At 34.8% G+C, this 72,089-nt stretch overlaps 4 protein-coding genes across 4 annotated transcripts; 2 read left to right on the top strand and 2 right to left on the bottom strand.

Moving 5' to 3' along the window:
* Nucleotides 1-42,621: 42,621 nt before the first annotated feature.
* On the top strand, nucleotides 42,622-43,732 carry LOC145037038 (protein IRREGULAR XYLEM 15-like). Its single transcript, XM_078985585.1, has one exon. The coding sequence runs from the start codon at nucleotides 42,675-42,677 to the stop codon at nucleotides 43,620-43,622; it is 948 nt and encodes a 315-aa protein (XP_078841711.1). The 5' UTR covers nucleotides 42,622-42,674; the 3' UTR covers nucleotides 43,623-43,732.
* A 5,393-nt stretch (nucleotides 43,733-49,125) lies between these two features.
* Nucleotides 49,126-52,216, top strand: LOC145037037 (2-oxoglutarate (2OG) and Fe(II)-dependent oxygenase superfamily protein). Its single transcript, XM_078985584.1, has 12 exons — nucleotides 49,126-49,281; nucleotides 49,689-49,804; nucleotides 50,239-50,357; nucleotides 50,463-50,526; nucleotides 50,594-50,661; nucleotides 50,753-50,811; nucleotides 50,909-51,074; nucleotides 51,198-51,217; nucleotides 51,418-51,464; nucleotides 51,576-51,656; nucleotides 51,731-51,820; nucleotides 51,912-52,216. Exons 1-12 carry the CDS (start codon nucleotides 49,248-49,250, stop codon nucleotides 52,038-52,040), a joined length of 993 nt encoding a protein of 330 aa, XP_078841710.1. The 5' UTR covers nucleotides 49,126-49,247; the 3' UTR covers nucleotides 52,041-52,216.
* A 1,109-nt stretch (nucleotides 52,217-53,325) lies between these two features.
* Nucleotides 53,326-55,072, bottom strand: LOC145037036 (uncharacterized). Its single transcript, XM_078985582.1, has 3 exons — nucleotides 54,497-55,072; nucleotides 54,325-54,431; nucleotides 53,326-54,245 (listed from the first exon to the last, which is right to left on the bottom strand). Exons 1-3 carry the CDS (start codon nucleotides 54,959-54,961, stop codon nucleotides 53,534-53,536), a joined length of 1,284 nt encoding a protein of 427 aa, XP_078841708.1. The 5' UTR covers nucleotides 54,962-55,072; the 3' UTR covers nucleotides 53,326-53,533.
* A 3,215-nt stretch (nucleotides 55,073-58,287) lies between these two features.
* LOC145037035 (uncharacterized) lies at nucleotides 58,288-59,848 on the bottom strand. The gene is made up of 2 exons (XM_078985581.1): nucleotides 59,430-59,848; nucleotides 58,288-59,124 (listed from the first exon to the last, which is right to left on the bottom strand). The coding sequence occupies exons 1-2, from the start codon at nucleotides 59,811-59,813 to the stop codon at nucleotides 58,315-58,317; spliced, it is 1,194 nt and encodes a 397-aa protein (XP_078841707.1). The 5' UTR covers nucleotides 59,814-59,848; the 3' UTR covers nucleotides 58,288-58,314.
* Between the last annotated feature and the right edge of the window lie 12,241 nt (nucleotides 59,849-72,089).

The following is a 72,089-nucleotide window of genomic DNA, read 5'->3' as shown; positions in this document are numbered from 1 at the left end:
GGTGTCAACCACGTATAGATCTATACACAAACTCTCGCTCTCCCTCCAGGAGACTCTGGTTATAACTACAGGACTTACAGTGTACACTAGGTAGGTACGAATGAAAGAATGTCTCACAAGAGCCTTAACTAAATTTACACGAACAATGTATCATATTATTTATCACTTTAATTAATGTTTCGAGTATGCATTTGATTACAAAACATTGATGATAAAAATACCATTTTTTTTTATCAAAATGTCAAGTATTTATTGTTATCAACCCGATTAACATAGAATGTGTTTTGAGGCTCAATAAGCATGAAATTGAGTATAACAGGCCCAATAAACATATAATGAGTATGTAAGTCCCAATAATCATGTAATGAGTATGTAAGGCCCAATAATCATGAAATGAGTATATAAGGCCCAATAAGCATGTAAATGGGTATTTGATGCCCATTTTTGGAAAGAATGATAGTTTTGGCCCATTAAGCCGAGAATTTACAATAAAGGCTCATTTTTTATAAAAATGATATTTTTAGTCCATGAAACCGTGAGTTTCCAAATAAAGCCCATTCTTATGTAAAATTTACACTTTAGGCCCAAATTAACCGTATATTTTCATTTAAGGCCCTCTTTTTATGAAAAAATGACACTTTTGGGCCCATAAAACCGTATGTAGACAAATATGGCCCAATAAAACCGAAAATCATCTATTTAAGCCCATTAAACTGAAAATGACTCCAAAAGTCCATCTTCTTTATCATTATTGTCAAAAATGGCCATTTTGCATTATTTCTTTGCTTTTCTAGTAACTTTTGCATGTTAAATCTTTTCAACATTATGTAGAGTTACTTCAAGTAATTTAGTTTACAAACATCACCGAAATTTGGTAGGTATTTCGAGTTTTATGAAAGTTTAACATGTCTTCATAGAATAATCACAACATATAACATGAAAAATACACACATACATGCACAATACTAAGATTAACCAGAAAACTAGAATGTATTCTCCCCCAAAAGATAGTAAAACTCGAAAACTAGGGGGTATGAAGCTCACCTTAGTGTTAGTTGGGTTTTTGAAGTGAAGATTGAAGGAGATTTTGGCCTTGAATTCTTCTTATGAAGAGTTTCCAAACTTAGGGAGCTTTAGGAAGCAAGAAAGAACTTGATGAAAACTTGTTGATAACACATGCCACCTCACGATTTCTTGAAGGAGAATGGAGAAGTTCTTACAGGTTTACAAAGGAAAGGAGATGTAAGAAAGAGCTGGAATGAGAAGTGAGTGAGGTGGGGAATGGTCTCGACCGAGAATAAGGAGAGAAGAGAGAGAATGTAGGGTGGTTCTTGCATGGAGGTTATAAGTTGGGTGGATGGAGATATGTTAGATAATTACCTTGTTATTTGATGGTTATTAGTAAGGTGTCACCTTAATAATCACCATCTTTTCTCTTCTTTTTTTTTTTTATTAAAAACGAGGATAGGAGGGGGAAAGAGAGAAAAGAATAAATATCGGGCTTGAATTGGGTAGCAACTGAAAGTATGTAGCCCAGCAAGAAATGTTTCGGCCCATTAGGGACCAATAGGAGCTTACGGCCCAAAAGAGTAAAAGAAATGGGTTTTTGTCCAATGTGATTAAATAAGTGGTTTTCGGCTTATAGAGACAAGTTGAGTGGTTTTCGGCCCAATAAGGCCCATGAAGAGTCTTATGGCCCAAAATACTATTGCTTAATGAATGTGGGTCCAATTAGGGCCTAAATGAGGATTCTTGACCCAAAAGAACCAAATTGAGGGGTTACTGGCCTATTAGGCTCAATAAGTGAATCCTGGTCCAACAATAGGTTTTAACCGGGAAGTTAGGGTTACAAGCCCAAAGTTGAGTGAATGTAGTGTATGGACTTAGGTTTAGAGCTTGCATGAGTGAGTTTTGATTCAAATTGTCGTTTTTGAATGAATTATTTGTATAACATCATACTTAGGGTTACAAGATACATCAAAAGTTAATTACACATGGACATAATTTCCTAGCCTTAAAATACTAGTTGTGACATCTGCCATTGTTTACCTCCACAATAGAGTAGGTAAGCATTTTTTTTCTGAAATCAATTTTAAGTATCAATAAGACTTTGGTTGTGTCATGCTCACTTAAAGTATTCCCATTATGTGGGTGTACAATAATGGTGCAATGAAGGAAAGTATGTTAGGTCTCCTACTTTTGGTAGAAGATGTACTCTAGAAGGTGAACTTTTAAAACCAATTGAAGATCCCATGGTGATTCATCATCCTAAAGTATGTTGGGTCTCCATAATTTTGTAAATCTTTTACTATTTAGTTTTGTATAATTTAATATCACATTATTACTTTTAAAATACATATTTATGTGATATCTCTCATATCTCAGATGAAGAAAGGTTGGAGAAAATGTTTAAATTTCTCGATAGAATTGAAAAGATTGTATCCAACAAGGAAGATGATGTAACACTACATTCAATTTTTTTCCATTTCATTTTGGTCCCTAGCCGAGTGCGCTGGGCGTACTCATAGCAGTACTGGTTCTTTGGTTAGATGCGGAGGCACCCACATACCATGGACATACGTGGGAGTATGTTGGACATACGTTCATTAGGCGTAAACCCTAATTTTTGGTTGATGCCCTATTTACACAACTTATGCTGCTTTACGGGTCTCCTATGATCAACCTCCATCTCTTTAAACCCTAATAACAAAACCCTAATCTTCATTTGAGTGTTTGTGAGCCATTGTGTGATTTTGGTGGTGTTTTTGGGCCCCTTGAAGGAAGTGAAGCTTGGTGTTGAGGCTACTTGGAGCTTGAAGATCTAGAATCTTCATCAAATTTACAAGATATTTGAGGCATAAAGCTCCTAACATGATGGTTCTTTAATATAGATCTAGTTTAGAGCTTTATGTGTGCATTTTTTTTGGGTTCTTTAAGCCATGCTTGGGAGTATGGACTACTCCAGAAGCTTGAAAACATAGATCTTGGCATTTTTGAGGTCCTTTTTTCATAAAAATGCAACCTTGATGTCCTATTTTGGTCCATGAATGATTTAGGGCTCTTACTATGGGTCTTAATGGTCAAATTGAGTGTTAGGTCCATTTGATCCATGTAAAGGCCCCAAGTTAGGAACTTTGTGGATTAGGATGTTAATTTAGACTTAGATTTGAAGTTTGGATGTTGGAATGCAAGTAATAAGCACTTAAGGAAAAAGTGACTAATAGGCGTGTATGCTTGGCGTACTCAAGAGTACACTATGCGTACATGCTCGTGTATGCAATCATGCATGCAACCTAGTACGTTGGGCGTACTTATGGTTTGTGCAGCCTACCAGGCCTGGATTGGGCTTTTGCGATTTGGGCCATTTTTGGACTAGTGGATTTTGGGACTTGTTGGGTGATTAGCCCTTTTAACTTTAGGTCATTGCTAGGCTCTAGGCCTTATTGTGTTTGGGACCATAATGGGTTTTGGGTATCTATTAGAGCTTTGGGATATATTGGGGTTTTGGGTGCTATTGGATTGGGCCTCATATTTTAGGGCAAGCGAGGAACGGGTACAATGGACTTTTACCATGAGTGTTGGACAACTAGACTAGGACTCTAACTATGGGTTGTGGACAAATTATTAATTGGGTATTATTTGATGATGTTAGCACAGGGATTTGCCGGATCAATAGTCTGAGCATTTATATGAGATATTTAATAGTTTGAGGTGAGTTTCTTCACTATGCTTGGCGAGTCGAAGGCACCAATGTCGGCCCATGGTTTATTGTGATTAGGATGCTAGTTGTGTACGTGAATCTTGTAAGTATGTTATGTAATATGTATACTGGGCGCCAGGCAGGGCCTGATGATGCTATTTATCCTTGTGATTCTTGCATGTGTTTTATGTGTCTATATGAATGTCGAGCGGGGCCCGATACCAAGCAAGTCCTGATGAATGTGATGAGGTGGGGCCCATATCATGCTATTGATAGATCTGTTCTAAGCGGTGCTCAATGTTGGGCAAGGCTAGATGTCGGGCGGGCCCGAAGGGTGTGGGGCATCGCCCATTATATGTTTGATATGTATGGTATGTGGTGTTTTAGGGAACTTAATAAGCTTCATGCTTACGGTTTCCAGTTTATGTTTCAGGTACTTCCAGATCAAAAGGGAAGAGCTCAGGGTGATCACATCGTAAGCACACCATGATTTCCGCTTTATAAACTATGATGTATTGGATTGGTTGATTGGCATACTTTGATTTTCTTTTATGGTTTTATAAACATGTTTTAGGTTTGACGGTTTTATTATAATTAAAATGAAATTTTTGGGACGTTACAAGTTGGTATTAGAGCCTTGATTTGAGATTCAGGCCTACTCTAGGGTGTGTCTCGACTCAAACAGAGGATTTGGTAAATTTTTCACAAAATGAAACATTTTACACAAAGATTTTTCTAATAAAAGAATGATGTATGGTGCATGCAGTCGACTAAGCTCAAGTAAGTTGTCCCAAAGTACGCATACATGTTTATGTTGTGCTTTGATTTATGAATCTGTGAACCGCATGCTAGATTAGGGCTAAGGATCTACTCATGATTGCATGATAGAATGCTAGGAGAGATGCTTTTATATGCCTACTATATGAGCTTGTAGACTTGCATGCTAATACTGATCAGTTAGTGAAAAGATGGTTTGTTTAGGTTATGATTGATTTCAATTACTCGATGCTACAATGTTTCCTGCTTTGTGCTTTTTAGGGTTCTCATTAACTTCAGCTAACTAGTAAGCGAATATGCTAAATTACATATTATTGAGACTAAATAATTTTATGAGGTTAGGTTTTAACTCTATTGTGCAACTCTTGTTTGAGTCCAACCGTTGTAGTGTGAGACCTTTCGTTCGAATAATTATTTGGTTTTGGTGATATGTAATTGTATTTGTGAGCTAGTTAGAGGGTGTTAGAGGGAGTTCCTTCTGCATTTGATGGTGGAGAGTAGGGTGGGGGTTGCCATAGGAAAATCTAGGAAGAGATTCGGTGCTGGGAATATTATCTTGTTAAGGGTTGTATGCTTAGATAGGGAGTGACTTGGAGGATTCGGGGAAATCCTATATAAAAGTATAGATAAAGGTGGAAGGTAGTATAGGCCCGTACTATTGGAAGCAGAGGATCTGTACTCGATTCAAGGAAAGTTGCAAGGATAGCAGGAAGCATGTAGAGTATGGGATTCCTCGACGTATATATTTGTGTGTGTTCGGATGGTTTGAATGGTCTATTTTCAGTATGGTGGTCACTCGAGGAGGATCTAGTAGTGGTTCTGGTCCTGATGAGGGTTCGGGCTCTGGGACCGGACAGTTGGATGAGTAGATGTGGGAATTCATTTCGACTGATGTGACATCCCCAAATTTATTGGTCAGAAAAGAATGATTTAGTTTACGATTTTAAAATAAAATCAGAGTAATCTTCCAAAAGGTGTTGCGGAATTTGTTCCCAAAACAAAATATAATAAATTTTTTATCAAAGCATTTCTTAAATAAATGTATTTTCATTATATAACAAACTCGGGATGTCATGTTCCGATACAGACCAAAAGCATAAACAATACATTATAAGCCTTATAACAGTTATTTACAACTCCTGACCTATAATCCAAAAATCCCTCGTCATCATCTAACTATGCTCTGGGTCCACTACCTGAAATAAAAAAAGTTGAGTGGGTTAGGCTTGGGAGCCTGGTGAGCATATAAGGTTTTCAACCCACAAATAATAAATTTATTAATTTCATCAACCATAATAAATTTATTTATTATGTTTTAACATCAAAAAATCAACCGAATTTCCCACCCCCATTATCTTCTTTACTCTTAAGGATCCATCCTAAGAAATCAATTATTCCTTGTTCATTCATTCCTATGGATTAACCTAATTAATAAACATGAAGTCCATCTTAGGATTAACCTAAATATAGGGTTTTCAACCCACAAATAATAAATTTATTAATTTCATCAACCATAATAAATTTATTTATTATGTTTTAACATCAAAAAATCAACCCAATTTCCCACCCCCAATATCTTCTTTACTCTTAAGGATCCACCCTAAGAAATTAGCTATTCGTCGTTCATTCATTCCTAAGGATTAACCTAATTAATAAACACGAAGTCCATCTTTGCCTATTGCGCAACTACCAATGTTATTTATTAGGCGCAAGTGCCAAGAACATCATTTATACTCTAATTGGTTATTTATTAGGCGCAGCTGCCAACAACATCATTTATTCTCTAATTGGCACGGCGGCCAATGTTGTTTATTAGGCGCAGCTGCCAACAACATCATTTATTCTCTAATTGGTTATTTATTAGGCGCAGCTGACAACAACATCATTTATTCTCTAATTGGCACAACTTCCATTGTTGTTTATTAGGCGGAGCTGCTAACAACATCATTTATTCTCTAATTGGTTGTTTATTAGGCGCAGCTGCCAAGAACATCATTTATTCTCTAATTGGCACAGCCGCCAATGTTGTTTATTAGGCGTAGTTGCCAACATCTATATCATCTTTCATCCCTCATTCTTTATCTACCCACGTTTTACCCAACATATTTGTAGATATAAAATACATACACAGTTTAGAATCTGTATAAAACAATCTTTCATCTACCCATGTTTTACCTATCATATTTGTAGATATAAAATACATATACAATTTAAAACCTATATAAAACATTCATTCATCATCTATCTCAAATAAACAAACAACATATATACACATATCATGTATTTTATATACTGTACATGCAACCCTAAAAACCTTGTTAAGACGATAATGAAGGGTTTTGAGCATTCTAACACTCCTAAGGTGTACATGAAACCCAAGAAACCTTGGATCTATGTTTTACTAAGATACATGCAAAAATGATCTTCCAAGGTTCTTAACTTAACTAGCATGGCATGGGGAACTTTAAAACATAATTGCTAGTAGAAGAACATACCTTTTAGTTGCTTGGATTCCTTGAAAACCTTGTGAGCCTAGCACCCCAAGTGTGATTCCTCAAATGTCTCACACAACACCACAACACTCAAAATAATTTGAGAGAAGTACACTTACACCTCAAAATCGGCTAGCCCTTTATTACTTGCTTGTAGTGGCCGATTTTCCTAGACATGGAGTCTTTATATAGTTGTGACACAAGTAGGGTTACACCATGTAAACCCTGATTGTCATGGCTTTCCTTATTCCATGATCCATGGGTTTGTAACCTACATGGACTATATATGGAGCACCATAAAGGTTTTAACCCAATCCATATAAACCATGGATCATTAGCCCAACTATACAAGCATAGATGATTTACACACTCAACCCCATATATTGAATTAGTCTCTTTTTGATCACTTAATTAATTCTAAATTAATTCTTGATCAATAGTAATTAAATAATATTATTAATATATTACTACTTATAATATATTAATAAAACTTAAGTGTTATATCTCTCATTTAGTCTATCCAAGTATTGCATTGCCATGCAACCCAAATGGACCATGCTAACCGGGTCAAGTACATTCCAGGAATAGTTATGAACTTAGACACCTAATCAAACAGTCTCCCAATTGGATAAGTCTAATAAACATAACTGCAAGAATGACTTCAGGAACCGATCAGTAATTATAGCTCTTTCAAGGTCTCGCGGAACTGAGAAGATGATGATACACCATTTTAGATAAGTGATCATATAATCCTCTGTTCTAGATATCAATCAGAAAAATACATGGAACAATGTCTTGGTTAATGTCCAACAGTTTGTTTCCCGATTTCAGATTTGTTTGACATAGAACTTAATCAAACACATCAATTTAGTTCTGACCGGGCCCGGTACATAGGTCAAAACAAAATAATCGAGGGGCCCAGATATCGCTTCTAATCCAAGAAGGAACAGATAAACTTTGACACATATGCTTATTCTACTACTTCTTAAATTATACATAAATGCACGTTTTATAACATCGAGTTACCAATGCATTTTCGTACAATCAATGTATAACCAACTCATAGTCAACAACTCATATCTCTAGGTTTGAAGACTTATATGATATTACCGTTTCACGATCACTCGAGATAAATTCCATGAAGTGATACAAGTGAGCGTGGGTTGAATCCAATACTCAGTACTTATGAGAACTCATGAGTGTTGTAGCTTCTCTTGCTATGTCCAACAGCTTAGACATCTACTTCCAACATATGACCGACTGTGGAGAATTTGAATAATATGATATACCATAACATAATTATTCTGGAAGTCAAAACATACAAAATGAAATGATAGTAAACGATTGACAAAATATAGAAACAATTATACTTATAAATAAACAACAACTTTTATTTATCATCAAATGTCAATTACACTTTGCAAATGTCAAAGCTATCTAACTACTAAAACTAATATAATCCTTCAACCCTATGCGCCTTGCATGCTGGATATGCTTAACCCTACCCAGTCCCTTCGTGAAGGGATCTGTTGGGTTCTCATTCGATGATACCCTCTTTGCCACGATGAGTCCTTCTTATATTCAATGTCTGATGAAATAATATTTTCTGTCGATGTGTCTGGATCTCCCGTGATCCCTTGGTTCCTTGGCTAAGGCCACTGCACTTTCATTACCACAAAAAATTCCATGGGCTCCTTTATAGCTGGTACAACTCCAAGGTCTTCAATGAAGTTCTTTAGCCATATAGCCTCTTTTGCTGCCTCGCTTTCCGCTATATACTCTTATTCACAGGTTGAATCAGCCACTATCTCCTGCTTGGAACTTTTCCAAGTAATTGCTCCTCCATTAAAGGTAAAGACCCAGCCTGACTGAGATCGAAAATTATCCCTATCATTCTGGAAGTTAGCATTATTATACCCTACTCCTCTCAAGTCATCACTCCCATTGAGGGTAAGGAACCAGTACTTAGTCCTCCGAAGGTACTTGAGAATGTTCTTTACCGCAGTCTAGTGAGCCTTGCCATGGTTCCAATGGTATCTGTTGATCATGCTCAATGTGAAAGCCACATTAGGACAAGTACAAGTCATAGCATACATGATCGAGCCTTCAATGGAAGCATATGGTACTCGACTCATCTTAGCTATCTCGACCTCTGTACTCGGGCTCTAAGTCTTACTCAGTTTGGCATTACTCTGGATCGGTAACTCTCCTTTCTTGGAATCTTGCATGCTGAACCTATTTAGCACCTTATCCAAGTAGGTACTCTGACTAAGTCCAATTAGTCTTGTACTCCTATCTCTCAAAATCCATATCCCTAGGATATAGGCAGCTTCTCCAAGATCCTTCATAGCGAAACACTTCCAAGCCAGGACTTAACCTCCTGCAAAGTTGGGATGTCATTTCCCATGAGTAGTATGTCATCTACATACAATACCAAAAATCTAACTATGATCCCACTAGCCTTGATATATACACAAGATTCATCTTCGCTCCTCGAAAATCTAAATTGTTTGACTTTCTCGTCAAAACAAAGATTCCATTTGCGAGGTGCTTGTTTCAATCCATAGATGGATTTCTCAAGCTTACACACTCTATTAGGATACTCGGTACTGATAAAACCCTCTGGCTGACTCATGTAAACATCCTCAACCAACTTTCCATTAAGGAAAGCGCTTTTGACATCCATTCGCCATATTTCATAGTCATGAAATGCAGCAATGGCTAACATAACCCTAATAGACTTAATCTTTGGTACTGGTGAAAAGGTCTCATCATAATCAACTCTTGACGTTTGAGAAAAGCCCTTTGCAACTAGTCGCGCCTTATAAGTGTGTACATTACAATCCATGTCGGTCTTCTTCTTGAAGATCCATTTTCACCCAACTGTCTTACGACCTGGTACTTTGTCAACCAAGTTCCAAACTTGATTGTCATACATGGACTGTTTCTCGTTGTCCATAGCCTCTTTCCATTTAGTAGCCTCAAGGCCTGTCATGGCTTCCGTGTAGCTGTTAGGTTCATTTGGACCAAATAGTGTGTTATCACTGATAAGTGTGTCACCTTCCGCAGCAATATAGAAACCATAGTAATGCTCAGGTGCATTCCTAACTCTCGTGGAACGCCTCAGAGGTACAAACTCGTCAGTCGAATCAATAGGAGTCTCCTCCTCAGGTTGATTGCTAGGGATTGAGGTTCCTTTACTACTTGACTCTTGAATTTCTTCAGGGTCAATTTTCCTCCCACTGTTTCCTTGGCTTATGAACTCTCTCTCGTGAAAGACTCCCCTCCTTGCTACAAAGACCACATTATCACTGGATCTGTAGAAGAGGTAACCAAAGGATTTCTATGGATAGCCGATGAAAATACACCTCTCACTCCGGTCCACATCTCATGAGGTGTTCTAACAACCTTTTTGGTAGGGACTAGATTAAGAATATGGGCGGCAGTCTCTAAGGAATACCCATGTGGACCGGAGTGAGAGGTGTATTTTCATTAGCTATCCATAGAAATCCTTTGGTTACCTCTTCTATAGACCCAGTGATAATGTGGTCTTTGAAGCAATGAGGGGAGTCTTTCACGAGAGAGAGTTCATAAGCCAAGGAAACAGTGGGAGGCAAATTGACCTTGAAGAAATTCAAGAGTTAAGTAGTGAAGGAACCTCAAGCCCTAGCAATCAACCTAAGGAGGAAACTCCTATTGATCCGACTGACGAGTCTGTACCTCTGAGGCGTTCTATGAGAGTTAGGAATGCACCTGAGCATTACTATGGTTTCTATATTGCTGCGGAAGGTGACACACTTGTCAGTGATAACACACTAATTGGTCCAAATGAACCTAACAGCTACACTGAAGCCATGGCAGGCCTTGAGGCTACTAAACGGAAAGAGGCTATGGACAATGAGAAACAGTCCATGTATGACAATCAAGTTTGGAACTTGGTTTCTGACTTATGGTAGCGAAGCTTGACTCATCATGGAATGAACCATGTCCAACAAGGTTCGATTACGCCTCTCAGCCACACCATTAAGCTGTAGTGTCCTCGGAGGTGTCAATTGTGAGACAATCCCACATTCCTTAAGATAGTCAAGGAACTCTGTACTAAGATAGTCACCACCTCAATCGGATCGAAGCATCTTAATGCTCCTGTCCAATTGATTCTCTACTTCCTACATAAACTCTTTGAGCTTTTGAAAGGTTTCTGACTTATGCTTGATTAAGTAGACATATCCATATATACTAAAATCATTAGTAAAAGTCACATAGAAGTAGTTATCATCCCTTGTGGCAGTTCTGAAAGGTCCACACACATAAGTGTGTACCAGATCCAACAAACCTTCAACCCTAGCACAAGAATCAATGAAGGGTGATCTTGTCATTTTTCCAAGTAGACAAGATTCACAACTATTATCCGACTTTAGGTCAAATGACTACAAGACTCCATCCCTTTGGAGTTGGTCTATGCATTTTTTGCTTACATGTCCAAGACGACAATGCCACACTGATGCTTTATCCAAGTTAGTGGAAGAATCAATACACAACACATTATTTCCTAGGTTATCTACAATAGAAACAACTTCATACACACCATCACAAGGTAATGCTTTAAAATAAAGAAAATTATTAAAGAAAGTATTAATAATACCATATTCATCATCAAAATAAAAGGTAAACCCTTGTTTGTACAAAGCATGAAAAGAAATAATATTCCTCACCATTTCAGACGAGTCACAACATTTATTCAAATCAAATGTTAACCCACTACTTAGAAACAAAGTATAAACTCTAATCTTGGTAACAGGTGATGCTTTCCTATTCCCCATGATTAAGCTTATCTTCCCATGCTCCACATCCTCATTTCTTCTTAGTCCATGCAAATCAGAACAAATATGAATACCACAACCGGTATCAAGGACCCAAGAATTATAATGGGGTGAGTTATTAGACAATATAGTCTAAATACCTTCATGGTTGGGTTTCACTTTCCCATCCTGCACATCTTGCAGATACTTTGGGCAGTTTCGCTTCCAGTGCGACTTTTCATGGAAATAGAAGCATTCAGCCTCTTTAGGGTTAGAAAAAGGAGTGACATAACCTTTCTTGGTTCCACTTAAAGAGGAGCCATCAAAGGACTTTCCATTGGTAACCTTCGAGGGACTCTTCCTCTTCTTCCCTTTCCCTTACCCGATTGCCAAGACAGGGGTCGCGGTAAGAGTAAGAGTGGTAACAATCGACTTACCCTTAAGACCACTTTCGGTGGTCTTCAAGAGTCCTTGAAGTTTGCTGAGTGTAACTTCCTCCTTGTTCATGTGGTATGTCATTCGGAATTAATCAAAACAAGAAGGTAAGGAGTGCAAAATGATATAAATTTCTAACTCCTCAAGGAAGTTCACATTTAGTTTCAGCAATCAGTCCACATACCTTTGCATTTTCTGCAAGTGGTTGGTGATGGGTTCACCATCATTCATCCGGGTTGTTATCATGGAGAAGATGATGCCATACCTCTCTTGGTGAGCACTTTGATGGTAGCAGTCCATCAAGTCCTGGTGCATCTCAAAAGGGTAATAATCATCATAGGACTTTTGGAGCTCGGCTGTCATGGTGGCCAACATGATACATGCCATTTTCGTGGCATCTCTCTCATGAGTCTGGAATTCAGAGATCTCCTCAGGAGTAGCAAACGACTCATCAAGTTCCTTCAGCTCCTTGTCGAGGACATGTTCCTTGTCCTCGTAACGAGTGACCATCCTGATGTTCTAGATCCAATCCATAAAGTTGGATCCATCGAAGATGACTCTCCTACAAAGGTTCATGAGAGAGAAGGATCCGGTAGGGTTTGAGCCAGAAGCATCATTGTTTGAAGACATCTGAAAAAGAAGAAAGCCAAGTTTAGATTAATTATAAAGATAGTCCTTAATAAAACACCCAAACGTAATATTAAGGCTAGGACCCAACACAATATTTTATAACTTACAAGAGGGATGCCGTAATCCAAGCTATAAAATATTTGAAGGTAGGTGAATGACGATTCACCAATTTCCACCATGAAAGACGAAATAAATTATTAGGTTTTAATTGGTTTTTAAACTCCTAGATTCTTTAAGATTCATTGAACATTTTAATGGCATGTTTCAATCTTGAGTGTGCCCTTCAAGTTTTGTGACTGGGATGCCGATGATCACAAAACAAGGTGTGAAGTAACCATGCAAACTACTTGGTACCCTTAATGTTTATCACTCAATCGATGTGCCAGTTAACCACACGCGCTCCACCGACCTATGATAAACCTTAAGTCACTCTTTTCCTACCTTGTTAAGTCCAAGTTACTGTGTCAGTTAACCACACACACTCCACTAACGACTTAAACAAAGTGCAAAGTGTAATTTCATGGGTTAGCACCTTATTCAGAATTTCCTAAAGTAACTTAGATTGGGAATTTATAAAAACATTCAGTTACTTTAGAATCATTATACTTATAGTGAGAATTAAAGTCATTGTCCTACCCGTTCGACTAACGACCCTCCACCAATCAAGGAATCGGTGGGTGAGAGTGGACACCCATTAAGCTGTCATTTTATAGGCAACAACCTTATACCCCCCTTATAGACCAACTTCGTGAATGAGGCCTACTAACGGTAAAACGACTTTTAGTTCTTACACACACACACACACACACACACATATATATATATATATATATATATATAATTATTAACTTATAATATTATAAAGTATAAGGGTTGAATTTTAACTTTTAAAATTCTTGGGGTTGGAACTAAAGTTTTTAAAGAGACTTTACATGTTCCAAAACTTGAGGAAAGTTTTGTAACTTTCAAAACTTTTCATCTTTCATAACTTATGAGTTAATGGATTAATAAAATGAGAGACTTTTCATTTTATGTAACCTATGTGTTTAATAATGGACTTTAAAAGTGTGACTTTTGGTAATCCATAAATTGAGGACAAATTATGGATTCCATTAAAACACATCAAGATTAAGCATTAAACTACCAAACAAGTTACAAATAATTCCTATGATCTTCTAAACTCATAAGTTCATGAATGTTCATACCAACAATTTCAAGAATCATAAATAAACCATACAAAACTTGAAATTATGATATTAGCCATTGAAAATGGATTAGCACAACCAATAAACCATCTAAAAAAGTTTTAAAACACCAAAACAATTTAGGGAAATGTTTCTAGTCCATTTCCAGCAACAAAAGTCGAAAAATTGCACTCTGACAAGCCAACTTGTCGAGTGCATGAACTGACTCGCCGAGTTGGTTGAAGAAAGGCAGGGACTCGATGAGTTCACCCAGGCAGAAACTAGTTTTGTCAATTTTTTTTAACAAGTTTGCATCAAGTATCAAATAAACAAGCCTAGGCTCTGATACCACTGAAGGGTTTTGACCATTCTAACACTCATAAGGTGTACATGTAACCCTAGAAACCTTGTATCTATGTTTTACTAAGATACGTGCAAAAATGATTTTCCAAGGTTCTTAACTTAACTAGCATGGCATGGGGAACTTTAAAACATAATTGATAGTAGAAGAACATACCTTTTAGTTGCTTGGATTCCTTGAAAATCTTGTGAGCCTAGCAACCCAAGTATGATGCCTCAAATGTCTCACACAAGACCACAACACTTAGAATAACTTTGAGAGAAGTACACTTACACCTCAAAATCGGCTAGCCCTCTATTACTTGCTTGTAATGGCCAATTTTCCTAGACATGGGGTCTTTTTATAGTTGTGACACAAGTAGGGTTACACCATGTAAACCCTAATTGTCATGGCTTTCCATATTCCATGATCCATGGGTTTGTAACCTCCATGGATTATCCATGGAGCACCTTATAGGTTTTAACCCAATCCATACAAACCATGGATCATTAGCCCAACTATACAAGAATAGATGATTTACACAATCAACCCCATATATTTAATTAGTCTCTTTTTGATCACTTAATTAATTCTAAAATAATATTATTAATATATTAGAACTTATAATATATTAATAAACCTTATTTGTTATTTCTCTAATTTAGTGTATCCAAGTGTTGCAATGCCATGCAACCCAAATGGACCATGCTAACTGGGTCAAGTACATTCCAATAATAGTTATGAACTTAGACACCTAATCCAACAGATAATGGGGCAGCACCTCGTCTCTTAAAATAATCTTCTTCGATGAAACTGGGATGTTTTCCCAAAAATCGGGCTTCACGCGGGCAGAGTTTCGACTCGAAAAATATTTTTCTCAGGATCTTCGGGCTCTCCAAGGTTTGCTTAAGATGTTAGGATAATATAATAGGGTTAGGGGTAATTTTTTCAATATTGAAGAAAGTTTAGGGTGGGAGAATGAAAGTTTGCAACCTAAAATCGGAGGGCATCGGGTGCTATTTATAATGGCTGATCCCTGGAGTTACGTTGGGTGTAACTTTAGAGTACGTGGGGAGTACCGCCTCTTCAATGAGTACGTTGGGCGTACATCTAGTACGCTAGGCGTACTAAGGGATAACTCCAGATGCATCAAGGTTATGACAACTATCTTTCATGCGAAGGAGTAGGGCTACATGGCCAATCTCGAACCGTGAACACGAGTACGCTGGGCGTACTCCAAATTTTCAAACTTCAAAAATCCGTAACTTTCGCATACGAGTTCTGTTTTTGACGTTTTTTATACCCACGCATAGGTGAGGCTATGCTCTATAACTTTCATTTAGACTCCATCGGCTAATTTTGACTTTATTTTTAAAGTTATATTTTTAACACGTCAGGACAGGAAAATTTCGTTAAAAGTTCATGACTTCGTCATCTGATGTTCGTTTTCGTCTGCCTTTTTACCGTTGAACTACTATCAACAAGATCTTTGATTCTCATTTAGGTTGTTTCGGCTGAAAATCACTCGATCTAAAATTCGAGTTTCACGCTGCATACTGTTATGCCAAATCTTAGAAAATTCATAATTTCCTCATACGAAGTCAGATTTTGACATTTATTTATGCACTTTTTGTCGGTTTAATGAACACTGTGACTTTCGTTTAGATCACTAAGACTAAAAATCACTTTAAAGAAAATTCACTTTTTACGTCATACAACATCGTGTCGGTTCTGTCACGAAACTTCGACATGTCATAACTTCTTCATTATAACTCGGATTTCGGTATTATTTATATCTTCGGAATCCTTGTTTCAACCACTACAACTTTCTTCTTAGATATCGACTTTATCTAATATTTATTTTCGACGCTTATTTTTATCCTTAATTTGTTAAATCATAATAATTCAGTTTAAAGCACATAATTCATTCTTAATACTTCAAAACAAGTTCCAATGGTTGACCTAGACTATTACACCATCATTAATGCTTAGCTTAGAAACATGGGCATTACAAACATCTCAATCTAAGCTTTTAAAAAATGATGTCGAAGATCTTCATTCGTTGATGTCTCTGATATTCATTTAGAGTTTGTGCCATCTTGGAACTTATATCATCTATCAATGATGTTTTGAAATATCATCGGAAGTATCCTAAGTCATCTCCATCTCGAAACTTGAAAATTTAGAGATTTTCGCAAATCTTCAATAAATGAATTTTAAGGTTATCATTTTATTGATGTTTCCGAAACGTTTTCTCATGATCATTTTAATGGTAATTTATTTTATGATTATCCTCTTAATTCACAATAAACATGATTTTGGCGCGCGTTCCAGTAAAGTATTGAGTGATTTTGAACTGAATCAACGATTTCCAAATTTGACCAAAAAACATCTCATATTTTGGTTCTTAGTTGTCACAAAGGAAGGCTTTTGAGCCTATGCATCTAATGCAACACTCTTCTATTTTTTGGGCGTCATCATTCCAATCTTCGACCCGACCTAGAAACACTGACATATATATAAGGATTTCGAATCCTAATTGTTCCTACTTTTAACACTTTTGTCTTTCATTTCCCTTAGAACACTTTCTATGTGCTCTCTGTTCTTCAAGATTTTCGTACCTTCAACAATGGTGTCGAAAACTTCCAAACCTAAAACCATGAAGAAATCATCTAAAGGGTATGCTTCACCTTCTTCAATCATACCCATCCGTAGGGAAACCACCCAACTTTTTTCCCTCGATCCAATGGACTATGATGAGTCCATCAGAATCATGATCGAGTACATATCCCAACATCCCATCGCCATTCAACTTACCAAAATTCCTTACCCTAATTTTCCTCTTAGGCTTCTGCATAAGGAATTTGAACGTGTAAAATTTGAAGATGGTGTTCTCAGAAGTGAAAATCCCAGATGATCAGATTGTGCCAGTACACAAAGTGATGTTTCTTCAAGAAATTGGAGTTACAGAAAACCCTCAAGGTTTTCAAGAGCAGGAACCCACACAAGAAGAGTTTCAATTGTCCTTGACTCAAATTGGCTACAATGGAAAATTCAAATCCAATGAGTTCAAGATATTAGTGGTTCCAGGTGTTTGGACCATCCTTATGCATCTCATCCTCAAAGGGTTGTCCGGCAAGCATGGAGGAACAGACATGATGAGCAAAGTTTGGCTCTATGTCATATACATCATCTTCACCGGAAGAGCCAATCCCTTGACCTATCGGAAGTTCTTTGGCCAAACTTCAGGAAGTTCACTGACAAAAGGAAGGAAAACGAGATTCCGAATCCAAGATTATGGGCTCTAACTCTTCAGTATCTGTACTCCGAGCTACGTGAATCTATTCCAATCAACTCCGACATCCGAGAGGTATATTGCTATTTTAAAACAATTAAGACATATAGGTTACCGAATCAAATGTTTTTTAGACCTATTAGACGTTTACCCCTGCACATGTTGGATATTATTCCTTATGACTCTCTACATCTAAAACATCATCTTGAGACCTTGGTAGAGTTTATCCTAACACAACCCCCCCCCCCCCGCCCCAGTTTCGGAAGATATATCGTCGAAAGAGAATATACTAGCCACCTCTATAGGACACATAAAACATATTACTAAGAGAAAAGCATCCCCCTTCGAAGCTCAAATCCAAAAAGACAACCAAATTTGATGAATGCCCTCAAAAGTATTCACGGATCGACTCCTGACCTGACTCAGGGTCTTTGCCTACCCTACCTATCTACTCTTCCGAAGTACGTTTCAGATTTTCCATATCAGAATTTGTATACATAAACACGAGGAGTCTACACATAATCTACTCCCACATTCTAAAAAAGGTGGGGTTGGTATTAAACATAGTCCCTTGGAGCCCCCTGTGATATACTCACATGTTGATTTGAATCACCTTCTCGTTTCTTCACAAGCATAATCAGTGGCCCTGCTACTGATTCCAAGCTTACCAAGATATGAGTAGTCTTTCACACCTCGGAATCCGCAACCAATTCAATACCTACCATAAGTAAAAGACGATTGGCTTGATTTTATCAGCAGAACTTAGACTAGATATCCTGAGCTTATCCGAGACCAAGTTGAATACACAGTCTTCTCTATGCATTAACAAACCATTAGAAACCGTATCTCCTTCACTCTCCCATCAAATGAAGAAACTGTGGGATTAGTGTCTAAGTTCATAACTATTTTGGTATGTACTTGACCTGATGGTGCATGGTCCTTTTGGGTTGCCTTCACCAAAGCAACTTGATAGGATGAATTATGGAGAGAAAGGATTAAATATGATTTATTAATGTATTATGGGAATAATATATTAAAGGAGAAATCATATTGTTTAATTAATATTAGTCAAGAATTAATAAGAAATAAGTTTGTGACTAAAAGAGATTAATTAAACTTAAGGGACTGGAATTGTAATTATAAGATAATTGCAATTAGGCTATGGATTGCCTTATATTATAAGGTTGGACGAATTCTATGGGGAAACCCATTAGAAATCATCCAAGGCCTTTAATTAAAGGAGTCCATGGGTTGCTTAGGGCTTAAGCATCCAAATTAGGGTTTCCTTGTTAGATAACCCTAATAGCCTCACTATTTAAAGAACCCTTATGCCTCAAAAACGTGGACAAGCTTCCTTATAGGGTTTTGGATGGTTTTGGGCAGCCTCCTTCTCTTCTCCTCTTCATCCTCATGCTCTTGGTGTTTGTGAACCATTAGAGGAGTGACATTTGTGACTCTAAGCTTTCTAATGTCATTACAAGAAGGAATTGTGATTGTTATTGCTACATAACAATCAAGGTAATATCTTAAACCCATTATTATGTCAATATTGATTATCATATGCTAGATCTAGGGTTTATAGTCTTGGATAAATTGCATGTACAATAGAGAAACCTAGATCCAAGCATTAGGGTTTGTATGAGTACATAGGATGTTCTTATGATCAAAACCCATCAGTGGTATCAGAGCCTAGATTGGTTTCTATTGTATTGATGCATTATGTAGCTGAAAATTGTTTTCTGGCCTTCTGTTCGACCTGACTCGACGAGTCACTACCTAGACTCGGCGAGTTAGCCCTACTCGGCGAGTTCGAGAGTGTGACTCGGCGAGTCGGAGCGTCAGACAGAGGGATTTTCGGATTTTGGTGCTGTTTTGCTTAAGGATAATTACCATATTCGTTTTAAACCTATAAAATACGAATTTTATTGTTTCTTAATGAATATCCTTGCCAAAGCACAAGATAATTACCAATTGATTAGATAATAACTTCCTTATATGATAAATATTGAATTATTTGTATTAATTGGGTAACTTATTTTGCAAGAAATTGAAATTAGGTCAAATATAGATAATGATGAAATTAATTGTTTAATTTATATTATTTGTTATTTGATCCTTGTGTTATGAAAAGTTTCAATTTTTCCCCTTTAGGTTTTATAGTTTAAATTTATACTCAAAAGTTTAGTTTTGAAATTTAAATAGTTGAAACCCTAATGTTTTGAAAAGGTTTCAAAACTTGCCCTCAAGTTTTGGAATTTAAAAGTTGATTAAAAGGTTTAATTTAGGAATGTTGAATTCTAAAACCCTAGTCATGTTTTTGAAAAGATTCAAATTACACCCTTATGGTTTTATTAATTAATTAAGGTGTATAATTAAAAAAGGTTTAATAAATCCATAAAGTTTTGGTTTACAATTTAATTGAATTAAAAGTATAATTGTTAAGTTTGAAAACCTAGTATTTTAAAAGTGTAAAATACACGCTATACTATATATATCATTAAAATTCTAACATTATATATATGTATGAGTAAAAGTCAGTCTTATCGTTAGTAGGCCTCATTCATGAAGCTGGTCTATAAGGGGTGTTTAAGGAAATTGCCTATAAAATGGCGATTGAATGGGTATCCACTCTTACCCACCGCACTCTTGACTAGTGGAGGGTCGTTAGCTGAACGGGTAGGATAGGACAAAAACCTTCCATTATAAGTATAATGAAGTACAAAAGTAACTAAATGTTTTTTTACAAATTCCCAATCTTAGTTACTTTAGGAAAAAGTGAATTGATGCAATTCCATGAAATTACACTTTGTGCCCTTGCGAAGATGTTAGTGGAGCGTGTGTGGTTTACCGGCACACTAAATGGTTCTAAGAAAAGGTAGCAAAGGGTGACTCAATGTTTGTCATAGTTCGGTGGAGCGTGTGTGGTTTACCGGAACATCGAAGAGGTGACTGTAACATGTGAGGGCACCATGTAAATTTTCATGGTTATTCACACCCGCTTTGTGATCCTCGGCATTCCAGTCACAAACAAGAGGGGTATATCGAGATTTAAACATGCCATTGAAATGTTCAATGAATCTCAAAGGATCTAGGAGTTTTCATAGATTTAAAACTTAAATTTATTTTTCGTTTTTCATGGTGGAAATTAGTGAATCGTCATTCACTTACCTTCAAATATTCTGCAACTAGATTACGACATCCCTTTTCTAGGTTGTAGCATATTGTGTTGGGTCCTAGCCTTAGTATCTCATTTTGGTGATTTACTAAGGACTCAATCTATCATGTAATTTGGATTTATGTTTTCTCCCGTTTTGTAGATGTCAAAGTTCGACAACTATGGTCTTCCCAAATCCCATGGAACAAGCATTCCACATGAAGATGATATTGCACGATTCGATCGAGGAACAAGAAATCATGCTTCACTTCCTCCTCCTCCCGTTGTTCTCCCTAACCCACAAGATCGAAGAATTAAAAGGTTCAATGTCACTAAAGCCCTATTGGAAATGAAACATGAAGATGGTAAACCCGTGTGTGCTCACATTCTAGGAATGAAATCACACATTGATAGGTTGAAAATGTTGGGTGTGTCATTCCCGGATAAGTTGGCTGTGAACTGGGTTATGCAGTCACTTCCCGAATCATATAATGAGTTCAAAAGAAAGTATTATATGATGGATCATGACGAAAGCCTCATTGACCTAATTTACATGCTCATTGCTGCTGAATCAGAAATGATTTGGCAAAGCAATGGAGCGTATTTGTTGGGAAAGTCAACCAACCATGCTTCCGAGGACGTTCTAGGAGAACCAACCTGCGTTTGCTGCCAAGAGAAAGGGTGTTGGATACAAGTCTGCCCTAAGAGCCTGAAGAGTCCAGAAGATGGGAGAGTCAAAGAGTATGGTTGTACTTCAGGTAAAATCCACTATCTAACTCGATTAAGTTCTTATTCGTTGATTCTTAATACATAATGTGATAAGATTACATTTGAATATTTTGCAGGATTGATGAAAAGACAGGAAGCTTGATGAATCTAATCACGATTTCATGGATTTGAAGATTAGATTTTGAGCATAGATAGAGTTGTTAGGAATATTTATTACATAGTTTTTCAGTTGATTTTGCATTGTAAGGAAAAATGTTTTCCGCTGCTTTTATAAATAAAATAAATTTTGTTTGACTTGTTTATTTATTTATTTCCTTGCAATGAAATCGTTATGAAAAATTGATGTTTATATATTTACAACAAATGGATGTGATTCTTAATTATGTTGTTTGTGGAAATGTCGAGAATTTACCAAATAAGGAAAGTTTCTCTTCGCCCAAGTTTGAATTGGATAGAAATTTGGAATCGTACAACAAGAATTGTATGATGAATGAATAATCTTTCACATTTGGAAATTAGACTAATTCGTTGATAAAGTGTCAAGTGAAGGACTAGGAGATCGAGTACACAAGGTTATGTGTTGATCAAGTCCACTGCAAGAGTAACAAAGATATTCGTCATGATTTACTAAAGGCTTAATAAATATGATAATACTTATAAGATTAAGTGTAATTCTGAATTGATTGTAAAAGTTTAAATCAATAAGCAGAACGAATAAGAAGAATCAAGTAGGCAGAAAGATAAAAGTTTCTCTATTCTAAGAAGAAGGGAGAGTACCTTTTATTATGTTTTATGATAGGTCTTAATGATTAAGAACCATATCTCAATTGATCCTCTAAGTAAGTCTTAGTACAATTGTATGTCTAAGAAGAGGAATCAAGAATTGAAGAAATGGTTAACTCAAGAAGTCAATCATACTTCGTTCCAAAAAAAGTCTTAGAGTTAAGATTGTGACATTGAGTAATAAGAAGGTTTATAACATTCATCAAATGAGGAAAGTTGTGATGTCTTGGATAAGACAAAGACCAACTAGGACCTATTTATGAAGTGTTTTGATAAAAACTACACTAACTCTTGAATATTTGTCAAGAAATGTTTATTAACAAGAGAATCTAATATGTCAAGGATTAAGTGGGAGTCTTAATGGTCTTGAAAGGTTTCAAGAACAAATCAAATAGACCTTATTGATCATCACTAGCACACGACTTGAGGTTTATAACCTATCGTGTTGACACTATATTATTTCCGTGCCATTCCAATTGAGTTAATTATGCATGTGAGTTCTATGAGTTCTCATTTGAATGCATAAAAGGCAAGGACCTTGATCAATGAAAAGTACAATGATAGGAAAGGGTGAGCTGATTAACTACTTGGAAGACATGGTGGGCAGTTGTGCTACCATAAGGCAAGAAATCAAGATTAAGAAAGTTAGGTCCATATGAGTCTGGATTTGTCGCAAACTTTGGTTTTGACGAATTCACATGGATAGGAACACACACATACACCATTAAATCTAAGTGTCATAAGCTTCCCTCCTTCATGAAAATGACCGTGAGGAAATTCTTTCACTACTATAGATTTTAAGAAGATAATGATTGTGAAATTGTATTCTCAAATTCGATTATGGTTACGGTATCCCTTTCCAAGATTTGAATTGTGAGATTTGGCAATTAGTATTAATTGTTTAGACACACATATGAGCTATCTAAAGGAAAGGTGTATAAACTTAGATAAAGGATTATCAAAGCATTAGGTATTAGAAACATGAACTTAAGAAATTCAACAAGTATTGTTTTTTTTCTGGAAGTTAAGCTAGTTTTTGAATACATGTCAAAGCTAGTGGGAGCATAAGTGTTATGTTTATAATAATCGTCGTGATAGTGGGAGCATAAATGCTATGATTGTATGATTATTAAGGCAACTATTGCAAGTTAGCAATATTAATTATAGAAAAACAAGAGTTATACCTTGCAAAGTCGTGAGGGTTGTAAAGTTGTTTTGCTATAATTAAGGGAGAGAATATTATGCTTCATTTCAAAACTAAAGGCTTAGGTTGTGGAATGTTAATAAATTTAGTTAAGGATACATAGTGTGTTCTTGAATTTTGATTATGATTACGAGATTCCTCTTCATAATTTGAATTGTGAGAACATAGTACATAGAATATTATGGTAGAAGATTGATAAAGTATCAAATTGTCACACCCCCAAACCAGAACGGCAGAAACGTTCGGGGGCAAAGGATGTCATATTCAGTATCATAACAGTTCATAGAAAGGAAAGTACACACCACCATACATATATAAAGGTTTTTAAAAATGTTTACATAATTGGATTCATTACATGTTCAAAAGGTAAATACATAAACATCTTTCAAAAGAAGTAATTAACGCCAGCACGTCAATCCCAAAAGTTGATTTCCAAACCTGCTTAGCGGTTCCCTGAGAATACAAGTTATTTCAAAGAGAAAGTGTCAACAATTAAGTTGGTGAGTTCATGAGTAGTGTTTTGAGAAAATGTACGCCATTCGAAAGTTCGTGTATGTTTTCCAGAAAACGCAGTATTTCAAATGTAAAGAGTTATGATTTGTTGTGTTGTAAATGAATGTATTAGATCCAGAAAATCTCATATTTTCCCTAATGGTTGAGATATGAATTGTTGTGTTGTCCAAGAAAATCTCTTATTTTCTTATAAAAGTATGAAATGCATATGAATGTTCGTGTTTATAAGTTGTAAATAATTGCACCAGGAAAATCCCTTATTTTCCTATTAGTTGTTTGGTCTGTATACAGGAAAAATCCTTATTTTCCTAACATAACTGGCAGTCTCTAAGACCGAAAAACCGCAAGCAACCGACGTTCTTAAAAGTTGTGTCATAATTTTATATAATAAAGCTATACGAAGATGGCATTTGTTAGATGAAGAATAGTTTTAATAGCTACTCGTTCATAAAAGCATAATACCATAATAATTGTATATCCGATGAGTTTTATAACCATATTAAACATAATATGCCTGTAACGATGTTCTTCAGACGTCGCAGCGTTATGACAACTGTCACCCCAAAAGACGGACTGTAGCTAACAGTCAGGGCGCGGGATCATGACTTCCCGTATAGATCTATACACATTTGACACGTTCTCCTAACGGGAGACTCTGGTTATAGACAGGACTTGCGGCATTACTTTCTAATAAGAAAGTGGTGTTTGAAGATATACACGTCTCATGGATTCTCAACTAGGTCTGTATTAAAGTGATAGTTTTGTATGCAAAGTTTATCCTTTTTCACAATGTTTGACAAAGCATAAATCCTAAGTTTTTAGAATGTATAAAATGACTTAGCAACGAAAGGTACTTTGAAATCACTATATACTTTGTATCATTCTAATGCACGCAAAGTATGACAAGAGTTTTTGCATAGTAGTAAGGAATTACAAGTGATTTATTTGATAAAAACAAGTGAAGTGAAACTTTATAAAATATACGATAATAACCGTATGTTTACTTGTATTCCCCCCTTATAGAGTATAAAAGCATTTAAAATGTATTTAAAGTGTGTTTGAAAGGGGTATGAACCCACTTGATTGATTGAAGAAGGTGTGACGAAAATCGAGCAGAACCTTGGCTTGAAAAGGCGGATTTTCTCGGGATTTCTCGGGAGTAAAATCGACCTTCGGGACTTGTACAAAATGACCAGGGCTTAGGGGTAGTTCGAGCACGGAAAACGAGGCAAAATGCATGAAAAGTGAGAGAGAATGAGCAATTTTTCCGGGAACCCTCGCATCCCTTTTATAGGAGGCTGGAACCGCCTCGGTACGAGGGGCGTACGCTCGTACGCGGGGCGTACGCGTACGTCACGCATGACCGAGTCCTCGACTGCCTCGGACTTCGGATGGGACGGGGGGTAGGCTCGCATAGGGGCGACGTGGACGATCCAAGGCCAATGCCTTGAGTACGCTGGGCGTACTCGTGTACGCGGGGCGTACTTGTGTGACTCAGACTTCGGATAATACCGAAGTTTTCAATAAAAATATATATTAATTATTTATCAAACTTCAAAAATTCATATCTCCTTCATACGAACTCCGTTTTCGACGTTCTTTATATCCACGTGTAGGTGAGACTAAGATCTACAACTTTCGTTTAGATTCCGTCGGCAAATTCCGAAATTATTTTTATTATTTATTTATTAAAATGACGTGATTAAGGAATTTCTTTAAAAAATCATAACTTTTTCATATGATGTCCGATTTGAGCGTTCTTTTTATGCACGTTTGTAGTTTAACGATATCTATGACTTTCATTTAGACACCTAAGGTCAAAAAGTGTCTTATTGAAACTTTGCGTTTTTACGTAACTTCGTATCGCCGATTTTTGTCGGAAAAACTTTGAATGGTCATAACTTCTTCGTTATAACTCGGATTTTTGTGTTATTTATATGTTTGGAAACCTTAAGACGATATTTACTACATAGCGTACTCCAAAAAGAGTTTTTGAATACTTCATTTTTTGATGATATTCTAATCCCTTTTTTTCAAAGAGGTTACAAGACTCGATCTTTGATGACCTAAAATGACGGGTTGTTACACAAATCTTTATGTAAAACATTATGAATCGTGTCCAATACGCTTCGGGTATGGGATCGATTGCAAATGCTATAATATTTGATCATTCTAAAATTTTCCAAATGTCTACTGCATTTAGAAGGAAAAGGGACAAGGATCGGTTTTGACTAAGATAATTAAACAACTATCAAAGGACAATCCAAAGTTCGTCAAGGATTGGTCGCTTGTGAGTAGTTGGAAGTATAGTATTGGATGGAGTATATCGACATTATTATGAATAGAAAAGATTCTATTAAGAATAAGTTGTCATATGGTAAGTTTGGAAAGGTTTCCATATTGGGAGTTAGATATTGAGAATCTATGTCTAGATTAGAAACTTTATGCAAAAGGATGTTCAAAGAAATGTACTTTGAGTGAGAGACATCACATCTATGGAATTGTCTTGTAACAATATCCAATAGAGGACTTTGTAATTTCATTCGCAATAGTCATTGTGACTTTAGTGCAATGACATTACGAAAGGATCATTGCATAAAAGGTTAGAATCTAACATATTCTAAGAATTTGATATTCTTACACTTGTGGAAAGGATTAGGAGTTGTGAAATGAGTATGATTGGAAATGTGTTCATTTGATCTATTTCACAAAAATAAGAACCATAGGTAAACATTGTGTGCATGCTGAGAGCATGGGAAAAGTGTTGTAATTCAAGTAGAAAGTTGATTACCCGAAACAACAAATAATGAGTAATCGATATGGTGATAAATAAAAGGTGTTTTATTTATACTCAAAGGTTTGAGGCCATATGGTATTAGTATTATCCTTGTGTTTCACTTTGCATGTTTTGACTTCCTGAATAATTTAATTGGTTGAGAATAGTCAAATTATTCAAACGGGCCACAGTCGTTCATATATTGGAAGTAGATATGAATGAAGACTGTCGTGAACTGGTGTGTGGATTGTCTAAAGAGCATTAGACATAAGCAAATGTTTGCTGCAACGTTCATGAGTGCTTATGAATATGATTTGAGCATTGGATTAAACCCACGCTCACTTGGATCACTTCATGGATTTTATCACGAGTGATTGGTGAGACGATAACATCTTATATTCTTGAAACCGAGATGTGTGAGTTGCATCTTGCGAGTCGGTTACATATTGATGATATGTAAACGCACCAGTAACTTGGTGTTATAAAACATATTGTTGTGTGTGATTCAGTAAGTGAGTGCAAGTGAACATTGAGTCAAAGTTTATCCGTTCCTTTTATCCAAAGTAGGATAAAAGTGATATCTTTGGGCCCCTCGATGATTTAGTGATGACAAACGTAAATGCTCGGCCGGGCTAGGGTTAATTTGATTTGTTCAATTGGTTAGTCATCATAAATCGGAAATCGAGAAATAGTACAGAAAGAATGATTTGAAATCATGTCTTATATGATATCTAGAATGGAGGAATATATGATCCCTTATCTAAAGGACACGCGTATCTGATAGGATCAGAGTTGACAACGGCTTTGGAAAGTTACGATTGCAGATCAGGATCTAAAGTCATACGCAGAATAGTTATTAGACTTATCCAAGTGGGAGATTGTTGGATTAGTGTTTAAGTCCATAACTATTTTGGTATGTACTTGACCCGATGGTGCATAGTCCTTTTGGGTTGCCTTCACCAAAGCAACTTGATAGGATGAATTATGGAGAGAAAGGATTAAATATGATTTATTAATATATTATGGGAATAATATATTAAAGGAGAAATCATATTGTTTAATTAATATTAGTCAAGAATTAATAAGAATTAAGTTTGTGACTAAAAGAGATTAATTAAACTTAAGGGACTGGAATTGTAATTATAAGATAATTGCAATTAGGCTATTGATTGCCTTATATTATAAGGTTGGACGAATTCTATGGGGAAACCCATTATAAATCGTTCAAGGCCTTTAATTAAAGGAGTCCATGGGTTGCTTAGGACTTAAGCATCCAAATTAGGGTTTCCTTGTTAGATAACCCTAATAGCCTCACTATTTAAAGAACCCTTATGCCTCAAAAACGTGGACAAGCTTCCTTCTAGGGTTTTGAACGGTTTTGGGCAGCCTCCTTCTCTTCTCCTCTTCATCCTCTTGCTCTTGGTGTTTGTGAACCATTAGAGGAGTGACATTTGTGACTCTAAGCTTTCTAAAGTCATTACAAGAAGGAATTGTGATTGTTATTGCTACATAACAATCAAGGTAATATCTTAAACCCATTACTATGTCAATATTGATTATCATATGCTAGATCTAGGGTTTATAGTCTTGGATAAATTGCATGTACAATAGAGAAACCTAGATCCAAGCATTACGGTTTGTATGAGTACATAGGATGTTCTTATGATCAAAACCCATCAGAAACTTATCAAGAACTTCAACCATTTCTCAATGCTTTGAAGACTATTCAGAGTGCATAACTTCCTACTCCTGATGCTACAGTTGGCAATCATCCTCGAAATGAAGACTTTGCTGCAGGAAAAGTTCCTAATACATAGTTTGTGTTGGATGATACTCCGTTGAATACTGGTGATGCAACTGATGAAAATTTCCCCACGCTAATATTCGAAACTCCCAAGCCCGGTGATGAAGACGATCTCTCTAATGAGATCATGTTTGAAGATGATAACACCACCGTTGGTGTCATTACAGATCTCACTGCCTTCAACTTATTACAAAAACCTTCTTCCTCTTAGACTCTCTTTTAATTTGGATCTTCTTCATCCTCATAAGAATTAGAAGGAGAAGAAAATTAGGAATGGCTCAATATCACCTCTCCCCATATAGAAACTACCTTGGATGGTGATCAATAAAATCCAATTCAACGACACTAAGGGTAAAGACTTAGATGACTATGAAGATGATGATAAGAATCCTGATAGTTCCACTTCGAACACTGGATCCAATGACAAAAACATTGCAGATCTATTTTCCCTATTGGAACTCTGAGACAACGTTGCTACTGCTAACTCCAAAGTTGACAAGGTCAATGAGAAGGTCACAAGCCTCGACATGAAACTTAATCTTGTAATTAAATCTCTTTTCGAGATCAAGGTTGTTGCTCGCTTGGAACTTGATCGTTTCAACCAACTAGATCAACTCATTTCTCTTGGCTTGAAGCGCACCCTAGCATTAGCAGAGGAACATTACAAGGAAAATCTAGATCATCATCTCTCTACCATCAATACAATGCTCAAGATCCACGATGACATAATCTTTGCTACAAATGAAAAAATCAAGTAGACTGACATTCGTCATGAGAAGAGAATTCAAAGATTGGAGAAAGAAATTCATCACAAAGATGCCATAAACATGGTCATGCGGGAAGTTCTCATCAAAGTCATCCATTTAGCTCAACATTTTATAGATACTCTGAACAACAAATTTGATGAAATGTTCATTATTCTAGACGAAACCTTCGATCATCTCAAAGCTTAAGCTCCAAATGTCAACGCTTATGATTAACTCTCCATGCAAATCAATATGAGCTTTCAACAAGTGTTCGAACAGTTAAACGAGTTGAAGTCAGACGCAATGCTTGCATCGGAAGCTGGGAATTCCCTTGCAAGAGGGGGAGAGAAAAAGACAGTGCAATGGAAACCGATGTCGGATTATGCGCTCCAAGATGATGTTGGATTAATGTCTAAGTCCATAACTATAATTGGTAAGACTTGACCCGACCCGGCATGGTCCATTTGGGTTGCATACCATCATGTTTTTGGATAGACTATAATGAGAGAAATAAGACACTTATGGTTATTACTATATTATAAGTTCTAGTGTATTAATAATAAGAATAATAAGATTATTTAATTAGTATTGATCAAGAATTAATCTAGGATTAATTAAGTGATCAAAAGAAGACTAATTAAATATATGGGTTGATTGTGTAAATCATCCATACTTATATAGTGGGCTAATGCTCCATGGATAATCAAGTTGGGCTAAAACCCATAGGATGGTCCATGGATGCTCCATGGTGTATTTGAACCCATGGATCCAAGGAAATGGAAAGCCATGACAATTAAGGATTTACCCTAATGGTAACACTATATATAGATATTATTCTTGACAAAATCGGCCACTAGTGAGAGTAACAAAAGGGCTAGCCGATTTCATGAAGTGTAGAACTCTCTCAAGTTATTCTAAGTGTTTTGATGATTGTGATTCCATTTGAGGCTTCCACACTATTGGGGCTAGGCACTCAAGCTTCATGAAGACTTTCTACATCAAAGAGGTATGTATTCTATCTTGTTACACTCATTGTTTTGTATGCTAGATTAGGATAATACCTTGGATATTCTTATTTGCATGTATAATAGAGAAAACATAGATCCAAGGTATTTAGGGTTGCATGTACACTTAGGAGTGTTAGAATGCTCAAAACCCAACAGTGGTATCAAAGCCTAGGCTTGTTTTCTTGTTATACTTGCAAATGGAGCTGAAAAATCGAGTTTTGATGCTGTCAGCTCAGCAGACTCGCCGAGTCCATGAAGGGACTCGACGAGTCCAAGGCAAAATGCATCCAACTCGCCGAGTTTTGTTCATGCACACGACGAGTTGGACCCCAGACAGCATATTTTCGAGGTTTTTGGCTAGAAATGGACTAGGAACATTACCCTACGTTGTTTTTGAACTTATAAACTTGTTTTTTAATGTGGTAATGTTCATGCTAATCCATTTTTAAAGATAATTGTCAATAGATTCATGTTTTGTATTAGTTTAAGGTTTAGACTATTTACATGAAGAAGTTTGATATGAATTATCTTGTTCTTATGAGTTGCTTAGATTAATAGAAAAGTTAATTGAAATAGTTGTTTTCAATCCATTTTAATCTAAGAGTTGAGTATAAAATGTGTTTGTGTAACTTGTCCTCAAGTTACATGAAGAGTCACATTAAAGACTCATAAAACTCATAAAAGTTGGTAATGGTTACAAAATGAAGAGTCTTGTATCATTGAATTTTTTTTATGACTCCATAACTTGTCCTCAAGTTATGGAAATTCAAGAGTCACTTCATTAATAAATAAATAAATAAAGTGTAACCTTAATTAATTCCATAAGTTATAAAAATAAAGAAAAGTTAATTCTCTTATTTGTTTAAAGTCTTCCATAAGTTATGGAACTTGAAGAGTTTTTGGATTAAAGCTACTTTAAACACATAACTTATGGAATTAATTAGTTTTGAATAGTTTCAAAACTTGCCCTCAAGTTTTGGAATTTGAAAAGTTTTCACTTATGAATACTTTAATTCCAAGTTAGCCCTTAGAATTTTAAAAGAGTTATAATTCAACACTTATACTATTTATAACATTAATGGTTAATTATTATATATATGTATAAGAACAAGTCGTTTTACCGTTAGTAGGCCTCATTCACGAAGCCGGTCTATAAGGTGGGTATAAGGTTGTTGCCTATAAAATGGCGACTTAATGGGTGTCTACTCTCACCCACCGCTTGCTTGACTGGTGGAGGGTCGTTAGCCGAACGGGTAGGACAATGACTTTAAATTCTCCCTTCATTAAAAGTATTAATGATAAATACTAAAGTAACTAAAATCTTAATAATTCCCAATCTTAGTTACTTTAGGAAAAATGTGAATTTGGTGCTAGCCCATGGAATTCACACTTTGTACCTTACCAAGTTGTTGGTGGAGCGTGTGTGGTTAACCGGCACACTAACTTGGACTAGTAAGGACCACGAAGGGTGACTTAATGTTTGTCATAGATCAATGGAGCGTGTGTGGTTAACCGGCACATTGATTAGGTGATAATATTAAGGGTACCAAGTGAATTGGTATGGTTATTCACACCTTGTTTTGTGATCCTCGGCATCCCAGTCACAAAATTTGAGAGGGCACACTCGAGATTGAAACATGCCATTGAAAAGTTCAATGAATCTCAAAATATCTAGGAATTTCAAATCCAATTAAAACCTAATAAATTATTTCCTTTTCATGGTGGAAATTGGTGAATCGTCATTCGCCTACCTTCAAATATTTTATAGCTTGGATTACGGCATCCCTCTTCCAAATTATAAAATATTGTGTTGGGTCCTAGCCTTAATATTTCATATTGGGTGTCATATTAAGGACTTTAAATCAACTATCTTGAATATCTCCCAAAACATGTCTGGTTTAGACATTTATGATCTTCCCAAATCTCTTGAAGATGATGTTCCTCAACATCATGCTTCACTTCCTCTATCTCCTCCAATTATTCTCCCTACCCCACAAGTTCTTGAAAAAGTTTAAGGTCACTCGAGCCCTATTGGCAAGTAAAGGTCTTGGTGTGGTCACATCTTGGAGATGTAGTCACATATTGACAAGCCGGGAGAGTTGGGTGTCAAAGTCTTGAGAAAGTTGGTGGTTCAATCACTTTCTAAGTCACATAGTGAGTTCTTTTGGAACACCTATGAAAAAGACTATGACAAGACCCTTAATGATTTTATCTATTTGTTAAGATCAACTTCCTCAAAACTTGATGGACATTGACAATAGTGACACAGGAAATCCAGAAAAGCATTCTCTTCCCAATGGAAAGGGATCGGCCATAGTCAACTCGGTTGACCAAATGGTAAAGAGAAAAACTAAGTCTGTGATAGTCCCGTGTACCATTATCAAAGGGTCCATATGTTTATATTGCCAAAGAAAGGCGCATTGGTTGCAAAGCTGCCATAATTTACCTAAGGATGTTAAAGTCGATAAGTTTGACTCTACTTCAGGTAAAGTCCACTATCTAACTCTGCTAAGTTTCTATTTGGAGATTCTTATTACATAATGTGAATGGGTCACATGCTGATGTCTTTTAAGAATCAAAGAAAAGATAGGAAGCTTAAAGAAGTATATGCTGATTTTGATTGCGAAGATGGGTTTCGATCGCATGGTTCGGTAATCAGAATTTTGAGCTGTTGCTTAAGAGTTATAATATATTGCTTATGAATAGATAACAACAAGGTTTTCATGTGGATTGTAAGGATAAGTTTTTCCGCAAAGTTTTAAAATAAAAAAAAGGGGGTTTTAATTTTATTTATTTTTAAAAAAAAATATCCTTACAATGGCATCGGTGGAAAATTGTTGCTTATATGTTTTCAGTAATAGCAATATTGGAAAGTGGATTTGATTCTTTCATTTGTGGTAGTGTCTGAATTTACCAAATGAAGAAAGTTTTTCATCACCCAAGTTTCAATTGGACAGAAACTTGGAATCATACAAGTTGTATTGTATGATGAATGAGAATTTTCATCTTTGAAAAATTAAGACTAATTCTTTGATCACATGTATATGTGAGTCAATTGAAGGACTAAGGAATTAGGTACACTGGGTGTGCGCTGGTCAAGGTCGACCACAAAGATTGATTTGTCATGATTTACTAAAGATTAATAAATATGATTATACTTATAAGGTTAAGTATAATTCTGTAACATTGGAAAGGATACAATGTATGACAAAACGAATAAGAAGAATCAAATTAAGAGAAGGATAAAAGTTTCTCAAATCTGAAAAGATGGGAGAGTACTTTAGTATCAGTTTATGATCATATTAATGATTTAGAAACCATATTACAAATTCATACTCTAAGGACGTCTTAGTGCATTGTTATGGCTAAGAAGAGAGGTCATGAATTGTTGGATTGGTTAAGATCAAGGAGATGAGTCATACTTCGTTCCAAAACAACTCTTAGAGTCACACTCCAAGATTGTAACATTGAGTGACATAAATTAAGGTATAAAACACTTATCAAATGTAAGAGTAAAATGTTTTCTACTCTTGTACATTTGAGATTGGTAAGATGTGATGTCTTGGATGAGACAAAGACCAACTAAGACCAATTGTGTGAAGTGTTAGTCTTGATAAGAATCCGCACTATCCCTTGAATATTTGTTTTGTCAAGGAATGGTTCTTGACTAGGAAAACTTATATGTCAAGAGGACAGTGGGAGCCTTAAAGATCCTGAAAGAGTTTCAAGATTTAATCAAGAGTAAAACCTGTAGTTTATCACTAGCACACGACTTAAGGTTTGCAACCTATCGTGTTGACATAATTCTTATTTCTGTACCTACTTCAAATAAGTTGAATTTGCATGTGAGTTATCAGAGTTCAACTTGGAAGCATTGGTGGGCCTTGTGCTACCAAGGTGACATGAAAGTAAGATTGAATAAGTTTAATCCATGTAAGGCTGAATTTGTCACTAACCTTATCTTGTGATTATGGTTTTCACAAATTCGCATGGATAGGAACTCATGCACTATAAAATCTAAGTGTCATAATGTTTCTCTCTGATTCATGAAAATGATGGTGAGGAAACGCTTTCACTAAGTAGATTTTACGTAGATAGCAATTGTGTTATTTGCATTTTCAAAAGTCGTTAGTGGAGCGCGTGTGGTTAACCGGCACGCTAACATGGACTTGTGAGAAATGGCAAATGCCTAAGCAATTGAGACTATGATTATGGCATCCCTTTTCATAGTTCTGAAAATTGTTTAGACACACATGTGAGCTATCTAAGAAAGGGTGTATGAATCTAAATTTCAGAAGTCCAGCAGATTTCTGGAAATATGTCAGAGCTAGTGGGAGCATAAGTGTTATGCTGATAATCATCATGTTAGTGGGAGCATGATTATTATGATTAGTATTGCAAGCTAGCAATGTTAATTATAGAAAACAAAGTTTCAATCCGTGAAGTTGCAGGGGTTGAAAAGTTGTTTTACTATAATTAAGGGAGAGGAAATTATACTTCATTTCAACTCTAAAGCTTAGATTGAGATTTTAATCATCTTTAGTCAAGAATATATATGAATTTTGTGTTGGAATGGTTCAACTTGAAGAAATTCTATATATATTGCATTTTCAAAATTCGATTATGATTACGGCATCCCTCTTCATAGTTAAATTTTGAAAACATGGCAAATAAAAAATATTGTAGCAAAAGACTGGTCTAGTATCATGTCTTTATGTCAAACATCATGAATCGTGTCCCATATGCTTCGGATATAGGATCGATTTCATGTGCTATAATATTCATCCTTTCTAAATTTTCCAAATGCTTAAGGCATTTAGAAGGGAAAAGTCTAGAACTGGATATGACTAAAGTGATTAAGAAATTGTCGAGGACAATCTGAGGTTCGCCAAAGATTGGTTGCTCAGGGACATTTGGAAGTCTAGTGTTAATTTTGGTAGGACCATATTGACATTTTCTGAAAAGAGGTAACTCTTGTTCGGAAGTGATAGTCAAATGGGACTATGGAAATGTCTCCATAGGTGGAAGTTATTCAATCTATGTAAGATTAGGAAACTTAATGCAAGAAGGATGTTCCCAAGGAGCTGATATCCATTGGAATGCTCTGTAATGGTTGATGTCAAGCCCTTCTGACTTCGTGCATAATCATTACAAGAGGATCAATGCATATAAGTTTAGAATCGAACAGATTTCAGTAAATGACATGAATTTGGAATTCTTGCATTTACAATAAGGATTTGGGATTGTGAAATGAGTATCATTGGAATCATGTTCAATTCATCTACATCACAATGTAAGGATCATAGACAAACATAGTGTGCATACTTGGGGTATGGCATAACTATTGTTTAGAAAACAAAGTGTAGATGCTAGGAGCATGGGACGACTGTTGTTTTATTCGAGTCTTAAGTTGATTATTTGAAACATTGAATAATGTGTAATCAATATGGTGATAAATAAAAAGTGGTTTTATTTATATTCAAAAGGCTTCTGAGACCATATTAGATTCGATTATTATTGTGTTTCACTTTGCATGTTTTGACTTCCAAAATAGCTAGGTTATTCTTTTCGAATGACTAAGTTATTTAAACACTCCACAGTCGTTCATATGTTGGAAGTAGGTATGAATCAAGACTGTCATGAATCGGGTTTGTAGATGGCTAAATGGGTTTAGTCATGGCAATGGTTGCTACAACATTCATGAGTGCTCATAAGTTATGAGTATCGGAATAAACCCACGCTCACTTGTATCACTTCATGGAATTTATCTCGAGTGATCGTGAGACGGTAATATCATATAAATCTTCAAACCTAGAGATATGAGTTGTTACCTATGAGTTGGTTGTGCATTGATTGCACGTAAACGCATCAGTAACTTGATGTTATAAAACGTGCCTTTGTGTACAATTCAACAAGTAGTAGAACAAGCATATGAGTCGAAGTTTATCTGTTCCTTCTAGAAATAGAAGCGATATCTGGGCCCCTCGATGATTTTGTTGTGACCTATGTACCGGCCGGTCAGAACTAAATTGATGTGTTCGATTAAGTTCTTTGTCAAACAAATCGAAAATCGGGAAACAAACTGCTGGACAATAAGTACGACGTTGTTCCATGTATTTGTCCGGCTGATATCATGAGAACAAAGGATTATGTGATCCCTTATCTAATGGACAAGTCATTGACAAAGTCAGAGTTCATCTACAAGGTCAGAGTTCGATAGAAGCTTTTGAGAGCTACGATTGCCAGTTGGTTCCTGAAGTCATACGCAATAATAGTTTTAGACTTATCCAAGTGGGAGACTGTTGGATTAATGTCTAAGTCCATAACTATAATTGGTAAGACTTGACCCGACCCGGCATGGTCCATTTGGGTTGCATACCATCATGCACTTGGATAGACTATAATGAGAGAAATAAGACACTTATGGTTATTACTATATTATAAGTTCTAGTGTATTAATAATAAGAATAATAAGATTATTTAATTAGTATTGATCAAGAATTAATCTAGGATTAATTAAGTGATCAAAAGAAGACTAATTAAATATATGGGTTGATTGTGTAAATCATCCATACTTATATAGTGGGCTAATGCTCCATGGATAATCAAGTTGGGCTAAAACCCATAGGATGGTCCATGGATGCTCCATGGTGTATTTGAACCCATGGATCCAAGGAAATGGAAAGCCATGACAATTAAGGATTTACCCTAATGGTAACACTATATATAGATATTATTCTTGACAAAATCGGCCACTAGTGAGAGTAACAAAAGGGCTAGCCGATTTCATGAAGTGTAGAACTCTCTCAAGTTATTCTAAGTGTTTTGATGATTGTGATTCCATTTGAGGCTTCCACACTATTGGGTCTAGGCACTCAAGCTTCATGAAGACTTTCTACATCAAAGAGGTATGTATTCTATCTTGTTACACTCATTGTTTTGTATGCTAGATTAGGATAATACCTTAGATATTCTTATTTGCATGTATAATAGAGAAAACATAGATCCAAGGTATTTAGGGTTGCATGTACACTTAGGAGTGTTAGAATGCTCAAAACCCAACAGATGAAACCTCTGATGAAGAAATTGTGGAAATAGAAGCTCTTGAAGGAGAAGAAGATGTTGATGAAAATGATCTGGTGAGTAATGCAATCCTTGGACTTCAAGAAATCAAGGAATAACCTTTCATCTCCAAAATCTTTTCGAAAGAAGATAAGATGATATTGTCCTCGGTCTCTTGGCTATCATCTCTATCTGAAGCATTCAAAAGGAGTCGACATGGCTAAGCTAAATACAAATTTGACAATTGATGCTTTCTGAGCCACTCAGCCAATGTCGCCTTCGATTCCTGTTCCAAGGATTGCCCAAATAGATGAATGTTCTCTCACCGGGAAACATGATGAGATCCTTGAAGAGCCTTTGGTTCCTCTTCCATCCAAACTGATCATCACCCAATCAGGAAAACAAATCACCTCCTCCAACTCCTTTCAAGACGATCAATCTAAAGACAAAGTCAAGGTGCTAGATACTGATTCAGACAGCCCAGTGAAGTCTTCTAAAAAGTCCAAGCATTGGTTCAAAGAACAATTACAGCAAACACTGGAAGAAAGCATTAGGATTCAAGAACTGAAAGATAATCCCAATCCAATATTGGGCATTTCTCCGCTCTTCCAAGAAGGAATCTTACATGACATCAAATTTGTGCCCTTCATGTATTTTGATCATCCAACAAATGACGCATACCAACTTGACTTACAAATCTCTCCTCGTGGACGCTACTACATCAAGTTCTCACCTTTACACCCATCCAATATTCCTTAAATCATCATCCGAACTAAGTGTGAGAGATTGAGAACCTTCTATTCCATCAATTCACTACCCTAAAAGGAAGTCTGATATCAGAAAATAATCACCAAGATTGTTGGCTATGGTAGAAAGGTTCAAAGCAAGTTAGATCTTTACTGTCTTCTTTACAGATACTTCATATCTCGGAACAAGGAAACCACTATCAACATCATTGATGCCGACTTTCCTTCAATGAATCCAAACGATATTTTCACCATGGTTATTCATCTCAAAGATCGTCAAACGAATGAATCTAGCATCGGAGCTTACAACACTGCAATGAGCTTTCTCAAGGACTAAATTGTTGAATATTGTAGATCCAATATGGAGTTTTCTCACATTTTTGGAGCGAAATAACTTTTGGAAAAAATCAACTCTAAGCTTCTTGAAGCTCAAATCTTAGCAGAAGGTCCCATTGAAGAACCTAAACTTGCTTATGTCTATATCAAGAAAAGACTAATCAAAAGAATTCTTTCGGTTTCTTGACAAACACCTCGTTCCCACCAAGATTCTTTAAAAGTTCATCACAAATGTTGCCAAGAGTGATTCTTCTAAAAACATCAAGAAGAAACTTATAGAGCATCTCCGATGGGACATTGAGGTCTGAAGTTGGCTTCAGAGTGCTTACATGTTTGTGTTTGATGAAGTCAAGTGACAAGTCAAAAGATTGCTTAGGTCACTTAGGGGAGATTGTTGGAACATGAAGAAGTGATCCTTATGGAATCCGAGATGAAGACTTCCGAGGTGAAAGCATTCCGAAGTGAAGATCAGTCTGAGATAAAGTATTTGTTTAGGAACATTTTGTTTATGTAATTCATTCCTTGTTTCAAGTACTATTTTGTATTGTTCTTATTGTTTTATAGTATAGTACAAGAGACAAGACTGGTTTACTCGACTTGACTAGATCTTTATTACAAGAAAACATTGATCTTAAGTTAATTCAAGGCTTAAGTTCTCAAACCTTGTCTGCGCAGATCCTTGGATTCACGAAAACCCTCTGCCATGACATGGGGCATGGATGTCCATGATGTGGCGTAAGATTAAATGAAGCACATGTTTTGAAAATAACACGATGTGGCATGAAGATGGTCATGCCGTAGCTTCCGCTCCAGCTTAAACCTAAGATTTTTAGGGTTTCCCTCATATATAAACACCTTAACTCTCATTCTAGTTCATATTCTTCAGCCTCCACCTCCCCATCTCGAAACCCTAACCTCCATGCATGCTTAAGAATCCATATCCTTGATTTTGAGACTTATTCTTCGGGTTTTAATGGATATTTGGAAGAAGGAAGTTCACAAGGAAGCAAGAGAACAAGAAGCAAGTTTGGATCCAACATTCTCCTTAGTTTTCTAAGTTGTTGAAGGAATAAAGTTCATACCTTCACACCTTTTCTTCTAGATTCAAGTTCTAGGTCATATTTGGGTGGTTTTGGTCCCTTTCTTGGATGTTCTTAGAGTTTGAAGAACTCCAGAACTTGTGGTGGCTTTCCTATGTCCTTGAACTTCTGTTAATTGAGAAAAGGACATGTTTGGCGTATTTTTGTCCATCTTCAAGTTATAGCCTCATTAAGGACTTAATGGACTTAGAATACTAGATCCAGCATTGGAATAGAGTTCTAATCGATAAGATTGGAAACTTTATCCATTAAGTCAGTGTGGAAATGTAGAGATTTAGAATAAGCTTGCAAAGAAGTCTTACACTTGAGGGGAGGTTCATACTTGCCAAAGCTGACAACTTTATGGACTTAGAGACCCAAGTGAGTTCAGATCTGAAGTTGTAACTTCATATCTTAGCTCAAACACAAGAAAAGCTTCCAAAAATCCATCCAAAAGAGATTTAGAATGAAATGAGGCCAAGCTAACAACTTAATACCTTCCAAAGGATGCTAACTGAGGTAAATCTCTGATTCCCACGTGTTCATTGCTTCTAGTTGTTGGTTCCCCAAGCTTTTCTCATGAAAAATCCTTCTTCAAAGCTTAAGACACATAAATGGAGCACACTCACACGAGTGAGGGCTATGGGGTATCAAGAGGCTGTGAAGGGGATGCTGGGGAGGCCAATGATCCTTTAAATAGGGTGAAAAACCCCAAAAATTAGGGTTTCATCCTCCAACTTCTACTCGTCGAGTCCCTCCTTGGACTCGGCGAGTAGGTCACTTAAGCACGTGGACCAACCCGCTGCTACTCGACGAGTCGGGAAACCATCTCGTCGGGTAAACCTTGAAATCAAGAAAATTCTTATATAAAAAAAATCAATACCTGGGAATCGGGACGTTACAAATTAAGCTCTTAATGAGAGAAGTGGTATTCTACCAGTAGCCACGACGTAGTCAAGTTTACAATTACAATTGTCTTGTCTTGGCATTACCACGACGTGACAATGTCCTGCATGTTGATTGTTTAACCTTATGTTCCCACGATGTGGCCAAGGAGGGCCACGATGTGGTGTTGACTTTGACCAAGTTGATCGTTGACTTTTTGACCAGTTTGACTTAGGTAAAACTTGAAGGATTTGGGTTGTTGATTAAGGCTCTACCTAGTTTTTGGTGCCAGGTGCCAGTAGGTTCGCGGGAGCAATCAATGCAGAAAGTAAGCATGTAGTGGTGTTCTTGGGTTTCCAATTCAGGTGAGTTTTCTACACTGTATCTGTGGGTCGAAGACACGAATGTCGGCCCACTAGATTTGTTATGTATCTTTGTGTATAGGATGTTGCGATGCAGTAATGATCTAATATATATATATATATATATATATATATATATATATATATATATATATATATATATATATCCTTGTGTGTTAGGATGTAGCAGTAGTGGTTTGCTAGTTAGAGTACCAGTAAGTTGGTTATCATCTAGTGGAATGCCTTAGGGGTTGTATGTAGTCATGTAGGATAGGCTGAGAAATCTTGATCTAGGCTTTCTTATATGTTCCTTGTTTGGTTGGGCCCCAAGAGTAGGATCATCTGTTCGGGTGTCTCTCTCACCTCTTGTTACATATGGCTATGCATTCCTTGGAGATATGATGGTAGTGGAGCAGTGTGTTCTAAAGGGACTACTAGGCGGTAGTGAATTATTCGATAGTTCGATTCGTAGTTGCATGTGCTTATGTGCCTACTTGATTTCTTGTTTGTTTATATGTCGACATATTGTGGTGGGTTAGGTTGAGGCGGTCTTACTTTTTCCAATAGGTCAAGATACAAGGTGCGGTGTTCTTGGGTTTCCAATTCAGGTGAGTTTTCCTCACTAAACCCATGGGTCGAAGACACCAATGTCGGCTCACTAGATTTGTTATGTATCCTTGTGTATAGATCTTGTAGTGCGGTAGTGATCTATTATATATATATATATATATATATATATATATATATATATATATATATATATATATATATATATATATAGCCACGTAAGATAGCCTGAGAACTCTTGATCTTGGCTTTCTTGTCTATTCCTTATTTGGTTGTGGCTCTAGAGTAGGATCATCTGACCAAGTGTCTATCTCACCTTTGGTTACATATGGCTATGCACTCCTTAGAGATTTGTCAGTAGCGAAGCAATGTGCTTTGAGTGGCCTAGTAAGCGGTAATGAACTATTTGAAAGGTAGATTTGTACTTGCATGTGCTTATGTGCCTACTTGATTTCTTGTTAGTTTATATGTCTGACATATTGTGGTCGGTTAGATTGAGACGGCTCTGCTTTGCGTTGTAGGCCAAGATACCAAGTGCGGGCCGACTATAAATCATAGACACAGAGGCTTGGGAGGAGTTTAAATATGTGAAGTTCTACCTTAATTAAAATGAAAAATTTTGATGTAAAAAATTAGACGTTACAAAGGGATTGCTTTATACTCCTTGTATTGTTAAAACTGTTTATGTGAATCAGATTGATGAGATTTCATCAAACAGTTGAGTATTTAAAAGGTACCCGTTTAAACAAGATGAAGATGTTCAACTTGAAAAAAAAAACAAACAAACAAAGATTTTTTATTTTTCTTTTTGATAATGTAACAATTTTGATGTCACGTCAATATATCAAATCAACATCTAGTTCCACTAAAACATGGCAACCGGATAAGAAGTATGATTAAATGTTAAAGTTGAAAAGCAATAAAATTTGAAAAATGAGATATTATTTAGAACAAAAAGAAAATAATAAAGTTTCAAATACAAAATTGATAATATACTTACCACTTTTCCAACTTTATTCAACGTATGAAAATTGATGTTTAGTTTTTCACCCATTGTTTGTTTTCATTTGTTTTCTGGTATTTCTAGTTAGGTGCCAAGATTAAATAAAAGAATAGATGAAATCTCACAATCAAATGTGGTGCCATGGCCATTGTTGCGTCTCCATCAATCCCTTTTGCTTCAACCCTTAATTGTTGCTCAATCCAAATTCCTTCTTTAAAATCACTCAAAAACCTCCCTTCTGCAACTCAAAAAAACACACACAAACAATGAAGAACACCGTCAACAATGGCAGCACGAAGCTCATCCTCCTCCACCCCTACGTTCAAAAACAAGCTTCCTCCACCCGCCTTTACTGGCTCATCGCCGCCGTTTCCATTTTTGCGGTAGCTTCCCTCCTCACATTCATTTACACACGCGAAACCTTCACCACCACCACCACGACCATCGCCGCTGCAACTTCCATCACCACCGCTGCCTCAACCCTCAACCACCACATCCTTCCGAAATCAGTCACCAAAGCTCTTATTCACTACGCAGCCAACACCAACAGCTCCGATCACATGTCAAACACCGATATTAAACAAATCTCCGACGTCCTCCGGCAATGTCCGTCACCTTGTAACTTTCTTGTTTTCGGCCTGACACCGGAGACCCTTCTCTGGAACGCTTTGAACCACCATGGCCGGACTGTTTTCATCGATGAAAACCGTTATTATGCTGCGTATATCGAGGAAAAGCACCCAGAGATTGAAGCTTATGATGTTCAATACACGACAAAGATCAGCGAGCTTAATGATCTTATAACTTCTGTTAGAGAACAAGTGCGAAATGAATGTCGACCTGTGCAAAATCTTCTGTTCTCCGATTGTAAAATTGGACTGAATGATCTTCCGAATCAGTTATATGAACTGGATTGGGACATCATACTGGTGGATGGGCCACGTGGGTATTGGCCGGAGGGGCCGGGGAGGATGTCGGCCATCTTCACCGCCGGCGTGCTGGCGAGGAGCAAAAAGGGTGGTAACCGGAAAACTCATGTTTTCGTGCATGATTATAAGAGGAAAGTGGAGAGGGTTTCGAGTGAAGAGTTTTTGTGTAAAGAGAATTTAGTGAAGTCTTCTAAGGATTTATTGGCGCATTATATGGTGGAAAGAGTGACGGAGGAGAGTAACAGCCGCCACTTCTGCCGGAACCACTCCGTCAGGGCGAGGTAGGGACATCGATCGTCTTCTCCGGCGGCTTATTAATTGCATGTGTGATATATAAAAGATATCCGCTGTAAAATTTGATTATTTATGATCAACATTTGAGATTTTGGGTGTTTTATGTGTTTAAATAAATTTTCCTTTTTTTTTTTTTTTCTTGAAATATTTGTTTAAATGGAATTTCTTTAACAGAAAGATAAAAGATATATCTTTTTGATGTTATTTTCTTCAGTTTTATCATGTCTATATGATTTTTAAGTAGAAATTGGGTCGAGTAGGTTTGACATATTATTATGAAAATTATCATTAATTCATTATAATAGTTTTTTTAGTAATCTTTGGGCTATTCCATCTAAAGGTAGCAAAATAAGCATGTTGGGCGGATTGAATCACGGGCTGAAATTTGTTCGGATCAAAACGGGTTGGAATAGTTGACCAGCATACACTTTTGTCTACAAATAGCAACCCAAAAACTTTGATACAATCATACAAAATATTGAAATTTAAACTAAAAATATACAATAAATGTGTGATTATAACACAAGATTGGTCTAGACAAATTCGACAGTTGAAATCTAGTACGGTAGAGCAATGGGTAGCTCAAGTTCTCACGCACCCTATCCAAGGCAACATAGTTAGATCATTGGCCAGCTTAGCTAGTGGCCAACTTAAGCAAGGCAAAGTACACATACATACACTATTTATGTCCAATAATGAAGATGATTTTGAGTTGGAAATTTTTTGCTTTTAACTTTGTCTTGTACTTCTAGGTTAGTTAGAGTTAGGTTATGGTTTTGATTTTATATTGATTTAGGATTACTTTTTTTTTTTCTGGGGGGAGGGGATTCAGATCAATGAAGATTGTTTCCTTGAAATGATTTCTTGTACATATATGGATTTAGGGATGAAGAATTGAAGATGGAAGGAGATTTCAATGATTTGGGGTTTTAGAGATTTTTTTTAAGATTTTAATCATAATCTTTGTATATTAACAAAGTATTGGGGTTTGAGTTATGAAATCGAAAAAACATCAAAACTACATATATTTTTATGAGTTTGAATGAACATGGTTTTAAAACATAAAAACTCACTTCTCTTTCTTCGTTATGAAATTGTTTTATTGATTTCCTGAAAAATAATTTACAATAAACTTTTGGACCCAATGAAACCATATAAATATGTGTGGTATGAACATGGCGGTAGTAGTTTAGGGATTGGTAATGATAATGATAATGATAGTGATAGTGATAACGATAATTATAACGCTAACGATAACGATAATAATAATAATAATAATAAATAAATAAATAAATAAATAAATATTTTTTTGACACTTATCACTCATTTAATTTGTCAAATATCATTTTATGGTTATTTTGAATTAATTTTTTTTTCAACATGTCATTTTATAAGTTTATCTATTTTATTAAATTTCACATAATATTTTAATGTAATAATTGTAATAAATGTAGTAATAAATGGATATCAAATTTTATTAATAAAAAAACATTTTAATTTCAAAATTTTCAAAATTAAAGATTATTAGTTTCTTTTCTTTATTTAAATTTAAAAGATAAAAAATATTTGTATAATAATAATTTATTATTGTTCTTATTTTCTTATAAATTTAATGTTCTCAAATATTTTGATCTTTATATTTAACTTTTTTTTTTTAAATTAACTCATGTAATACATGAATCTCACAACTAATAATAATAATAATAATAATAATAATAATAATAATAATAATAATAATAATAAATAAACTTTAATAAAGTTTTTTTTCCTTAAGTTTATATGAATGTCATGCCATCCTTATATGCACTGAGGTGGTCATTAACCTAGGTGGAATGCCATTATAGTATGTCTATGGTGACAATTTTAAGACTTTAAAGTTGAAATTAACATAATTGTAACAAAACCAACACTTTTATGACTAATTTTTCTATGACCTTTCTTTTTCCACTGTCCAATATGGTTGGAATTCCTAGAGTGAAAGCTCAAATAAGTTGTGATGGAAACACCACAAGAACAGTTTCATCATTAAAGAGAAATGGATGAGAAATTATTTGATTTATGAAGCCATTTTAGTACGTATTATTCTTGGTTATTGCCCAGATGTAAAAATTCAATAGTGTTTTTTTGGTGGGTTTAAAAAGAGAAATTTTATACCTATCTTTAATTGTTTTGTGTATCCTATGTAATTTTTATGAGTGATAAGAATACATATTATAATATAATGCACCTGTTTAAAAATCATCGATTGATTGATGTTTGTAATTTATGGGTTAGCTTTTTGTTAGTTTTGGTTTAGTAAAATTTGATTATTTGTTATATATATATATATATATATATATATATATATATATATATATATATATATATATATATATATATATATATATATATATATATATATATATATATATATATATATATATATATATATAAGTGTTATTTAAAATAAAGCAATTAAAAAAATGTAAGGTTATTTTCTTTTTGTGTTTTACTTTTATTATCTTTAAGTTTTCTTCATATTTGGTATTGGTCAAATTTTTACCCTCAAAGTTTGAAGCTCATTGTAATTTTTGAAAATGAATAATGACTTAAAAGTAATATATTTTTTGATTTGCAATCATTTGGTCATTGGTTTTATTTCATCCATATTTATCCATTAAACTTGTTAAATTGTACACATTCAGTCCATATGATTGGCTATTTTAAGTAAACCAGAAAAAGTGACTTAATAGGGTAATATATTTCTTACTTTGTATACATTTAGTCCTTAATATTTTTTTGCATATTTAATCTTTAATATTTTTTTGTTGCAAAATAAATTTGTTGTTGTTTTGTACACACTCAGTACTTATGACCAATTTCTTTAGGTTTTTCTCACAATATCCTATACAGACCATCATTAATAAAGTGTTCGGAGCTAGTGATGCTTATGACCACTAAGACTTCGACTGCTTGGTTGCTTAGGTCTTGTGTTTTGAACGTAGTAACTTCTTCGTATCATCTCAAATTTAATGATCTTTATATCCATGTGTTCATATTTGAGTCTACGAAACTTTCGTTTAAATTACCACAATTAAAATGTAATATATTTTTCCTTACGATCTTTATATCCATGCTTTCTATGTAAATGTATATATGAATGTTATATATATATATATATATATATATATATATATATATATATATATATATATATATATATATATATATATATATAGGTTCGGGTGCATTTGAGATCATTCTAATTTTGTGAGACCGTGAGACCAAATCTAAAAATAATTTTAAAATACAAAATAAATAGAAAAAGCCAAAAATTCTTTTTTTAAACATTATTTTCGGAACTTGAATTAACTAAAAAAAAAACTTGTTTTTTTTTTTTTTAAATATGTGAAATATTCTAATAGAATATTACACTGATATATTCTAAAAAATAATTTTAAAATGCAAAATAAATGGAAAAATCTAGAAATTCTTTTTTTAAATATTATTTTCGGAACTTGAATTAACTAAAAAAAATCTCATTTTTTTTTTTTTAAAAATACGTGAAATATTCTAATAGAATATTACACTGTACATATTTTAAAAAATAATTTTAAAATGAAAAATAAATTGAAAAATCCAAAAATTCTTTTTTTAAATATTATTTTCGGAGCTTGAATTAACTAAAAACAATAAAAAAAAAATAAAAAAATGCATCTCACGGTCTCACAAAATTAAACCGTCTCACATGAACATATATATATATATATATATATATATATATATATATATATATATATATATATATATATATATATAAACTGTAAAAAAAAAATATAATCTTTTAACATAGATTACAGCAGACTTAAATGTGCATACGTGAATATAAAGATCATTGAAATTCGAGATCGTATGAATATGTAACAATGTTCATAACAAAAGACCTAAGCCAAATCATAAGACCAAAGTAGTCAAGACACAGTCGTCATAAGCATCAACATCTCGAACACCTTATTGATGATTTTCTCATGTAGGATATCATAAGAAAAACCTAAAGAAACCGATCATAAGAATATTGAATGTGTACAAAAACAACAAAGACTAATTTTGCAACAAAAATATTAAGAACTAAATGTAACAAAATATTAAGAACCAAATTTGTACAAAGTGGATATTTATAAAAAAAATTGAAACGGTAAATATTGATAAATAAATTTAAAAAAAAAAAAAAAAAAAAAAAAAAAAAAAAAAAACTCAATGATCATATATATATATATATATATATATATATATATATATATATATATATATATATATATATATATATATATATATATATATATCTTTACTACTTATAAAAGAAATCTAACTAATTCTATAAATAGATTGAATATAATAATATTATTTTTTTAAGACGTCCAAACTATTAAGCTTGAAGTACAACCCATTTATAATATAATAATATAAAACTTTAACCCTATCTTTTATCCCCTAAAAATCTTGTATCAAATTAATAGAAAAATTCATTTGCAAATTGAACCCGTCAATCTCAACACTTCAGCCATTTGAAGCGGTCAATGTCAACAATTTATAGAGGATCTCTTCTCTCACATTGGTAACAAGTCATCTCATAATATCTATCTTCGTAATCCCTTCAAAGTAAGAAATATACGCACATTCTCTCGAAGAACCATAACCAGTAACCAAGATAGTATAACCACCACCACTACAGCCGCTCGGCCTCCTTCCGCCTTCAACCAACCACTATCACGACTACCGCCCTTCCTCTCACCCATGACATGAACTTTCTTTTGGAACATAACATTTTTCTTTAAAAACTATCGTTGAAAAAAGCTATTTGTCCCCGCCGCTGTGCGCGGGTAACGGCTAGTATATATATATATATATATATATATATATATATATATATATATATATATATATATATATATATATATATATCTTCGTAATCCCTTCAAAGTAAGAAATATACGCACATTCTCTCGAAGAACCATAACCAGTAACCAAGATAGTATAACCACCACCACTACAGCCGCTCGGCCTCCTTCCGCCTTCAACCAACCACTATCACGACTACCGCCCTTCCTCTCACCCATGACATGAACTTTCTTTTGGAACATAACATTTTTCTTTAAAAACTATCGTTGAAAAAAGCTATTTGTCCCCGCCGCTGTGCGCGGGTAACGGCTAGTATATATATATATATATATATATATATATATATATATATATATATATATATATATATATATATATATATATATATATATATATATATATATATATATATATATATATATATCATCCCCTTTTGAAAACCACAAAAACAAACCCTTTCAAAAATTTGAAACCTTGACAAAAACTGCAGACCTATGCAAACAGCAAGGACCAAAAAACTATAATTCACTGTGGACAAAATTTAAAATCAATATTTTATTATACATCTAATATAATGGTTAGATTTTAAAAATAAAAAATGTATTTACATCAAGGGATCAAATAAAGAATCAGATTCCAACCACATCACTTAACGTTACTCCAAAGTCTCTCTCACTTAAAAAGATTCCCTCTTTCCGATCGCTTCATCGGAACGGAATCGCAGAATCCGGCGCCAGTATGTCCACAGACTTCCAATCCATTCCACTCATCGGTAAATTTCTCATATCATTTTGGCGAAAATTTAAAACCTAGGATCTCTATTTCACTCTAGCCTTTTGTCCTTATACTACTCAATCAATACAAAATTTGCAATAATCTAAGGTTGAAGAAACATCACGAAGTTCCGATTTGTATTCACTCGATTTAGAAGTTCATCTTCTTCGTCGTCATATATATTTCTTGAATAAAAAACGTCGTGTAGTGAAAATTTTAGGTGTTTCTAGAGTTGCGTTATCTAAACGATTGTTGCAAATCTATGTTGATTTTGAATTCAAGAACCAATTCGCTTCAATCGATGGCTTTAATTGCAATGTTTCTTAAGAATATATGTTAGGAATTACTAATTGGCTTGATAGTTGATATGTTGTGTGTTTGGTTTTCATTGTATTTGTGAGGCAGATATTAGTCCTCTTGTCGCCAAGTGTGATGATCCAAATGTATCCCAAGACAAAGATGTTGCAGAAGTTGTTAGACTTCTAGATCAAGCTTGTAGAGAAGCTGGATTCTTTTACGTGGTATTTAATGCTAACCTATCTTTCCTTTAACCCTTTTGATGTGACAAAACATGTTATACTGCGTTCAAGATTGGGACCACATTCATTGGCAGATTGATCGTGACTGTGTCTATGATTGTAATTGTCTGACAACATTCATTGACAGATTGATTGATTGAGACTGTGTCTGTGATTGAGATAGTATAACGATATTCTACTGTGATTGTGACTGTCTTTCCTTTAACCCTGTTGATGTGATAAAACATGTTGTACTGCGTTCAACATAAACTGGGATCGGGACGAAATTTATTGGCAGATTGATTGTGATTGTGTCTATGACTGTAATTGTCTGACGACATTCATTGACAGATTGATTGTGACTGTGATTGAGATAGTATAACGATATTATACTGTGATTGTGACTGTGATTGATGTTAATAGATATAATTGAACAGAAAGGACATGGTATACCGGACTCTCTTATCAAAGAGGTTAGAGAAATAACACACAAGTATTTTGGTCAACCTTACGAGGAGAAACTCAAGATCAAATTATCCGACAAAACCGGATACAGGTTTCACCAAATTAAATCAACACCTTCACTTAACCAAATTTATTTTTAAAAAAAAATAATACATCCAAAATCATTCTTAGTTTCTTTTTTCCTTAAAAATCATAGGGGATACCAAAGAGTTGGTGAAAATATCACAAAAGGCATACCCGATAGACATGAAGCCATTGATGTAAGCTCCATATATTTTTACCTCCCACTCCATTTTTATCCCTCTCTTATAACACTTTTTCCAATAGTGCTATAGTGAACTAAAGAAAGGGATGTATGGAGGTCTTGGTGACCCATTAGTAGGAATCAATAAATGGTATGTAAAGCTTTTATTTCATTAATAGAAAAACCATATAGTCAAGATTTTATTTAAACGCACTTTTTTTTTCTTTTAAATTTCTCAAAAGGCCATCTGATCCTCCGAGGTTTAAGGAAGTGATGGAGGAGTATCTTGCCCTTTGCACAGGTATATGTTAACCGTTGTGTTTACAAAGTAGGATTATTCGAATGGTTTTATGTAAACAAAAACGATTTTTTTTTTTTTTTTTTTTTTTTTTGGATAGAATTATCGAGAAAAATCATGAGAGGGATTGCTCTTGCACTTGGTGGATCAGTCGATGAATTTGAAGGCAAAATTGCGGGTGATCCATTTTGGGTGTTTCGTATTATTGGTTACCCTGGTTCCTTGTCAACATCTGACGAGGGTTTGCCAAAAAACGATATTGGATGGTAATTCAACTTTACATTTTTTTATTTTTATTTTTTTTTAAATTAATAACTCAATGGTTCTCATTTACATATCTTTTTTCTTTCTATGTTTTCACGATTCGTCTCTTTTCAAAATAAATCCAGTGGAGCTCACACCGATTACGGTACGTTTCTCAAATTCAAACTTACAATGGTATTCACGTCTTTTGCACATACAAGAGACTGCAAGTGTCAATGTCCAATTTAATTAGTCCAGTCCAATGCAAGTCAAACACAGTATAAGACTCAAGACTATATGTTATGTTCTGTCTTGTATTGTCTTGTTCTGTCCTTACAACGCAGAAGCTATGATGTGATGTTTCAGGGCTATTGACGTTGGTTAATCAGGACGACGACAAAACCGCCCTTCAGGTATCTGTTTGTTACATTCTCAATATATCATATGATAAAAAAAATATAGAATATTTTTTATTTTAAGCATTTTTAGTATAATGCTAATTTGCGATTACTTGATTTGCGAAGGTGAGAAATGTTTCAGGTGAATGGATATCAGCAGTTCCCATTCCGGGAACATTTGTATGCAATATTGGCGACATGCTTAAGGTCTGTATATATAAATACAAAGAAATAACAACATATTTTCATTTATTATCCTCTAAAAGGTTGATTAATTGCAGATTTTGACAAATGGTGTATATGAATCAACATTGCATCGGGTGATTAACAATTCCCCAAAATACAGAGTTTGTGTGGCATATTTTTATGAGGTTAGTTAGTTAATCCCTCTGTTTTTAACTTTTACGCTTGTAATTTTTTGTTTTATTTTCATTATGGATTGATATTGTTGTCGTTAAGCAGCCAAATTTCAATGCTGCAATAAAGCCATTGGAAATGTGTGTAAAGAAAAGTGGTGGAAAGAAGAAGTTTGAAGCGGCTGTTTATGGGGAGCATTTAGTTAGTAAAGTTCTGACTAATTTTACATATTAATTAATACGCATATTTTGATTCCAATATTGTTTGTTAATTGTGTATTAGTATCTATTAGTATCATATGAAGCATTAAAGACAATGATTTGTAAATGCAATCATGTGAATAATCCATAACTTAATGAATAAGTTTAGCCATTAATAGAACAATAAAAGGCAAGAATATATTTTCATCATTTTATCGACCCATGAATGATACTACTAAAGTGGCTTAGCTAAAAAAATAAGATAAATACTACCTTATGCCCTGACATTCTGAGGCCTCGTTTGAAAATCAAAGTGAGCCCTCGTAACAAATTTATTATAAAATATTATTAAGTAAATTTGCTATTTTTAAATTCGATACTTAAATTTGGTAGCAAACGTCTTGTAAATTCACTACCATAATATCATGTCTTCACTGAGTAATTTTCTAAAAGAAAAAGATAGAAAGACATTGCATTACTATTTTTTAAACATCGAGTTTCTAGCATTTTAGAAGCAAATTTATCTATTACACTTTTGATAATCAATATTTTCAAAAAAAAAAAAAAAAAAAAAAAAAAAAACGTTTTCAATCGATATAAAAGTTAAAGCATTTAATCTCTTCATGGCCGAGAGCAAATAAAATTTTAAAAGCTTTAGTTTTCAAAAGCTTATTTTTGTTGATGCAATTGTAATAGGAACAATCAACAATATTCTGTACACAGACAAAAAACCTGTTTATCATTTTTAAGAAATTTAGTATTTTGTTTGTTGTATTATGTTCAACCAGTAAATACTACAATTCCAATTTGTTGAATAAATCAACATCAATGTGTGAGATATAACCATTTTCCAACCTTTCAAGATTTTTTACGACTTGCCTTTAACTCAGTATTATTCAATGACTTCCAACTTTTCTGTTGTGTATAAGAAACCAAAACTGTTTCATATTGTTTGTATTATTCAAACATTCGCTCCAATTAACCAATAGTTTGATGAAATATATACACAAAATATCGAATCCTGAAACATATTTTTATTTTTCTTTGGATATAGATAATTTCATTAAATCATTAGTAGATTTTAGAATTTCAGATTAGATTTTGATTTTTTGACTTTCTTTGATTTTTTTTTCAAATTCAAATGACTTCAAGATTGGAAGCAAATTCTATAGTGTGCATATAAGAAATCAACAACCAACTCCATTAATCAGAAGAAAGACTTCAACAAATATTTTTAAAGAATAGAACTATAAATTTTCATTCAAATGTAGGATGATTTTACATGGATCAAATAACCCTTATTTGTAAATGCAATCATGTGAACAATCAATAACTTAATGAATAAGTTTAGATATTAATAGAAGGGCTCATTACAATAAAAGGCAAGAAGATATGTTCAACATTTTATCAACCTATGAAGATACTATTAAAGTGACTTAGCTAAAAAAAGCTATTTTTTCACTAAATTCATGAGAAGTTATGGAAGGTGTTTACCTGGTTTATAATATATTAGATTAGATGCATCTGTTAACTCTGTAGGCATTGAGCTTCCACTCCATGTTCATCTTTAGATACAGTTTCCAAACAGCTTCCCTCGTAAACAGGTTTCATAACACCAAGATCTTGAAGTCGATTCACCATATCATACAAAAACTCAAAGCTCAGCTTCGATTGTTTGTTAAAATCCTCCCTTACATGTGGATGAACCCTAAACCACTCCCCCAACATCTTGTGAACATGAGATCGAATCATTCTCCAAGGCACAGGATATTTCTCACAAAGCTTCAAATATTCAACCACTAATTCACCCTGATCAATCTTCCTGGATCCTGAAAAGAGATCTGGATTTTCAAGAAGTGATTCTGCTGAAAGGACTCCATCAGCTCCAGTGTAATCCAAGCAATTTTGAACATCATCCATATCACGGATGTTTCCATTGGCAAGGACTGGGATTCCGAGAGCTTTTTTAACTGCTTTAATGGCGTCCCAATTTGCTCTGATTTTTTTCCCGTCTTTTTCTTCTTTAGTGCGACCATGGACTGCGAGAAGAGAGCAACCTGCATCTTCTAACATTTTTGCGTAGTTTAATGTGTCTTGTAACTCTGGGAAGATTCGGATCTTGCAGGAAACGGGAACAGTGAGGTTTTGAGATAGTTTTTCTACTAAGGATTTCACGAGAGGAAGTTTATCCATTAGGAATGCTCCATAGTTTCCCCTTCTGGCAATACGCTGAGGACACCTTCATCGAAATCAACAAAATGGAATCAATTTTCGTAACTGAGAGTTAAAATCTGAGAACAAAATTGCTGTAAGTTTACCCCAAATTGATGTCGACGTAATCACAATAAGCTTCAACTCTTCGTGCTGCTTCTAGCAAAGTGTCTGGATCGTTGGCGCAAAATTGGATAAACAACGGCCGATCTTCCTGAAATTTTGAGAGATTATACGTTTTCTGGAGAGATTTGATTTGATTTAGATGTAGAAATGTACCTTGCAGGTGGTGAATTCTTGAGAGCGATACTTTTCGTTCTCGGAGAATATACGAGAGTGGAGCATAGGAGTATAAGCAGCTTCAGCTCCGTGGTTTCTACAAAGGATTCGAAAAGGCAGTTCTGAGTTATCCACCATTGGCGCGACAATAAGTTTAGGCTCACCAAGTTTCTTCCAATGCGACCAAGCTCTCTCGATCCGATCCTCTCGAGTTAAGTATCCATTTGAACTACTAACTAAAAACAATGATTCGTGGTTTAATGGTGGTGAAGCGGAGGTTTCAGCGGATTCGGAGCAGAGGTGGTCGTCTTCGCTGTCTGCGTCAGCCATTGTGGTGGGGGATGAAGTTAGGGTTTGATTGAGAGTAGAGAAGGTCATGAGTGCGGTGTTGTTTGGTTTGAAAGATAGGTGGTGGAGCTCGAGTTTGGCGAAGAGATAGAAGTTGACGGCGGATATGAATCTCATTAGGAGGATGAGGCGACGGGAAGGGGAGAGCCGCCCATCGCCACCGGCAACCGCCAACGAGTTTTGGAGGCAAAAAGGGTGCGGCGGAACCGTTGGGGTCAGTTTAAGTTTAACTGTTTTAGGGACTCAGGCCCAGCCCAATCAAATTTATTTCTAAAATCTAAACTATTATCTCTCTTTTTTTTTTCTTTCTTTCTTTTTCTTGAATTTTTTTTCGGGGGTTTTTGGGTTTCTTTATTCGTCAAAATTTTTACAAAAATAAGTAATTAAAAAAAAGTTAATACAAGAACACAATAATACACGTACTCATTATTTTAAAGTTGTCAAAAAATCACCTCTCTTTTTTTTTTCTTTGCTCAACTTTTCTGATTTATATATGTGTTTCTTTTTAAAGTTGTCAGAAATATGTTTTCTTTCGTAACACTTTTCCTCGAATCTCCTTCAAACATTTCTGATTTGTCATTTGTGTCGTCAAACAAGTCGTCTTCAACAAGATTGTCGACAACGAGATTCGTTTGAGCATTGAAGATTTGTTCCACCAAATCAGCACAAAGGTTGTAGTGTCCAACCATGTTGTATACTTTCGCTTTGTTCACCATATACATCTCCGAACTATACCAACTCCTTCGACATTTGGTAACTTCTCATTCTCATTGTAGCGGCAAATTGCATTCTCATTGTCTTCTAAAATCATATTATACAATATGATACATCGTACATTAAGCTGCTTATTCATCTACGCTCCATAGATCGTGTTGGTACTATGAGTCGTTCACAAGTTAGTTGTGGCTAGTTTCACAATTTCTTCGTAAAAGAGGATTTTTTTTGTTGTCGGGTGCAAACTTTCGCCTTCATTTTCTTGCAAAGAAGCAAGTGTTATGCGCATGACATCCCCGATAAATATCGTTTCCCGCAACGCCAATGTATCAGACGAAGTGGACAAAGAAGAAGATATTTCAAAATAAAAAATTTGTAAAGTCTAGAGAGAGCTTTGTGTTTGTTGGTGATTTTGAAATGAGAATTGAATTTTAATTTATATGAAAAAAAAAAAAAAAAAAAAAAAAAAAAAAAAAAAAAAAAGCCAATGACTACATTTAAACGGGCAAAACAAAAAGAGGGTGCGGCAAAACTGTGACTCGCGGCAAGCATACCACACCTTTCAATGGTGGCTAGGTGCAATGTTTACCACACACCGTATTACACCGCACATCGTGCAGTCTAAACATGCCGTTTGTCCCTTGTTTTTTTGGCTTAAAAGACGAATTTACCCTTTTGCAAACTAGTTAATCCAACCTTTTTTTCTTCTGGTTTTCACTTTATATATCACACTTCCTTTGTTGAATGATGTGGTTGAAATGCTAATTAACTTGTTGATACTCCTAATAACTTTTTGATTATCTTATTCATAGTTCTAGTAACTTTTTTGATCATTGAAATAATAAAAAATGACATTACAAACAAGATGAATATATATATATATATATATATATATATATATATATATATATATATATATATATATATATGTTAAGAGATAGTAATTTACCAAAAAGTTAGTACACAACATTGATTTTTTCGGATTTCAAGTTGGAATTACGTTTGATTTTCGGTTAGAACATTTTCATAAATGCAATATCTTTTTTGTTTATATAACTTTGAAATTGAATTATTTTGTTTCTACTGGTTTTTAAATGGCAAATATCTTTTACTGTAGTCAATTTGATTATAAATGATAGAACACTAACTTTGAAATTGAATTACAGAAGTTTTTTATTGGCATTTGTAATTTTTGCTCCTTGTTATGGAATATTTTTTGCATAAATTTATGCATTTTAAATAGATTTACGAGTAACTCATATCATTATATGTGTTAGTTGTTGTTAAGGATATGATATGATTAAGCGTTTTTGTCCACGACATTGAAAACCTTAGGACCGGTCTTGATCAAAGGTTGTAAAACACTCGGCGATAGCTAGTTGGTCGACTTGGGTCAATGGATTAATTGATGTAGACGAAGATTAATTGAGGATTAAAGGAAGACTTTAAATTATAAAATAATTTATTTGAAAAACAAATAAATATTATAAATATCTAAACAAAATTATTAAATAACAATAAAAAATTATGATCTAGTGTTTAAGCATTTAAGTCACGAATCATCATACATTAAGTTTATAACCAGTGTCGACATGAAAAGAAACAAAAAGTTGTTGTCGACTCATGAAAAAGATGAGAGACTTGATAAGAAGTGAGAATTATGGTTTTTTGTTTACTTATTTGTCTTTAATTTTATAATTTTTTCCGGTTTTATTTATTATTTGACTATTTTTTTTACTTTTGTTGACTTTGACTATTACCGTTGACTTGTTTCTAATCATCAACCATGTAATGTCTAGGCAACCATTAATCGCCCATCTAGATTTTTAGTTTACAACACTGATTTTTATACATAAAGAACCAAATTAAACCTAAAAGTTCATTTTCTTTTTCAAATAGGTTGATTTTTTATTCTGTTTCATTTTTTTTTTTTCACTCTCACTTCTTTTGACCCTTTATATTTTACTTTCCTACTCTTTAACCTCTTTATTTAAGATTTTATTTTATGTTTTATTGTCTGTTTCATTGTACGTCTATTTTCTTTTTCAGTAGTGGAAATAAATGGGGCGTTGGGAGTACTATAGTATCCCCAAAAAATTATTTTATATATATAAAAAACATTATTTATAAACATTTTTCTTGTTATTGTATCTCAACTAAAGAAATTATAACATGTTTTTTAATATCCAATATTAGATAACTAGATATAATATATATTGATAATGTTTGTACCACATATCAAAATTCATGGTTCCATCACTGTCCTCTTTACATTTATTTTTATCGGGTAATATTTTTTTTTTCTTAGTCACACACCGGCTAATGTTTCGTATACAAAAGATTATTCAAAAATAGACTACCATTTTTTTTTTCATATGAGAAGTCATCTATAAAAACAATCTCCCTGCCTACAAGTAGGAACTCGATTATTACTTCTTACCTTGGTCACTTGGTGTACCCCATCTTTATAGGCATTATTCTTTGTTGGTGTTACTCATGTAACATAATATCAAATATATAATAATTTCAACTAAATTTACACATCTATATTGTATACAAACAAACACAACACTTCCTCATATAAGCTATACACCAACTTCAATATAATATAAGATCTATGTGAAATCATTTGTTTACTCTTCAAAATAATCACTTAGTATATCCCACCACATCATCTGCACACAATTGTATACGTCTCTATATATTTTAGAGTCTCTTAAATTTATAAATTTATGATCGAATTTAAATCTATAAATTTATGATCGAATCTTCTTGACATACAATGGAAATTGTACACCACGAGCCCGAAGGCGATCCACCATTCTATAAATATACTCAAAACTAAGTTCCTTTTCTTTATTAAAATCATCCCTCACATCAGGATGCACATCAAACCACTTCCCCAACATTCCATAAACATGAGAAACAATAATACCCCATTTCACAGGGTACTTCTCACAAAGCTTCAAGTACTCCACCATCAACCTCCCTCGATCCACTCCTCCATCTTCAAACCAATCATCACCCTCCGCCACCCAATCCCCACTTCTAAATCCACCGAACAACGCCGGATTATCAAGCAAAGCCTCCGCCGACATTACTCCATCAGCACCTGTAACCTCCAAGCATTTGTCAACATCATCCATGTGACGTATGTTTCCGTTTGCAAGAACTGGGATTTTGACGGAGGATTTGACGGATTTAATGGCGTCCCAGTTGGCTCTTTCTTTTGTTCTTTCATCTCTGGTTCTGCCATGGACGGCGATCAGCGAGCAACCGGAATCTTCTAGTAGTTTCACGTAGTTTATTGTGTCGTGGAGTGATGGAAATAAGCGGATTTTGCAGGATACTGGGGTTGTGAGGTTTGTGGCTAGTTTTGTGACGAGAGATTTGATTAGAGGAAGATTATCCATGAGGAATGCACCATAGTTTCCGGTTCGGGCTATACGTTGAGGACACCCCAAGTTAATGTCGACATAATCGCAATATGATTCAACTCGATATGCTGCTTCGAGTAAGATCTCTGGATCGTTTCCGCAGAATTGGACAAACAGTGGACGATCTTCCTGTCATGAAACCCAAACCCAAAAGCTACATCAGAATACATCTTTGATTTCATATTTTCAACTCCAAAATTCGAATCGGAGAATGATGAGTTTCGAAAGGATAATTAAATCATCGATTTTTAGAAGCAAAAGGTCGAATTCGAAAATTCGATGTGTTTAACGACTTGATAATGAGAAATTTGAGGTAGAGGTTGAAATTAGGGCAAATTTAAACTACAGGAACTGGAAATTGATGCGAACTTGGGTATCGGATGTGAAATTTTATATGAAATTTGAATTTCATGAACGAATCATTGTTTATGTACCTTACAGGTGGTAAATTCTTTGGATCGATATTTCGTGCTCTCCGCAAAGATTCGAGAGTGAAGCATTGGTGTATAAGCAGCTTCGGCGCCGTATTTCCGGCATAGCATTCGGAAGGGAAGCTCTGAAGCATCATACATTGGCGCCACTATAAGCTTCGGCTGCTTGAGTTTCCTCCAGTGAGCCCATGCTTTCTCCTCCGATCTTATATGTTGGCGTTCGGTGGAGGAAGAAGAAGTATAAGCAGCGGAGAAGTTTGATTTCGGAAAATCATCGCCGCTGCGGCGGCGACCGAGTGGTGAGAATGTGGATAGACGACGGAGGCTATTTGGTGGGAGGGAATGGGTTTGGATGAGAAAAGCGGATAGGTCGTTTGTTGATGTCATCACATTTGGCAAGATGAGACCTGAAAGACGCTTTTTTAGTGAGTTGTTTTACAGGTTCGAGACATGAAAATTATATAGGCTCGGCTCGGCTCGGCTCCCAGTTTTTATACTTATTTTAAAGAGAAAAAGGCACAAATGGTTCTTGTAGTTTGTTTAAAATTATCATTTTGATCAAAAAATGTTTGGATTAGCACCAGAGGTCCAAAGTTTTCATTTTGTTGCTGTTCGATCCAATTTGTTTTTGATTTTTTTTCATAATAACGAATTTGCCCTTGTTAATATGATTTTTTTTCTTATTTTCAGATTTAAAAATAATAAAAATAAAAATAAAAATAGATCTCTCTCTCTCTACACATCCCAAGAACACATACCACCATCTTCTTTTTCAATCTCATATCTTCAGGTCACACCCTTTCTTGCCCGTATCTTCATATTCTCTCTACAAACTTAATGAAACTAATTACTCTCAGGATATTCTCCTTTCTCTCTTTTTTGAGTTGGGTAAAAAAAACCAAATCGGGTTCATCCAGAAACGTAAGGAGAAAAGTACATATCTTCGAATTCCATGAAAAAGAGTTGGAAATAGACGAGCAAAGCTTTTTGCTAAATATGTTCACTTTATGCTCTGATGTGTGCCTCCACTCTCAAAGAGAAGTGATTTGAAGAAACGAAATCCACCCCAATTTGAAGAGCCAGAGAAGTGATTACCAAAAGATTCCTAAAGAAATACATAGAGAGAAAGAGATTGTACTCTTCGTTTTTACCTGATTAGGTTTTGTTTTGGTGTTGTATCGCATCTTCAATTTAGGGATTCCTGAGGAGCCAATGCTCTTCAGTTGTTTATTGGTGTTTGGGTACCAACAACAGGAAAATGGAGGAGGGAATAGAGGCGGTAGAGATGTGAATAGGTTGGGGGAAGGAGAAGAATGAAGCAACAAAGGCTCTTGTTGACTGCTGCAGTTAAGGGGTTGCTCCGGTGGCCTCTTGACTGCTCCTATTCTGATCTGGAAGAAAACGCGAAGGGAAAGGGTAAGGCATATCACAGATAGAACAACAATAGGCATGAGAATTTGGGTTGCTATGAAGCCGATGAAAAACACAAGGAAAACGAGAAGGGGTTGTTGCCCTCTTGACAGCCGAAAAACCCCACCTCCGGTGGAGTTTTTCTCGTCTAAAAGTGAAGAAGAAGAAGAAGAAGAAGAAGAAGAAGAAGGGAGGCAGTAACAACAAGTATGGGGGTGTTTGGGTTGCTGGTCATCTAGAAAGAAGAAGAAAACATGGTTGGAACGGAGGGTAGCAACCTCCTTTTTGTTCTTGGGTTTTCCACATATATATATATATATATATATATATATATATATATATATATATATATATAGAGAGAGAGAGAGAGAGAGAGAGATTTTATTTTTATTATTATTATTTTTTTTAAATCTGAAAATCAGAAAAAAAAAATCATATTAACAGGGGAAAATTCATCATTTTGAAAAAAAATCAAAACAAATTGAACCAAACAAGCAAAAAAATGAAAACTTTGGACCTCTGGTGCTAGTCCAAATATTTTTGGACCAAAGTGGTAATTTTGAGCAAACCACAGGGACCATTTATACAGTTTAGTCAAGAGAAAATGAAATCTATAAAACTTGTTCTCTAATTTGCAATTGTTATTAACGGATTTACTTTTTTTTTTCATTAATTTTCTTAAAATGAACTCCATGAAAGTTTTAAGTTTGTATTATTTATGGTTTTACTTTATATATATATATATATATATATATATATATATATATATATATATATATATATATATATATATATATATATATATATATATATATATGGTTAAGTAGTTTAATTATATAATTTTATAATTGAAGTAGCATTAATTACAAATACTTTTTGATTCGCTAGTAAGGCACATATATATGTTAGAGAAGTCTCGAGTTTCTATGGTTCCTTCTCACCATTCTTTTTATTTATTTTTATAAGACGTTGATAGTTTTATGCAAAACAAATAAACTTAAACTCTTAAGTGTGCATGCAATCCTAATAAGGATGTATGTTTTCTCTATTAAATCTATAACTAAGAACATCAAAAGAAACCCTAAGAATCCTAGGTAATTTTTCGAAAATACTAAAGAAAATGTTTAGGGTTGCATACCTTTTAGTTGTTATAGCAGACAACTAGAATTCTCCTTTATTGATCTCTTGGAAGCAAGCACCACAAGCATCGTGTCTTTAATGGAATCACACCCAAACTAGCAAGAGGAAAGCTATATAGAGAGAGGAGAAGAGAGCCAAGATTTCGTCCAAGACTCTTAGAAGAAAGGCACTGGCGAAATTAAGGGGCTAGGGACTCCTTATATAGTTGAGGAAACTTGGTGCCAAAACTAGGGTTAAAGAGATATGCCCTGGACCCTTTGCTTCGTGACCACACAGTCAATTCCCCATATCCAAGGGGCTAGGACGAAAACTCTTAGGTCTGACAAAGTGATTTTCGTCCACCTCATCCAATGAGGTCCTTGGGCCTTCCTTCATCAACTTCCAATAAATAACCAAACAATCTCTGCGCTTTTAATTAATCCAATTAATCCTAAAATTAATTTCAGATAATTTCTGATTAATTATTAATTAAATAATATGATTTGTAATTAATATATTATTTTCATAATACATTAATAAACGATTTATTTAATTTATTATTCACGTAATAAATTAGTCACTTTCTCTCTCTCTCTCTCTCTCTCTCTCTCTCTCTAAAAGTCGTCATATCTAATTGCTAGGTTTGAGGGCAACCCAAAAAGACCGTGCTACTATCAATTCAAGTATATACCAATTTTAGTTATGGGCTTAGACACTTAATCCAACATTATTCCACTTGGATAAGTCTATAACTATAATTATCAGTATAACGTCTAAATCGATCAACAAATTATAACTTCCAAAAACGTTGTCGAACTCTGACCCAGTTAGTTATGTGTCCTAAGATAAGCGATCAAATATTCATCTGTTCTATAAGATATCATATGGACATGAAATATAGATTATAATTAATCTCATTGTCCAAGTTTTGTTTCCCGATTTCTAATTTGTGATGGCGACATAAGACTTCTAACTAAACACATCAATTTAGTCTTGACTAGGCCTAATACTTATAAGTCAACACCAAATCACCAAGGGACCCAAAGATACCACTTTTCCCGTTATGTCAAAAGGAATGAATAAACTTTGAATTATATGTTTGCGCTATTTACTCATCAAATCATGCACAACAATACATTTTATAACATCAAGTTACTGATGCGTTTACGTATTATCAATGCACAACTGACTTGTAAACCACAACTCATATATCTTAGTTTTAAGAATATAAGATATTATCATCTCATAATTACTCGTGATAAAATCCATGAAGTAATTCTTTGAGTGTAGGTTTATCTAATACTTAAAATCTCCATTACTAAGTACTTATGAACATTGTAGCAAACAATTGTTATGTCTAAAGCTCTTTAGACAATCTACAATCCAGTTCATGATAGCCTTAATTCACTACTTACTTCTAAAAGTGTGAGTGACTGTGGAATTTTGAATAATCAAATTATTCTTGAAGTAAAACATGCAAAGTGAAACACAATAATAACCTAATTAACTACAGTCTCAAAACTATTGAATATAAATAAAACCTTTATTATTTAATCACCATATTAATTAAGACTTTATTCATTGTATAATGTTTTGATTAATCAACTAACCACTTGAATTAAACATAAGTCATGTCATGTATACTATGTCTCTCTATGGTCCTTCCTTTGTGAACATATTGACTGGACACTATTCCAATGATGCACATCTCACAATTCCAAATTCTTGTCACTACTAAATATGTCAAAATTCCAACCTTACATGCGTTGATCTTCTATGATGTCGAGGCTTCAAAGTCACAAATACTTAGCCAATGGTATTACTGAATGTTTCATTGGAACTTTGTCATTAAAAACAATTCCATGGTAACGAAGTCTCAAATTCAAGGTATACTCCTTGAACACCTTTCTTGCATTATAGTTCCTAACTCACATGTTGATTTTAATAATCAAATCCCACTATGGAAACATTTCCATATTCCCATACGACCATTAATTTTGATCAAGAATCATCTCAATATAAAACATGGCACTATAGTCTGTCTAATATTATACTTTTAACTGTCCACAAGCAACCAATCTTCAGTAAACCTTAGAATGTGATTGACAGTTGTTTAACAACTTTAGTCACACAAAGTTATAGTCCATTTTCCTCTCAATGCCCAAGTCATTTGGAAAAAATAGAATAAGTGAATATTATAGCATGTGCAATTGATCCTATATTTGAAGCATATGGGACTCAATTCATTATGTCTTACATAAGGACCTTGTATCTTGCTATAATATTTCCATATACTGAATTTTCTTTGTTGAATTATTTTAACATGATAATCATATATGTTCAAGACTAAGTTCTATTAAACCCTTCAATCTAAACTTTTAGATTCGAAACGAAGTATGAGTTCCCTCTCCTCTAAGTCTTACTATAGCGAAACAATTTCCAAACTTTGCAACTTGCAAATTGAAAATTTTGTTCCATACGAACAATATTGCCAACTTTCAATACCAGCATAACAATTATGCTCCCACTAGCATAACAATTATGCTCCCATTAGCTTTTACATGTACCTAGAAATCAACTGGACTTCTAAAAATAAATAATCTTGACTTTCTTACTAAAGTGCAGATTTCTGATACATAATGCTTCGATAAGTCTCCAACTAGACTTCTTAAGCTTATACACCTTCATTAGATAACATATATGTTTGTTTAAACCCTTTCGAAACTTATAGCTATATGTCTTGAAAGTTTAAAAATTCATTGTCATTTCTTACAATTCGAACTATGAAAAGGGATGTCGTAATCATATTACGAATTTGAGAATGCAATTAACACAACCACTAACCATAATGATATTTATCAGATCTTTAAAATCTACTAGCTAAATTGTTTCCTCATAGTTATTCTCATGAATTAGAGCGAAACCTCTTACCACCTAGATTTTATGGTGTATTCGTTCCCATCCATGTGAATCTATTATTTCCAACCTACAATCATAAGACAAGGTTTAGGACAAAACCAAACTCTAATTTAGCTTTCCTTTCATAGACTGAATTTCATTTATTCTTAGGGGTGTTTGGGGTTTCTTTTAGAATAATTTTTGGATTCTAACTTTTCTAAAAAGTCAAAAAATAAACAAAAGGTGTCTGTGTAATAGAAATTCCTTTTGAAAATGACTTTTGCATAGAGGAAAATAAGAGCTTTCAAAAAGTCACAAAAACCTGGCTTTTAGCGACTTTACATACCTTTTGCTAATCCAAACACTTTTTAAAGAACCCTTTTATAAAAAGTTCTTTTATTAAAAGTCCTTCTACAAAAAGGACTTTTGATGTTGAAAATCAATCCCAAACAGCCCCTTAATTTCTTTCCCTTTGGTAACACAAGGGCCTACTAGTGCTTCCGTGTTGTTAAGCAGCTTACTCATATTGATCGATGTACTTTCACCGATCAACGTGCTTTGCTTTTGCAGTCAAATGAGAACTATAAAACTCATAAGCATTGCCAACTTAACTAAAAAGTGCACAGAAACAAGAATGTGTCAACTTAACACAACATGTTAGCAACCTCAGTTTGTGTGCTGGTGATAAATATAAGCTTTATTCTCGATTGATTCATGAAACTCTCAAGATAAATAAGACTCCCACTGACTTCTTAAAATACAAGTTTCTCTCTCAAGGAACATTTCTTGACGAACTAAAACAAATATTCAAAAGTTAGTGTGGATTCCCGACAAGAAAACCCTTCACTAAATTGGTCTTAGTTTATCCTTTGTTTTAGCCAAAACATCACAACTTCCAATTCCAAATGTGTTAAAGTAAGAAAAACTTATTACTCCACAATTCATGAGATGTTATAAACATACTTAGTATGAAATAAATTTCAAGATACGATGTGTATTAACTAGATCATGGCTCTAAATCTTGATTGGAAACGAAGTATGACTCATCTCTCGATTTAACCATTTCAACAATATACGATTCCTCTTCTTAGTCATACAATTACACTAAGATGTTTTTCGAGGATCAATTGTGATATAGTTTCATAATCATTAAAATGATCACAAAACATGATACTAAAGTACTCGTTTTCCTTTTAGATTGGAGAAACTTTAATATTTCTGTCTAATAGATTCTTCATATTCGTTCTGCTACTATTTGACACTTTTCAAAGTATCATGATTATGTTTAATCTTATAAACACAACCAAATTTATTGAAACATCAATAAATCACGACGAATAGAATTATCATCCTTTGTGTAGTCTTAATAGTCTACATCAACATGTACTAAATCTATTAGTCCTTCACCTGACACACATAAACATGTGATCAATGAATTAGTCATAATTTTCCAACGATGAAGATTCTCATACATCATGCAATTCAGATTACATGATTCCAAGTTTCTATCCAATTGAAACTTAGGTGATGAGAATTCTTTATTGCTTAGTTAATTATGACAATACTGTGACATCCCCAAAATCTTGGCCCGAAAAGACCGATTTCATTTATGCTTTTTAAAAAAAAATTCAGAGTAAATCCTTTTAATTTTAAAAGAGATGCGGAATTTGTTCCCAAAAACAAAACATGATAAAATAGATATTTATCAAAACATTTCATAAAGAAATATGATTTCATTTCATAATCAAAAGTCGGGATGTCATGTTCCGATACAGATCATAAAGCATAAACGATAGCATTACAAGTCTTTCAACAAATATATACATATACAGACTTGTAAACAAAACAACTTGATGTTCGCCCATCTTAAGCTCTTGCGCCACTTCCTGTAAAATAAATCAACAGAGTGGGTCAGGCTTGGGAGCCTGGTGAGCATGTAGGGTTTTCAACCCACAATAAATAATTTAATTAATTATTATCAACCAACAATAACCCAGTTACCCATTCCCGTTATTCTCACTTTATGTCCCTAAAATAACTAACACAAGGGACCTAGTCTAAGAATATTTCATCGAGGCGACTACACATGCTTCGGGGGTTCCTCAGCAATATAAGTCAAATAAGGCAACCATGGGGGGATGGAATACAGCGAATGAACACCCATGTTCATTAACACCTACAGGTTATGAGCCTGCTAGCGTTCCACTGGACTATCTAGAAAAGTCCGTGGTCGTCATCTAAATTCCGCTAGATGACTGGATCAAAACAACATCGAGGCCTCTCATCTGTTTATTACACACCAACTATCTACCCATATTCTACCCAACATATTAGTAGATAAAATATACATTTTTATACGTAGTTTCAAAACCTGTATAGCATGCTCAATCAAAACATTTTTCACATAACAGATGAGGCATACACACATAACACGTATTTCATAGAGAATACTTCAGATCTATAAGATAGAAGAGAGTGAATATACACTCACACTTATAACAACCAAATATATACACATAACACGTATTTTATAGGAAATACTTCATAATATTGTGTTGGAATGAAAGTAACTACACACTCACTTGATCAAAAGATGATCGGGCAGCACTACGGCTTGCAGAAGAGGTGTTTCTCCGTAGATATGGAAGATCTTCACAAAACCGGGCTCCTCGCGGGCAGCGTTTCGGCTAGGGAATAACGCTCTTCGGGATTCTCGGGGCTTCGGATCTTGCTTCGGGGCTCGAGAATATTACCGGGGCTTCGGGGTATAAACGGCACGCAAAACGAGGCAAAACTTAGAGAGAAAGAAGAGTTTGAACAAGAGAAAATGGCTGAATTCGAGTTCTATTTATAGGCTGCTGGGTCTGGGATTACGCGGGGCGTACTTTGACGTCACTGCGTGCGTCGACTGGTGGCACTCGAGTATTGGTCAGACAAGTTGCAACCGACTGAGTACGCGGGGCGTACTCAAATTACGCGGGGCGTAATTGACTTGTCAATTTTCTAAATTGCGTAACTTTCGCATACGAGCTCCGTTTTCGACGTTCTTTATATCCACGCGAAGGTCAGACCATACTCTACAACTTTCATTTAGACTCCATTGGCTAATTTTGACTTTTATTTTTATTATTTATTTTTAGAAGGCCGGGACAGAAAAACTTCGTTATAAATTCATAACTTCTTCGTCTGACATCCGTTCTCGCCTAACTTTTCATCGTTTCGCTACTAACAATGAGATCTTCGATTTTCATTTAGATTGTTTCGGCTAAAAACCGCTCGATCTCAAATCGAGTATTCAGGCTGCATACTGCTAAGTCGAAACTTAGAAAAATCATAACTTCCTCATACGAAGTCAGATTTGGGCGTTCCTTTTATGCACGCTCTCGGTTTAACGAAATCTACGACTTTCGTTTAGATCGCTAAGGCTAAATATCGCTCTATCTTAAATTCATATTTTACGTCACTCATCGTCATACCGGTTCTGTCTCGAAACTTCGACAGGTCATAACTTCTTCGTTATAACTCGGATTTTGGCATTCCTTATATCTCCGGAATCCTTGTTTCAACCACTACAACTTTATGCAAAGATGTCGGGATTATCTCACACTTTAATTTTGACGCTTATTTTATTTCTTAATTCATTAAATTATAAAAATTAAGAAAACACACACATAAATCACATAATTCAAATAATTCACAAACAATACATTCCTATTATTTCAAGTTGAGTTACAAGGTTAACCTAGACTATTACATTGCTAAAAATGGCAAGCCCAGAAACACAGGCGTTACAAATACCACAAGCGATATCATAAGAATTAAATCCACAATTAATATTGTTAATAATAAAAATGTAACCAACACTTTCGTTGATGCCACTGTAAGTAAATATAAAGTAAGCCAACTAGATAAACCAAAATTCCACTTTTATTGATAATAAACGAAGAATTGCAACTTGTCCTTACAATGTATAAAAAATGAAAACTATGTTTCTAGACATTTCCTAAGCAATCTATTAAATTATCATAACTCCTAAGCAGTAGCTTCCAAAATATGATCATCGAACCATGCGACCGAAGTCCATCTCTCACGATCATATTTAGCTCACTTTTCTTAAGCTTCCTTCTTTCTCTTAAATCCTACAATAACATCAAAATGTGGTCATCACATCATGTAATAAGAATCTATGAATAGAAAATTGTTAAGATAATGGATGTACCTGAAGTAGAGTCACACGACTTGACTTTACCATCTCTGAAATCTTTCAGGTAGTTAGAGCAACTTCGCAACCAATGTACCTTCAATTGGTAATAGAAACATATGGAATCTTTAGGGTTAACACATGGACCTATCTCAGAACTATCCTTTCTCTTTACCTGCGATCAAACAGTTTGACCTTGTCCGATCCCTTTCAATTAGGATGAGAAATATGTTTTGGACCACCATTGTCACCATTGTCAATGTCCATGGAAAGTTAGGAATCAGCTCCTTTAAGAATTTCTACTTTAGATATTCTCTTAAGCATTTTTGCTTCAACAACAATCAACATTTAGGTCAGATGAATAAGGGTCATGTCGATATTCCTCATATGAAAGTGCTTAATGAACTTACCATATGAATTAGGAAGCGAAAGAAGAACCAAATCAATAGCTTGCTCCCTTAGGAAAACAACACCCATTCTATCTAATTTGTCAACGTACGATTTCATTTCCAGAACATGCGCACACATAGAATTTCCATCTTGATGTCTAAATGCCAATATGGCTTGAGTAGTATTATTGGATTAGGTGTCTAAGCCCATAACTACAATTGGTATATACTTGAATTGATAGTAGCACAGTCCTTTTGGGTTGCACTTAAGACTAGCAATTAGACAGGATGATTTTGGAGAAAGTGGTTGATTTATTAATTTGATTAATAAATTGAAATAAGTAATTTAGTGTGACAACCCGACACTTTTACATTGTGAAATCGATCCATATATCTATAATTCACATGAAATTAGCATCTTTTAGCAAGATGTTGGGTCCGCACGAGTGTCTTAGGCTTAGTATATCATGAATGTGGGCCATAGGAAGGGTTAGGAAGGGTGTTACATCGTAAAAACCTTGCCAAACACACCAAGAGAGGTATGTGCGGCCAGCCAGCTGCACACCCAACCGCAAACCCTTTCAGCCTCACACCCGACCCTATATATAGTAAAGAACCCCTCCCATTCACTTTTGGCTGCACTCTCTTCCTCTCTCTACTTTCTCTCTCTAAAAACATCACCTAAAAACACCTAGAAGGCCTCCAAAACGGGAAGAACATCATCTTTCAACTTGTTATAGAGGTAAAACACTTGAATCCAAGCCCAAAACTCAAAATGTTCTTCGTGTTCTTCACTCCTTGAAGGAGTGCGGCCGCACACCTTCATCAGGTGGCCGCACATATCCAAAGCACACTCCAAAGTGAGTGTACGGCCGCACATCCCTGTGTACGGCCACACACCCATGTGTACGGCCGCACACTCTAGTGTGCAACCTTACACACAAGTCTGGCCGCATTCCCCAGCCGCACACTCATTTTTATGGTTATACACCCACCCTAATACTCATATTTAGCCTTAAACTTGCATAAATCATTGAGTATAGAATACGGGACACTTAGTCCTAGTGATTCCAAGTCCTTAGGGTAATTTCTCATCATTTTAGTCATGAAACACCCTAGCTCTAAATTATGTATGTGTCACCATATGATTAATAGGGGCTACTTGCGTTCAGAGCATCCGTTGACACTTGACACTCGTAGCGATAGCACACTTGAACCCTACGTCACACAGTGAGTTCATACCCCCTTAATTGACCTTTCAAATGTTTTTAATTGTTTTATGAGGGGGGAATACAAGTTGAACCCAATACATTGCAAAACTAATCACACGTGATTGATGGCTTAGTATCATAAGGATTTTTGCATGTTAAAGTGTTTTATCATAAATTATTGTAACTGTTTATCAAACTCATTTTCACAAATCAATTGTCTTAAAACCATTTTAATATTTTCAAAACCAAAAATTTATTTTCCAAATTATATCTACACTTGTATAATTATATAAATAGGTATTAAACGACTTAGAACTGATAACTGACCTTATTTCCTGTTCTTGTTTGATTGTGGGCTTAGGGTATTAGGTTATCTGTTCGACTGTCATTTAATATTTAGTTATATATCTTGAATATATTGTAGATATAAAAGTTTCCATCTAGATCGATACTTCTACATACCAACGACACTAAATCAAGGACTCATTTTAACTATAATAGGTATAGTTAAGGATTACTACTCATTTTGATATCACTATGATACACACTATGGACAGTACAAGTACAATGCTATATGTACAATGTACAATGTGAAGAGAACGTTAACACTATACTAAGAGAACACTATATACCATACGTAAGAGAATACTATAACAAAATGTGATGCACTATCTCTCTATACGACCTATCGATATGCGATCGTCGGATAACCATTGCCTTCTGGAGGGAGAGCGACCACTACATGTATAGATCTATACGGGGTGGATTTTTCCCCATCCCGACTACTAGCTACAATCCGAGCCTTCTGGCCCAGGGATGACAAATACTACTACACTATTGGCGACCTCGAGGGTCGGCCACTGTACTACTATCACTCAGTATGATCTTGGTGGTTGTCGAGGCCAACACAAATAATAACCCTAAATGTTACACACTAAAATAGTGTATAGTGGTAAAGGGATCGAATCCACGGAGATTGGTTCAATTTCTAACTCTATGAAAAATCTCTTTGTAAAAATACTTGTAAAATGACAATAAAAATAAAATGGGGGGTTTTGGTGTTTTGAAATACTTGAAACTAACTAGAATTAACTATGATTTAAATAGACAATTGCAACAAATTGATGTAAAATCAATAAGGGAAAGATGGTTGACTTAAAGTTTTCTCACTTTGACTTTTGATGAACATATCATTAGAATTCAATGGTGCAATACTTGTTTTAAATCCTCAATTTGGCTATAGTAATCCAAGGAGCTTGAGATTACCTAGACTTTTCTTAATTGTTGAAATGGATAGAGAAGCTCATAACAATTTCCTTAGTCAAAGTCACTAATTCCAAATAGCATGTAATTAGTGAAAGTCAACTAGCATTAAGAACCAAAAAGTCACCAAATCCAAGAGGGGTCAAATGCTTTCACCACCATGTTGGAGGAA

This window comes from Lactuca saligna, chromosome 3 (genome assembly GCF_052625555.1).
Source record: "Lactuca saligna cultivar CGN05327 chromosome 3, ASM5262555v1, whole genome shotgun sequence".
NCBI lineage: Eukaryota > Viridiplantae > Streptophyta > Magnoliopsida > Asterales > Asteraceae > Lactuca > Lactuca saligna.
The sequence above is the reverse complement of the archived record's forward strand: the minus strand, read 5'-3'. Positions and strand labels throughout refer to the sequence as shown.

Coding starts and splice junctions, on each gene's coding strand:
- LOC145037038 (XM_078985585.1), top strand. CDS start 42,675: ATGAAGAACACCGTCAACAATGGCAGCACGAAGCTCATCCTCCTCCAC.
- LOC145037037 (XM_078985584.1), top strand. CDS start 49,248: ATGTCCACAGACTTCCAATCCATTCCACTCATCG. Junction 50,358..50,462: donor TCCGACAAAACCGGATACAG/GTTTCACCAAAT, acceptor TAAAAATCATAG/GGGATACCAAAGAGTTGGTG. Junction 50,527..50,593: donor ATAGACATGAAGCCATTGAT/GTAAGCTCCATA, acceptor TTTTTCCAATAG/TGCTATAGTGAACTAAAGAA.
- LOC145037036 (XM_078985582.1), bottom strand. CDS start 54,961: ATGAGATTCATATCCGCCGTCAACTTCTATCTCTTCGCCAAACTCGAG. Junction 54,432..54,496: donor AAGAATTCACCACCTGCAAG/GTACATTTCTAC, acceptor TCAAAATTTCAG/GAAGATCGGCCGTTGTTTAT. Junction 54,246..54,324: donor TACGTCGACATCAATTTGGG/GTAAACTTACAG, acceptor ATTTCGATGAAG/GTGTCCTCAGCGTATTGCCA.
- LOC145037035 (XM_078985581.1), bottom strand. CDS start 59,813: ATGACATCAACAAACGACCTATCCGCTTTTCTCATCCAAACCCATTCC. Junction 59,125..59,429: donor AAGAATTTACCACCTGTAAG/GTACATAAACAA, acceptor GTTTCATGACAG/GAAGATCGTCCACTGTTTGT.